This window comes from Cyanistes caeruleus, unplaced genomic scaffold (genome assembly GCF_971803275.1).
Source record: "Cyanistes caeruleus unplaced genomic scaffold, bCyaCae1.hap1.1 HAP1_SCAFFOLD_107, whole genome shotgun sequence".
Taxonomy (NCBI): domain Eukaryota; kingdom Metazoa; phylum Chordata; class Aves; order Passeriformes; family Paridae; genus Cyanistes; species Cyanistes caeruleus.
Genome location: NW_028255908.1, coordinates 191,265 through 260,843, shown reverse-complemented (window position 1 = coordinate 260,843; position 69,579 = coordinate 191,265). Strand labels below are relative to the sequence as shown.

General features: G+C 48.7%; 4 protein-coding genes across 4 annotated transcripts in view; 2 read left to right on the top strand and 2 right to left on the bottom strand.

Moving 5' to 3' along the window:
- Window positions 1–11,660: 11,660 nt before the first annotated feature.
- Window positions 11,661–25,148, bottom strand: LOC147646221 (uncharacterized). Its single transcript, XM_086873753.1, has 15 exons — window positions 24,821–25,148; window positions 23,126–23,163; window positions 22,551–22,682; window positions 20,934–21,068; window positions 20,317–20,661; window positions 19,781–19,870; window positions 19,198–19,381; window positions 17,655–17,718; window positions 16,910–16,958; window positions 16,419–16,531; window positions 15,709–15,826; window positions 15,187–15,286; window positions 14,524–14,720; window positions 13,036–13,173; window positions 11,661–11,927 (listed from the first exon to the last, which is right to left on the bottom strand). Exons 1-15 carry the CDS (start codon window positions 25,095–25,097, stop codon window positions 11,799–11,801), a joined length of 2,109 nt encoding a protein of 702 aa, XP_086729879.1. The 5' UTR covers window positions 25,098–25,148; the 3' UTR covers window positions 11,661–11,798.
- Window positions 25,149–28,696: 3,548 nt separating this feature from the next.
- Window positions 28,697–39,512, bottom strand: LOC147646220 (uncharacterized). The gene is made up of 2 exons (XM_086873752.1): window positions 39,391–39,512; window positions 28,697–30,960 (listed from the first exon to the last, which is right to left on the bottom strand). The coding sequence occupies exon 2, from the start codon at window positions 30,840–30,842 to the stop codon at window positions 29,949–29,951; it is 894 nt and encodes a 297-aa protein (XP_086729878.1). The 5' UTR covers window positions 30,843–30,960; window positions 39,391–39,512; the 3' UTR covers window positions 28,697–29,948.
- Window positions 39,513–39,659: 147 nt separating this feature from the next.
- LOC111946198 (uncharacterized) lies at window positions 39,660–56,146 on the top strand. Its single transcript, XM_086873750.1, has 3 exons — window positions 39,660–39,811; window positions 53,673–53,799; window positions 54,025–56,146. Exon 3 carries the CDS (start codon window positions 54,139–54,141, stop codon window positions 54,862–54,864), a length of 726 nt encoding a protein of 241 aa, XP_086729876.1. The 5' UTR covers window positions 39,660–39,811; window positions 53,673–53,799; window positions 54,025–54,138; the 3' UTR covers window positions 54,865–56,146.
- Window positions 56,147–62,656: 6,510 nt separating this feature from the next.
- Window positions 62,657–69,579, top strand: part of LOC147646219 (uncharacterized) — a 13,533-nt gene continuing 6,610 nt past the window's right edge. The window contains exons 1-7 of the mRNA XM_086873749.1: window positions 62,657–63,045; window positions 64,707–64,744; window positions 65,188–65,319; window positions 66,803–66,937; window positions 67,210–67,551; window positions 67,998–68,087; window positions 68,487–68,658. Coding sequence (XP_086729875.1) covers window positions 62,769–63,045; window positions 64,707–64,744; window positions 65,188–65,319; window positions 66,803–66,937; window positions 67,210–67,551; window positions 67,998–68,087; window positions 68,487–68,658 — 1,186 coding nt within the window. The 5' untranslated portion in view covers window positions 62,657–62,768. The remainder of the gene's footprint in view (window positions 63,046–64,706; window positions 64,745–65,187; window positions 65,320–66,802; window positions 66,938–67,209; window positions 67,552–67,997; window positions 68,088–68,486; window positions 68,659–69,579) is intronic.

The window sequence follows — 69,579 nt, the reverse complement described above, 5'->3', positions numbered from 1 at the left end:
ACAGAATCTCCTCCTATTTACACAGAATTCCAGAAAAAAAATCACAAAATTCTTGAAAAGCCCCACAAAATTCAAGAAAAATCCCACCAAATTCCAGAAAAATCCCACAAAATTCCCTAAATCTTCACAAAACCCTACCAAATTCCAGAAACATCCACAAAATCTCCACAGTGTTCCACAAAATTCCAGAAAAATACCAAAAAACTCTTCAAGTCTTCTCAGAATCCCACAAAATTCTAGAAAAATCCTCAAAATTCCAGAAAATTTCCCACAAAATTCCCTAAATCTCCTCAATATCCCACAAAATTTTACAATATATCCCACAAAATTCCACAAATTTCTCACAAAATTCCCGTAAAATCTGATGAAATTGTTAGCGTTCAGGAACACACATAATCATGAATGATTATATGCAGGTGCTTTATTAAGAGATCTGGGTGTCAGGGGTACACATACCCAAATCTGACCCAACTTGGATTTGAGTTGAAAATGTTTTTCTACTCTATCGTTATAAAACTTACATATTAATTATTAAACTAACTTCGTTCTATTGTATACATTGATGTTACCCAAGCATGGATTTCTCATGATCCCCCTCAGACCCCTAACATTGCTCCTCATGTTCTTTAAACAATAATAATATCTAATCACATCTAACAATTGTATCATTTATTATATACTGCTAACACAGGTGCAGTTTCACCTGATCTTTAGCAAGGACAAGGCCTAACATTTCCCAGAGCCTACTTTTCCCAGGCTTGCCAAACCTAACTTTATTTCTAAGTCCCTGAATTTTCTAAGATTTTAAGACCTTTTACTATTATTCCCCCCTTTGAAAGCATTTTTACTTCACTAGAAGTGCAAATGTTTTCACTTGATACAGTCCTTTGTTTCTGAGTTTATACTTGATGTTCTTCGAATCCTTGATTGATGTAAGCGTTGTCCTGGATGTTGTCACGAACTGGAGAACCAGAAGATGGTGGGGGTGGATCTCACATCAGTGCCTTTATTATTTTTTGGTTCCAGGACATTTTTTTCCGTATTTCTCCCTTGAAGATGCTGTAAATTAACCAAATTGCTAAGAATACAGTTAGTAAGATGATCACACTCTCAATGATAGATTTAATCCATGAACTCACATTCCACCCTAACCCTTTGAAGATTTTGCCTAACCAACTTGTAGACAAATCCTTTTGCTCTTCCTGTGCTTCGTGCTCTATTTGTTGCAATTGATTGATGTCATATTCTACATGTGCAGTCACATTTGGGGTGTGGATGCAGCAATGATCAATCCATCCCTTTAAAAAACTCACACACTCCATGCTCTTTCAGGAGTAGTAAATTGTAATTGTACATTTAGTTCTTTAAATCTTTCTCAGGTCACTCTTGCTAATTTATCTACCCGACCTGTAAGTTTGTACATTTCTCTCTTCTGATAGTTTGCTATAGGACCAAGCAAAGACTCTAGGGCCCACCCAAATTTCACTCTACTAGAGGCTTCTTGCCAAGTGTCACCCTGATTCTGTTCCTATCCTAATCTTCCCTAGCTATGCCCGTGTCTAGTCACTGAGTTGTTTTTTAAGCAGATTTCACATTTTGACATTACTGATTTTGCCATTGTTAGCATCCGTACCGAGATTAATTTTTGTTTCATCAATTTCACCAATGCCTCTGCACCCCAATGACATTTGTTATGTTTAATTTGTAGAACTTCATTGGAGGAACGCCAGCAACCCACCGCTCTTCACAGAAGTAAACGTGAACCCCGTTTATTTCTATCTTTAGCACACCTTTTATAGGGTTCTACAGGGCCTGCGGGCAGAGCAAGTTACTATTGGCTAACACACACAGGTTTACATTTTTTCTCCTACACACAAGGATTTTGTTTTGCTTTACTCTCTCTTCTGCAGGAGGGTTTCAAGGACTTTAGCCCTTAATATCACGACTTATTTCAAAGACTGGTTTGTGCAGACAGGCCTTTACTAATACATAAGGTATAGCAACAATTCCCCCTTTCTCTTTTTGCACAAACCAGGCTTTGACTCATTCTATACTCTTATGAAGACAAGATAACACACAACTTAGACTTTCATCCCCATTAACATTATAAGTAAAGTCTGTCCCCCTTCTAGCACAAGAGACCTCAACCATCCAGTGATGCCCCAGCTGGAGAACCAACTTCCAAGAATGGGGTCACTATCTTCTTTCAGGGCATGTAACCCATCCTGAAGCTGTTGCAGTTGCCCATGGATGGAAACTGAATGATCAGTAAGATTCAGACAGCACATGCCTTCAAACTCCTCACAACCACGTCCTTGTGCTAGGAGCAAAAAGTCAATTGCAGCTCGATTTTATAATACCGCATGACATACACTACTCACATCGGCTGAAAGTTCACTTAACATTGTGGATATTAAATTCAATCTTTTATTAGTCTAACAAGCGAGCCTTTTTAGAGTTGCTAAGCTTTAATTCATTCAGGCTTCACTTTGACTGATGTTTTTTATTTTATCAGCTACATTCTACAATTGATGTAAGCTTGGATGGAAACAAAGTAAGTTTCCCAAGATAACAGGGTTTTCTATGTGGATTAGCAGGAATCTAATTCCATGCTCTATCTCCACAGATTAGGAATATGGAACTAGGTAATCACTTTGGTAATTGTCCTGTGAGATTGCACCACTAATAAAGGCTTTACTGTCAGTGTGAGTAACGAGATCAGCTATAGGGTTGTCTGCAGCCCAGTGCTGCATTACTTTGTTGGAATGACTTTTTGTTGGGGGTTCAAACATTATCCATCCACCTGAGGTATTGGTGGAACCTAACAAATCTAATTCTTCTGAGGGCTGCATGGTAACATTGAGAACTTTGGTAATTTTTGCTTGCCTGCAGGCTTCAAGTTGTCTTAATGTGAAGCCAACAGTGCAATTGCACTCTTGCAACATTGCAAATTGATTCAGTTGAGTCTCATTACTAATTAAACCTTTAAATGCTGCTTGAGGATCCCATTCAGGGACTCCTATGGGACAGGTGTGAAAAGGATCTCCAGGTGTGGCTAGGCTCAGACACATTGACCTTTGGCCAGTTCAGTGTGCCAGAGTGACCCATATGTTCTGTCACTTTTGGATGTTAGTTAGCAGACAGTTGGTCAGGACTATACACAACACAATTACCATAAGCAGTTTGTTCCATGTAAATGACACCATACTTGCAAACTCACAGCTAAAACTTTAACGTTAAATGAACTTTCAAAGCTCATTTCATTTCACTAGCTCTTGAAGGGGGAAATGCTTATACTTTATACTAACATAACAATTACTACACAGGCTAAACTCTTAAACTATTATCTAACTACTTTTAACACACATGCTCTGGTATATATGTAGTCTAAGTGTGGAAGCAATTTTCTGAAAGGGTAAACACACAACTACAATTTGCTTTATATACAGTTAGATGGAGTCTCTACACTTTTCTTAGATCTTCTACAGAATTTCCTTCACAAACAGACTATGATTTAACACGATTCAGTCTTGGAACATTCACTGCTCCCGTGATGTCAGCTGGCAGCTGATCGGTGACTGACGGCTTCGATGTTCAGGTTGTTCTTCACATCCTTCTAAATCTTAAAACAAAAGATAATTGAAAAAATTGGTAGAGACACAACATCATAATAACAACATAAAATTTCTGTTGGCAACTGTCTGTGTAGTGCTCAGACACAACTGTGTCCTGACAGCTCCACTTCTGATCCATGTCTGGAGTACCAAGGCTGTGTGGTGACATCTCTGTTCACTGATCTCGTGTGTTCAGAGGCACAGTCTGGTCAGATGAACAGGTGACCTTCTTGAACCTGTCAACAAAACACAGACACTTCTTCCTTTGAAGTTAATGAATTACACTAATCAAAATGCTTTTAGGATATCAATTTTCCCCGTTTTCTTAAAAAAAAATAAAAATGAGATGTACTTCTGTTATAAACATCAACACAAACCCGTATACACAAGGATTAAGAACCTATAGCAGTTAAAAATCAATTAAATCATAAACATTATTAATAAGATATGTAATATAAAACTACTATTAATTACTAAAACACTGCACCAGCATCCCATAGTTAGCAAACCAACAGAAACAAAAAATCATCAGTGAAGGATTGGATAACCACCTCCGGAAATGATTCTCCAAGCCCACTTCAAAATTGATCCAGCTGTCATATTAATAGGGTCAAATTGCTGAGTCAAAAAGTGACTCAAATACTGATTTGGGACAGAAAACATCTGGATCTGTTGGCAAACATTCTGTCCAGGTAAAGTCAAGGCTTGGCCAGGGCCTGGCTTTAAACTGGAAAGATGCCTCTTAACTCATTTCTAAAACAAGGTTCTCAATAGTAGCAGCTAGGAGATGCTTACAGCACAGCAAACTGTTAAAATGCATTTGTACAAAGCAAATGATCAGAAGCCTCAGGTACCAGACCAATTAAACCATGCAGCAAAATGCATTTTTACAAAGCAAATGATCAGAAGCCTCAGGTACCAGACCAATTAAACCATGCAGCAGTTGGTTTAATCTGAAGCCTCTCCCATGGCAGCTGATCCTCAGCAATGGTACATCTTCTTAAAATTCTGGAAACACTGAAAAATAAGAAAACTATGGCAAACAAAAACTGCAGAGATTGCAACAACCAATAGAACTCCTGATGAAGTCAAGGGTGTCACAGACTGCATTCCCTTCTATCCACAAGCAGGTTTCATCAGTGTTCTGTCACAGCTGTTTCAGTAGTGGCTATCTTCATCTCTCTAGGAAAATAACTATACTTTGCAGTTTAGACAAGTGTCTCCAATAAAACATAAACAATTTAAATTAAACAATATTTAAACCTAACAATAATGATTTATGACAAAAGGAAGTAACAAACTTAACCTTAAAAGAATATCTAAATTATAAAACTTAACTTAAAAACATTCAAGCCTAAATATAATAAAACTTGACTTTTCTTAATTCTATTAACACTTAATCTATATTAAATAGAAACATAACTTAATCTTATTCTGTTACTACAAAGAGGCAACTAAAGGTTTGATATATACCTTCTAAACACAATATAACAGTAACATAGATTCACTATAAAGATTATAAAAACATAACAAATCCATCACAATTCTATGTCATCTAGCTTTGAGAATAACTCACAATAACTGCAAATGGTACTAAAAATACTCATTCAAAACAGGAATTTGCCTTGCTTAAATTGGATAGGATTTTAAAGTGCAGTATTTCTAGAGAAAAACCACAACAACACAGGATTTGGCCAAGTTGCCATTCAGCTTTTGTAGCACTTTTCAGAAACATTAAGTCTAATTCTTAAACTAAAATCCAAAATCCAAATTGGTATATATGCAGTTATATGTGTTTTATATAACAAAAGGAGTCACATTGAAATTACCTTATTAGAATTGTGGAAAAAACAAGCAAATGGGTAATATATACTTTAACTTAACTTTGTTTTGTACAGTAAAGTTCTCTTAACTAATTAATTTTTTTAAACCATAAATATCTTTTGTAGATAACATCAATTGGAAGGTTTTCTTAGTAGCTGTAAATCATACCATATTTTAACCTTAGGTTTTAAGGCTAATTATTGCAAGGTAACTTCTGTTAATATTCACCTTAAACACCTTTTTTCTTGAAAATGGGCCTTTTTAAACTTTCAAAGAATCACAATAATTTCTCCAGTAAAACTCTAAAAACTACAACTGCATAAACTCATAATTACTTAAAACACAAAATTAACTCTAAAAGGGTTAATAAAAACATTTTAAAAAACCCATGAATCATGACTTTTCAACAAACTGGGTACTATCCCGGTGCTTTTTCTTAGAGAGGGAGCCGGGGGGTGGACTGCCCGCCCTGCTGCTGCTCTCTGCTGCTGTTATCTTTCTTCACATTCTCCACATACTCTCGCAGGAAAAAAAAACCCAAAAAAACACCTCACAAAGTTAACACATACAGTTGTTTCTCTCAATCTCTCTTGTTCGCTGATAGAGGAAAAAAGGGGCACAATTTTTACAAAAGCAGGCGATGTTACACGAAAATCTCTCATGGCCAGGTGGTAACAACGGTGACCATTGCAGCTTATCAACTTCTAATTACAGTGATGAATTTCGAACTAGGTACCATATAGTTTGTGATTTTTTGGCTATTTTGTCTCTTTCTGAAGCTGTCTGAGCCACCTGTTTCTGCTCAGCTGTTTCTGTAATTGTTCAGTGTGGCCTTGGAACTTTTTCTGCACTGCTTCTGCCCCGGGGGTGCCCCCGCTCTCTGCGCACACCTCAGTGCTCCCCCATGTCCCCCTGGTTTGGGTGGAAACCAATCTAAATTTGGATTCTTTTCCTCCAGGGTAGCAAAGTTGGAACTTAAATAAGATTGTAGTGTTAAGAGTGACTCCAAAAGTGAAGCAAATAGTTCAGGATATATCACATCCTGCCGTAACTGAACAGATTCTGTTGTTTCAGTGTTTGCTCTGGAATTTCTTTCTCATTATTTCCTTCTCTCTGACTCTCCCTCCCTCTTTCCATGGGCAGCATAGATAGGAGTGTTTGCCCAGCAGTGGGAGGTAAAGGAATGAGCATACCCATAAGCAAGAAGTCCAGGAAGCTCCTTGCGCAAATCAAAACCCTTAAGCTGTGGCTTTTCTAAAAAGCAGGTAAATAAATCATGTGCTGCTTGCCTTTCCATCTTACCGTCAGCGCTGTTGCAGCCCTACAAGGTTTGGCAGCACGTTACGGCCAGGACTCTCCTCTGAGGTCGCCTGGGGCGCGGCACCGTTGCTTTTCGCCGTCCTTGCTGCGGAGGACCCGTCCCCTGTCGCCGACTCCCGTGGCCTTCGCTTTTTAATGTCCCAAAGGTCCCAAAGGTCCCAAGGGTCCCATTTGTTCGGGTGCCATTTGATGAGTTCGGCGGGAGACAAGCAGCACTCAATATGAAAGATCAGCAAGTCTCCTTTATTGGTAACTCCAAACTCCCTATATAACATCAATAATTAGGCTCCTACATAGTGCAAAAGCAAGCTCATTATTGGGTATTTCGTTTAAGGACAACTCCACCTAGTTCCACCTTCTTGTGGTCGTTCATCTGTGCTGAATTCACATTCTTCTGATCACAGTGTCCTGTTCTCAGTTCACAGTTATCACTAAGGTCTTTCTGACTTTGCAACATCTCATACCAACTACACTCTACTGTTGTTTAATTCTTTCTCAGCTAATTGCTGCATGGGAACATGACATTTGTTAGCTAGCCACTCTTCCACACTGTTGAGCTTCGGGAGCCTCCCGGGAAGCACCAGCCCTCCCCAGACCACCCTTGGTAGCACTTTTTCTTTTCTCTCTCCTGACAATTTTATCCCCAAAACTGCCGTGGGAACGTTGTATCCAAGCACATCCTCCAGCGCTGCACTTTCCTCCTGTGAATTCCCTGTGCAGGGAATGTGTCTGTGCTTTTCCCTGCTCTGTTCACTGACAAACAAACCTGAGCCCGTGGGACTGTCAGAGCTCCTCCATGCCATGAAATCAGGTTGTGTTTCTCATGGCATGTTCTGGAGGAGCTTTTCTTGGTGTGTCTTGTGCTGCTGGAAATGACACAAGAGCCAGGAGGGAACAGAAGCTGCTGCTGCCCGTTGGCTCAGGGCCAGGGAACCAAGTTGTGCTCCCGGGCAGTTGGGCCCTGCTGGAAGCAGAGCCGCGTTTCCCTTGAGCAGCTCAAGCTTGTGACAGCTCCAAACAGGAAACCTCAGCAGAAAACTCTTCCTCCAAACTCAGCTGCTTTCCCTCCTGCAGCTGTTTGGGAAAGAGCCTCAAAGCACAGACTCTGCTGGGAGCCATTGGTGCATTTCCTCCCTCCCGGCAGCAGCAGCTCCTGAGCCCTTCACGGGCTCCTGGCCCTTCCCAAACCCTTCAGCTCCCTTGGAACTCTCAGCACTCACTAACATGTGCATTTCTTTCATATTTAAACTGCATTTAAACTTCTCTTTTTCTCTCCTCTTTATCTTTTTAATCTCCTCTTTATCTCCTTTAATCCCGTCAGCACCAGTAGGATGGGGATGGAGTCTTGGGGTGGGTGTGGGATGAACTGAGGATCCAGCAGAGAAGGGCAAGGCAGAGGGGAGAGGACTCAGCCAACCCTTCTCCTGCTCTCTCCTCCCCCAGGCTCCAGCTAAAGCAAGTCAGACTGGAAAGGATCCCACAAATGCTGTGTTCTCCTCCCTCTGAGCTTGGCTGGGGATCCTCAGCTTCAGCCTGGTGCAGTGGCTGAGATTCGCTAATTTGAGTTTTTTGGCTAATGCACTAAATAATGTGGTGGGTTTAGCGCTGGCTGAAATCTCCAGGGCACTTACTCATTTCTCACTGTGAGATATGGATTAGGAGAAGGGCAAAATAGGCTTAAAACTTAGAAGGAATAAAGGAACTTTATTAACAGGACTACAAGAATGAGAAACTCTAATAAAACTTTCAGAACGCCTTTCCTCTCCTTTTTTTTTTTCCTGACACTGTAGAGATAGAACTTGGGATGTTAACACAGTATTAATTACACAATAGTTTTGTATTAGTTTTTGTAGGGAGAGAAGTTTTTTCCTGTTATGTCATGGAGGCTTTTTTACAAGGAATGGATTTTTTTGTGCTTTTTCATTTTTACAAATAGCAGCCGCCTGGGAAGAAATTTTTCTATCGTGACATTTTCCTGATTTTTACAGCCCTCCTAGAGGTGTGTCAATGGATTATGAATTCATGGGGTTTTATTTTAAGGATGAGTTGTTTGAAGGCAAAGATTCTCTTCATTTGTTTTTGTGATCATCGTTGGAAACAGAAGTTTTCTTCTCTCCCTGGGGGCAAAGGGCATTTTATTGTTTTTATTTGTTTTTCTGTTCAAACTTTTATGGGATAACAGTTACTTTAACATGTGTTTGGTTTCTTTAATGGATGCTTTTGTTTAGATTTACAGTTTTAATATATTTTTATACTTTTTTCATTAATTAAAGGAGTTCTTTTGTATATCATTGTTTATTTCTATGGCTTTACTATAAGAATATTTTTGTTTCAATTACCATTTTTTCATTACTTTTCTATCTAATGTTTGACTTCTTTTTTTTACTGACTTTGATGTTTTTTTGTTGTTTTTTTTGTGTGTTATTACTCTGTCCTTTTCTGTCCCTGGAGAGATGAACAAGGTTTGTAGGTCTCATCCGTGTATTGAAAGGATTAATATCTTGCCCAGCCTCATAATCTTCCTAGTGTTCCAAATAAATAGGTACTGTGAGGGATACATATCACAGGTGAGCACCCACTGCACAATCTGCTTTGGATTAAATCCCATCTCCGTCTTCATCAGCTCACAGTCACTGGGACACTATTCCTGCATGGAAGAAACAGGCTGGGATGGCCCTTTCTGCTTTTGGTCCTTTTATTGACAAATGAAATATTCTATTTGAAAACCTTCAAACCCTGGAGTTTCTTTGTATTTTCACCTGAAAATGCTGCCAGCCGAGGTTCCCAAGTGTGTGGTACGTGTTTGTGTGCACAGAGCAAAGGTGTCAGCCTGTGTGCGTGGCCCGGGTGTCTGTCAATGCCCATTGAAGCAGACGGCTGGAAGGGGGCTCTGCCCGCCCTGCGCTGCTCCGGGGCTGGGGCTGGGCTGGCAGAGGCTGCAGAGCGCTCTGAGAGGCACAGCCTCAGCCCCGGCCGGCATCTTGTGCACGGTGGCACAGCCTCAGCCCCGGCCGGCATCTTGTGCACGGTGGCACAGCCTCAGCCCCGGCCGGCATCTTGTGCACGGTGGCACAGCCTCAGCCCCGGCCGCCATCTTGTGCATTGTGGCAGCTCTGAGGGCTGTGCGAGGGACGCTCTTCCCCAGCGCTGTTTCACGTCCTTTCCTTTCCCAGGATGGCATTTGGAAATGTTTCTTCGGCCCTATCAATACACAACTCACTGTCTTACTCACTTTATGCCTGGAAGGTTCTAAGAAGACAGTGAAAAGCATAGCGTGATTATGATGCACAAATAGTAGTCAAGAAAACAGTACTCCATAGCGTAGGGCCTGCAGAGCAGGGATTCGTTTATTCAACACCAGGAGTGAGGGGGAAGCTCCACCACAAACTCACTTGTCCATTCTTTGCACAGGACAAGCTTTTAAACTTTTTAAACTTAATGGGCACATTCTACTTTCCTAAGCTTCATATTTTCTAATTCCATGATTGCGGAAGCCCATGCAGCAGGGCCCTGCATGTAGTTGTCAGCCTCCTGGTGGTTGTTTTTGATGAAGGCTCAGGAGCTAACTGAATTCAAAAGGCCTTTTTGTTACACTTCAACACTTCCCTTTTCTGGGAATTCAACACAAACTTATGGTCAGTAAGTTCTGCAAGTTCTCTTGCTGTGTGAGGCCACATTGTGTCTTTTATTCAGCAATTCATGAAGAAAACACCAATTGCCTACTGAGACACTTCTGCTCCCTCCCAAATCACTACTCAAGAACAAGCCTCAGGCACATGCCCATAGTCCCTCTCTGCCAGCAGCTCCGAGCTGCATTGCACAGTGCTTGCTGTGCCCCAGAGAGCACCAAGCAGGCTGGCCTGGTGCCCCTGAATATTTCTGCAAAGCCCTCTGCATTTCACACCTTTGCTGTGGCTCAGTGCAGAGCTCCAGGAATGCAGGCGCTTGGTCCCAGAGGTGTGTGAGGCACTGGCTCATGCAGATGTGCCCTGACTTGCTGTCACTGCCTCACGCTGGCCTCGGTTCCCCTGGCAGAAATGCCGTGCCTGAAGGACACTGCCCTGTGCTGGAGCCTGCGGAGCAGCCCGGCTCCCTCCCCCTGTGCCCAGAGTGCTGCACACACTGCTGACCATTGCCAGGAGTTCCAGGGCAGGCGGCACAAGAGCAGCAATGGTCAGGCAGGGCAGCAGCCCTGGGCTGCTCTTTGCCTTTCTCTCCTCCTGTGCAGACTCCAGACAGCCCATGGCACCAGTGTGTGCTTGGCTCTGAGAGCGGAGGATTTGCCTGGGGCCAGCAAGAGGCAGCCAGGGCCAGGCTGCTGCCTCTTGCAGCTCCAAGGGCCTCCTTCCAGCCTGCCTCTGCCGAGGCTCAGGCTTCTCTGGGCTCTGTCAGGGCTCTGCTGGGGCTCCAGCCTGGCCAAGGCCGGGCCCGCTCTCACCTCACAGGCGCTGACAGCTCTGCACCACAGGAGACCTTGCACAGCACCCTCACTGCTCTTTCTGCTTTCTCTCTTCAGCCAGACTCTCCTCCAGCCAAGGAGATTTCTCTTAGGGATACAAATCCAAGTGGCAGGAACCCAAATACTCTCGAGTCACATCTGCACAGCCTGCATCTGCACAGGATGTTTGCGTTGCACCGCTCCTCCTTTGGTTTTTCCTGCAAATGCCATTGCTGTTTCTGCCTCAAATAGAAATGGCACAGCTGGGCAAAACTTGGCCAGTTGGCCATATTCCAAAGGCAGTGTGGTCTGGAGAGGATGAATGAAGAGGAGCCTTCCCCCCTTACAAACTGTACCAAAGAAGCCATCAATGTCACTTTCCACCTCTAAGAAAAAACTGACAATTCAGGAGGAAATGTTGAGCTTTCTCACAGGGTCAGAAGGAGAGAAATGTTCCAAAGGAGTTGAGATTTTAGAAATTTTATTTAAAATCCTACTCTACAATCCTACACTACAAACCTACCCTACCATCCTGCACTACAATCCTACTCTATAATCCTATTCTACAATCCTACTCTGTAGTCCTACTCTATAATCCTACTCTAAGTTGGCCATGGAGAAGACAGTTTATAAATTGATTGTTGCATTCCTGCCTCCTCCTTCCACTTCTTCACGGCAACGATGAGAGGTGCCAGGCTGGACCCAGGCATGGCCGATGTTATAAATTGATGCTGCAGAAAGGAAAAGAAAACAACAAGAAAGCATGATTTTTCAATCTAAGAGCTTGAAAGGCAGGGGAATAGTTTTTAAATGGAAAGGGGATTGAGTCAGAGTAGGTCAGGAGCATGGGGCAAGAGTGGCACAGGTTGCCCCAAGAGCTGGTAGGTGGCCCACCCCTGGAAATATCTGAGGTGTGAGTATCCTGATCTCTTGAAAGATGTCCCTGCTCATTGCAGGACACAGACTAGATGACCTTTCCATATCCCTGTGTGTTAGTTTGAGATGAATTGACATTTAGGGAAAGAAGTAAGAAACCCCGCACGGAAGTGATTTCTTTGAGAGAAGCTGCTGGGAGCTTCCCCTGTGCCTGAGACAGGCCAATGGCTGGCTAGTTCTGAGAACTGACAACATTTTGCACCATTTAGAAATGAGATGTGCCTGTGTGATGATGCACATTTTGAAAACCACCAGCCCGGGCACTGGCCCTCTTTGCTTCCGGAGCCCGAAGGTAACGGAGCTCTGGTGAGGCCGGCCCTGCTCGCCCACGGCCTGTGCTCCTGGGGGAGGCCGGGCCAGAGCCCAGCGGCTCCCGGGCGGGGGATGGAGGCTGCGGGACCCCGGCCCCAGGCTGGGCCAGGCCACGGCTGCTGACATCTTGCCCACACTAAACCCTCTCCCCGGCGTGCAGCGACGGCTCCAGGCCTCACCTCCCCTCCCAGCGGCTCCCGGGCAGAGAGAGGGGCCCAGCACAGCCTGAAATCCAACACCGTGACTGCCATGACCTGGGTGAGATTGAACCCTTTCACTGCACAGGTGAGACCTTTCTTATTCTTGTGGGCCTGCTAATAAAATTTGTTATTCCTTTGAAGTTTGAAGCCTGTTTTGCCCTTCTCCGAATCCAGAGCTCCCAGCAAGAAATGAGTAAGTGCCCTGGTGATTTTAGCCAGCGCTAAAACCCAGCACTCCCTGCCAGCCCAGCCCAGTCTAGGATTGCTCCCCACTGTCAGCTGAACAGCACCAAGGTTGGAAGGGAGGAGGATGGGGGCTCATCTGATGCCTTGGATTTCAGTGGAGGAGGAGCCCATCCCTGTTTCACCTGCAGCCCTTTTGGCATTTTACCTGCAGCAGCTCCTTGGCAGACCAGCGCTGCGCCTCGCCTTTCTGCAGGCAGCAGCTCAGGAAGTCACGCAGCAAAGGCGAGAATTGCTCGGGCTGCCGCAGCTGTGGGCTCCCTTCTGTGGCTATGTGGAATTTAGCCTGGAGAAAAAGGAAACACAAGGCTCCACCTGCTTCTTTCCCATCTGGAACTGCTCTCCCAGAGCCCATTCTTTCAGCTCCACTCTGCAGTGGCAGTTTTTGCCCTGGCAGAGAGGCAGACATGACTTTCCTGTAGCATTTGGATGACGACTTTCCTGTATCATGAAAAAACCCAAGCCCCAAAGCCACAGCTTTGCCAACATCCAGCAGATCTTGCCTTGGCAGCTGATTTCATTGCCTGATCTAGTTAGTGGCAAATACATCAGCAAATACATGTTTCCTTCTCGGAGGATTCCCAGCAGCTTGGCAGCCTTTTTGGAAGAGGAATTTTGCTATTCTAACTAACTGTACTATTTCCAAGGATTCTTACATGAAAAGAATCTCTGCAGTGCTTGTTGGTCCCTTAAGCACAGCTGCCATAAAACAAAACTCATCCAGCTTATTGTCTTGTTCTTGAAAATGATGGTAATTGGAAGAAAAGAAAGGAAATGCAGCAGGTGTTCCTCAGGGAAGGAAACAAACCTTTGGAATCTCATTTTCAACACAGACACATTAAGATGCCTCCACAAATGTATTGGGTTGAAAATGCCTGTTTGGGCACACAGGAGCCACCTGCAGCTCTGTCTCTCAGCACTCTGAAAATTTCAGGTTCCCTTATGTGGCAAAAGGAAAATATTCATGGTGAAATCAGAAGTGTCACCCCTGTGGTAAGCCTGTGCTCGTTGGATTCTCAAGTCAATGCATTAACGCTGTGCCCATCCCAGAAAGTGCCAGGAAACAAACAGGAGGTTTTGGCAGGCTCTCCTCGTCACCAGGCTCCAGCTTGGTGATATGGAGAAAGTGGCTTGGGTTAGGAAAGAAGGTGGTCACTGAGTGTCTCAGCAGCACTGCACAAGAAGCAGAAGAGACTCTGGCTTTACAGCCTCATCTCTGGGTTTCAGACAAGTTTCCCTGTGAGAAGAATGGGGCTGCACTTCTTCTCTCAAAAGCACTGTTTTAGAAACTTGGTTTGGTTTGAGTTTCTTTGCTTCATTTCTGGAAAGATAACACCAGCTCTGAGATGCTTGTTTCCTATTCTTGGGGCCATCTACACAGCCAAAAGAGCTGGAACGACTTGTAAGGCAAAGCAAAATGCTGCCTGAGAATGGAGATGGTTTGGGCGAGGTAAGGCTTGAGTTCCCCCAGTGCTGCAACCAAAGCTCCAGCAGATGCTGATGTGCTGCAGGGCCATTTGTAGAAGGGGCCTTGGTGGAAGTACTTCCAGCAGATGGCCATGGGATTTTGTGCAGTGAGCAGAGAACACGGGACAGGTGAGAAAGACAGCGGGATCAGAGAGTATTTGCTCCTTACCGATCGAGCAGTGAAACTGTCATAAGGAGTTTTTTGTTCGGCCATTTCAATTGCCACAATTCCAAAAGACCACACGTCCACTTTGGGGCCATATGGTTGACGCTTCACCACTTCAGGTGCCATCCACCAAGGAGTCCCGGTCACCGAGCACCGCTGATTTTGCTCAGGGGTGAGCTGAGCAGAAAGGCCAAAATCAGCTGAGGAGAAAGCAAAATACTCTTTTAATTTTAATACTCTCAATTAGGAAACCAAGCCAGAGAATTCCCCAGTGGAAGTTTGAGAATGTGCAGTTGAATTTCCTGGACAACACTCCCTGCTCTCTTTCCCTGAGGCTTTAGCCAAGGAAATATGAATTGGCTACTTCAAACATCCCCCCATTTTTTACACTTCCTCCAGCAGTGCCTTTTGTTCCCCTGAAGGTTTAGATTGCAGCTCCCTCCCTCTGGAAGGAACACACACAGACACACACACAGAGCAATAGCACTCTTGGCTGCTTGTGGTTCCTTGTCATAGCTGTGTGCACCCTGCAACTGTGCCTTCAGCCCACAGCAGGGGGGACCCCTGCACTGCCAGCAGCAGCATTTTTGGGGAGCTGGCAGTCACTGAAAGCAGCCCCACACCCCCCATTCCTGGAAGGCTGAAGCTGAGCAAGAATACACTGACCCAGCTTGACAGAGCCGTCGGTTCTGAGAAGGATGTTGTTGCTCTTGACATCTCGATGGATCACGTGGTTGGAGTGAAGAAAATCCAGTCCTTGCAGGCACTGAGAGAGAAAAGAGAACCGGGGGGCAAAAAGTAGTGCTGTGAGTTCATCGCACAAGCAAGGAAACAGCTGTGGAAGGTTCCCTTTGCAGGGGAATGGGGAGGAATGGCAGAACACAGCGCCATTGAGAGCAAGAGCCTGCTGCTCCCACAGTAGCAGAGCAGCGCCTTTCTCAGTGGAGAACTGCAAATGCCAATGCAAGAGACAGAGCTAGAATACAAGAGCAGGGGATAAGAGTACAGGAAGTGAGTCCAGTGAGTGTAGGGGCACTGACAGACAGTTCTCTTGAGATGCTCTTGCTTGCCCATAGCCAAGCAGCAACACAGAAACCAAGCTTGGCCCATGAAATCACTCCCATTCTGAGCCCCTGTTTCCCAGACAATGCAGCTCAAGGCCTTGGAAGCACAGATGGGATCCCTGACCTCCCGACTGACAGCTGCAATCTCTCCTTCAGACATTTGAATCTCGTCGATGAGATCTCTCAGAGTGCCTCCGTCCATGTACTCCATCACCAGCCAGAGTTCCTCATGCACAAGGTAGCTGAAAAAAGGAAACAAGGCCATGCAGGTGAACATGCACGGCTAGGTTGGTTTTTTGCTTGAGTCTTGTTTCTGGGTCCCTTGGAGACAAGGGCAGAAGTAAAGGCATAGACATTGCCTCTAGGCTGTGCAGTGTTTGCAGTCTGTGCTGTCTCAAGGAGAAAGGCAGTTTAGGAAGAGCCCAGATAAAAAACCTGTCACGCATGGCATTTCTGGAAATAAGCACCTAGTCTTCCTGGCATGCACAGCAATGGAAAAGAGGGGCAACAATGCAAGGGCAATCCTCTCTTGGATGGTTCATCAGCATTTAAGAAACTTGAAAAACTGAGTCCCAAAGAACTGTGGAGGCAATGAACTTACAAGGTATTGAATTCTTAAGATAGGGCTGATGCAGGTTTTTGAACAATTTTCAGTCTGCATTTGCCAGGGTGGATTCATGCAGACAAAATGCAGTCTCTTCCCATCCATTGGAGATAAGTAGAGAAATAATCATTAACAACTCTATTTCCTGCCACTGACCAAAGTGGGGTTTTAAGCTCTCATGCTTGTAGTATGTAAACAAACATTCAAGGGATAGGACCGTGACCACTCACCTGGCTAAGTAATTCACGATCCTGGGACTCCTATTACTCTCCATGATCCTGATTTCATTCATGGTTAGTATCTTCCTATTCACTCCTTGCACATTTATTTTCTTTATGGCCACCTCAAATGACATTGAAAAGGAGTAACTTGAGACAATTGGTAGCATGAGACCACAACACACATGGAGCAAGTGATTTTGGAATGGCACAGCCAAGCTGAACCAAAGTGCCTTGTGATTAGACCTCATCACCGGAGTAATTAGGGAGTGACATTCCAACAGCCCATTTCTCTGCTCCCTTGGGGGTCAGTTACAGGACATGTGGCCACTGGCGATTTGCCTTGTCCACAAAGCCTGTTCCAAGTGCAATTTGCAGGCTGGCTCCAGTCTGTGCTTCTTGTGCCTTTTCAGCACAGCTCTACTCAAAGCTCCAGCCACAGCTGTCAGCAGTGGGGAAAGGCCTGGAGAGCAGCAGAGGCTGCAGGGGCTGTTGACATTTACCTCTCCTCCTGTTGCAATGTCAAGTGCTCTGGAAACCTCTCCAAAACCCCTAGAAAAAAAACAGCAGCAAAGAAAGGAGAAGCCATTTAGATCTTGCAGTGGAAGCCAGTCCAGACAGGAGAGCTCTGCTGTAAATGCCTAAAAGCTGCAGGTTGCAGGAGGGGTCTGCCAGAAGGCAGATGATGCATTTTCCCCTCAAGTGCCTGGGCACTGGGCCTGTTCCTGAAGCCTTGGGCTTTACTGCCTCAGCTCCAAAAGGCAGCTTATTCCTTCATCTCGGCTATCAGCTTCTAAACTGTGCAATTCTAATCCTGAGCATGGAGTATTTCCTGTAACAAACTCTTGGAGAGAAATGTTCCTGAGAACTGTTATCTGACAGCTCTCATTGGGGGTAGGTTGTGCTTTCAGGCAAGCAAGATTCTTCTCCTTTCATTAGTGTGGCCAGATGATTTGGAGACATCCAAAAAAGCGAAGGAAATGAATCCTGAGCTGTCCCACACTTGAGAGACAAGCAGATTTACCAGGTTCTGTTCCTTGCTGCAGGCAAGACCTTGGCAGCATGGAGATGTCTTTGACAATGCCTTCTGAGCACACTTGACAAATTCTGGCCAGTACTGAGAGATGGGGCAGACTAAGCCCGCTGTCTAAACATGTGGACAACTTGTCTGACTTCCCACTTGATGGATATTCCCCCAGTGAAACACCTGGCCCGTGGCTGTGTAGAAGTGACTGTGGTTGGACTCACCCGCTGCCAAGACTTTCCAGTTCAATGTATTTTGTGATGGGATTTTCCTTGTTCACCATCCTCCCTGAGGGAAACAAAATGCAAGATGCTGACTTTCAGGCAGAGATCCGAACTTGCAGGAGATGCCAAAGGCAGCCCCGCTGTCTGGGGCTCTGAACCCTCTGTGGTCAGCTGGGCAGCAAGCACAGCAGCAACAAGACAGGCAGTTGTGCAGTACAAATGGGCAGCAGAGAGACTGATTTTGTCCAGTCCTTGGAAGGAAATGAAGCGCAGAGAGCACAGCAGGGCACAGCACAAGGCTGGCAAAGGCCAAGCATGAGCACTGACAAGCAATGGCAAGAAGACACAGCCAGCCTGAGCCCCTGACAAGCTGTGGCCCCCGTTCAGGACACAACAGCATTGCCTTGGAGATCAGACACAGCCAGGTGCAGATCAAGGCCCTTTTGTGTCCCAGCAGGTGAAGGTAGACACCAAATCAGCTGGGATCTTTTCTCAGCCCCACCAGGTCTTTTCTGAGAGCACAGCACTGGCAGCTGTTATGGGCAAGAAGCAGATTAAATGGGTTGTGCTGCAGAATCACAAAGGGCTTGATGTGTTTTCCCAGAGACTGATCTGAGCAGGGCTTGGGCCAATAGGTAGGATTCTGAGAGTCATGGGAATGGCTGGGAATCAGGTATGAAAAAGTGCCATGGATCTGAGGAATACACAGCACAGGGGCTGCAGGCTCGCTCCTGAGAAATGCCTGCAGTGCTGTTTTATCTGATCACACCACGTGGATGTGTCTCTTGGACACATCTTTATAAAAATAAAACTAGGATATTAATTACAGATTGTTATACAAATATCTGTTTCTTCACTGTGGGCCCAATGAAAACATCTCTTGCTCTCTGTTTCTGCTGTCACCTGATGTTCTTTCAAACGAGTCCTCACTGACAAAAATACAGCATTCTCAGAAAAACCTTGTAGATATAGTAGAGGCAATAAAAACAGTCCTAAAAATGACAGCAGTAAGACACCTGGGGCAGAACAGCTCTTTCAGGATGGAGAAAAAACAAACTCTACCAAAAAACCCCAAATCTGAAACCAAAAAGTATAGAAACTGAAAACTAAAAACAGAACCACAACAAAAAGACAAAACCCCAAATCCAATCAATATCTCTGAAGTCTTTTGGTTCTGACGAGTGGTGGGAAGTCTGGAGTCTAAGGAGAATTTAGGAATCAATTATTCTGTTCAGTTTGGCCACTAGCACACAGGACTTGCATAGATCATTTGCTGGGCCACAGCCTCCTGCTGATCCAAGAACAATTCCTGCTTCTGCCTTTAGTGGCAAGGGAATGCCAGGCAAAGCCGAGCCAGTCCAAGCTGCCCTCAGAGGCAGCAGGAACAGCCAGAGCGCTCTCTCGCTGCCTCAGAGCACAGCAGTTCCTGTGGGGAGTCCTAAATGTCTCTGGGACACCAAAGTGAGGAGGATCATTTGCTACAGCTCTGCTGGCACGTGCACACAATACACTGTCCCTCAGACAAGAAATACACCAGACGTACTCAGTTGCTCCACGAAGTCTCCCTGGCTCTCCTGGAGCTGAGCAGCAGATGTGTCACTGCTGGAAATGGACAAACTGCCCCGGCTCCACTGCTCAGCTTGGGCAACAAAGGCTCCTTTAGATGCTGCTGCTGCTGCTGCTGCTGCTGCTGCTGCAGCAGATTGAATGGAAGAGCCTGCGTAGATCTGCGAGAAGAAAGGAGTTTGTGTCAGAAAGCTGGCTGGCAGAGATTACCCCGAGTTCCCTTTTCAAATGCAAGCCCTTAGGAAGTTGCTGTTAGCCACATGCAAAGCTCATCAACTGGATTTTTTGGATGCCCACTTCTGGAACCAAATGGTCAAAACCCAAGGTTGGTTTTAATCAAGTTGATGGCCAGTTTCATATTCCATTTTCCTGGATTTTCTGAAGGATGACTGCAACAACGACCATTCCACTTCCTGCCACGGATCCCTTTCCCCCTCCAAGGGCTGCAGACACATTTGCAGCTCCTTGTTCTAATGTTGGAGCTCCTCCCCCTCAGTCCTCTTTTCCTGCACCATCTTCAGAAGGTGTTTAGCCTGCAGCACTTGTGCTTGGGACAGTACCTGTGCCTCCAGCCGACCTTGGGGCTCTTCATCAGCCGGCATTTGCTGGAAGCCTTCGCAGGCTGCCAGGTGAGATATCAACACGTCCACCTCAAGTCAAAGAGAACAAAGCAGTCAGAGACCACAGCTTGTCCCTGTGTGCCAAGGCTCATTGACTGTGAGCAAAGGGCAAGAGCAGGACAGCAGCAGATTCACCAAGGGATACAGACAGCTTGCAGCTTGTATTCCAAATCTGTCTGGGGGACTGTGTTCACTTGCAAAAAGCCCTGAAGAAACAAGGAGAGCAGGAGCAGGCCAGCAGGAATCCCTTGAGATGAGTGCTGGCAAAAGGGGCAAATGACTGGTGCCACTGTCCAGGGCAGCAGCTGAGATTGAGCACAGCAGGAAATGTCCTTCCAAGCAGCTGGGATAGACACTACAGCAGGATGGCACTGAGAGGCATCAGCCCAGCCCCCTGCTGCTCTGCAGAGGAAAGGCAAGAAGGGCAGAAAGCACCAGACTGCAGTGACTGCTGTGCCTATCGCTCTTTCACTCACTCGATTTTCTAGAGCCTCTTGCTGCTGAGCGAGGAGATGGAATTTCTCTTCGATTATTCTTCTTTCTTCCTCCAGCCTGTTCTCCCTTGCCCTGATCCTAGCCTCAGCTTCCTGCAGCTCTGCCAGAAGCTCCTCATCAGAGGCCTGTGAGGAACCAGAGAGAGGAATTTCCATGAGTGGAGTGTCAGCCACTCTGTCACTTACCTGATTTTGTTGATTTCCTCTCTGCCAGGGGAGATTCATCTCCTCCTGGATGTTCCTCCTGTCTTCCTCAGGCCGCCTCTTCACTGCCATGATGGCCCTCGGAGCTTCGGGCAGCTCTGCTTGGGGCTCTGCCTCGATGTTCTGTACACACAAATGGAGAGCGAGTGCCTGGGAGCTGCCATCAGGCTCAGCTTCTTCCTCAGTTTCAGCCTCAAAATCACACTCATTCAGTCACTTCTTTCTGCTTCCCTACCCACCTCTGCTTCCACTGTAACCTCCTGTCCCGCTGCTGATCTCTGCAGAGGCTCTTTGCTTTCAGGGCCTCTGGCACTCATGGCCTGCTCAGTCCCAAGAGCTGCGTTTTATGCCCCTCTTCCTGCCCTTCACTCTGTCCCCTGCTGAGTCAGCCTTACCTGGCCATTCTCCAGTGGCTCTTCCACCTGCTGCCCCAGCTGCTCTTCCTGCTCTTGGGCTGGGAACAGCTCTCCCTCAGGCTGGCACGGCCGTCCTGATAAAACAATCTGCTCCTGCTCTTTCTCTGGATGGACCTGCAGAGAAAGCAAGAGAAGATGGGCTTCAGCTTCTCATCCAACATTTGTGGGCCAAGACTCAAAGACTGATGGGCTCCCACGTTCCCAAAGCTCTGTGCTGCTGCTCTCCTGCCTTGTTCTCTGCCCGTGGGGAAGCACAGATTCCAAAGTGACCCTGGCAGTGCAATCAGGGCCCATCTGGCACTGAATCTCCAACAGACTCTTGGGCAGCTGACAGGAAATGTGGGGCATTTCTCAAGGGCCTCCCTCCCCTTCTGCTGTGTCCTGCTTGTCTCTCCCTAGTGACTGACAGCCAGCCCTGTCCCACAGCTCCATCCTGGCTCTGCAGGGGCTTCCTGGCTGAGCTCACTCCTTGGGAGAGACACTGCTGGAGTTCATGTTCTTTTCAGGCCTGCCCTGCCACTCCTGCCCCTCTGACATCCACACTCTTGTTAGAAATCCTGCTCATTCAGGAGACAAGGATGTGTGCAATTTGATCCTCTGCTGCAGGTCAGAGAGCCTCTATGGCCATCTCAGGATATGGAAGAGGACCAAGGTGTTTCTCCTCCCTCTTTTGTCAGCTGAGAATTCTGAGTGGCACTGACAGAGATCCTCAAAAGGCCCCACCAACAAATTAATTGACACACCCCTAGGGATGCCAATGAAGGAAGCCATGGGTCATGTAATACATGTATGACCAAAGTCACCAAAAACCACCTAAACTATGGAATTGTCCCACCTCACTAGGACAGGCAGAAATTTATAGGTTAAACAGGGAGTGTCAGGACAGAAGAGGCAGGAGGAGGAAAACAGCTCTGAGGAGAAAAAACAACCATCTCTAAAGGGGTTCTTAGCAACAAAAGACAGCACTCTAGGACTTGCAGCTTTGCCCCCACACTAGGCTCCAATGCAGTTTCCAAAGCTGCAGACTTCACCACAAAACGTATCAAGAGAAACTTGCCACTTGTGGATTTTGCCTCAGAAGAAGGGTTCAGAACTACACAGTTTGTTTTTTTGGCCACACAGGACAAGAATGGCTGGCCACAGCTGCATGGACAACACAATCATCTCCTTGCAGCTTATCAAAAGCCAAAAGACAGGTGGCCTAAAAGACTCTGCAGAAGTGAAGAATTACTCCAGAAAACTGCAGAACACTTCTCCAGGTCATCCAGAGGTTTCCAAAAAGGGACAGCAAACAAACCAATCCCTGTGAGCCCCAGAAATGCCGTGTGAGCCCTTGGCCATGGCTTGGCAGAAGCCAAGAGACAGAGCTTCCCTGAGCCAAGCAGCCAGCTGCTCACCCGCAGGCAGCAGCGCTTTGGGGCCTCAGCACGATGGCTCAAAGCCCAATTTCCAGCTGCCACGGGATGGGGGAATGGCTGGGTGCTGGCAGGACTCCAGCACTCAGCATCCTCAGCCAGCAACAGCAAGTGCTGGCTGCTCAGAAACTTGCAGCTCTGCCTTGCACTAAAGACAGCAGCACCCAGCACTGGCACTTACTGTCTGGGCATGGTCAGGCTGGGCTGTGACCACAGCTGGAGGCTCGTGCTCCTTTTGCTCATTTTGCTCCTCTTTGGCCTCTTCTCCAGGAGCAGAGGGAGCCACAGCAGAGTCTGCTCTTGCTTCTGGGCTCTGTGGACAGATGGTGGAGTTAGGGACAGGCAGCTCCCTATCATTTAGAACCTTATTTCTCTTCAGCTCGATTTCTACAACCAGCTCTACCAAGCACAAATCATCAGCTTTGATAGCAATGGGATTCTAAGTCTCTCCAAGTAAATTAAAATGGGTTAATTCAGCCATACTGCAAATAGTTCTGAATTAGAGAGTTCACCCTGGCTACTATCAGCAAGCAACGTTCTCTCTGCAAAGCTGAGCTTTGAGTTCTTTTAAAGCTCTGCAATGGAAAATTAGGAAATAGCCAACAATGCCTTTGCTATTGCTGCTGTAAACATGGAAATGGATCTTCTTTCAGCCCACCCAGCTGGCCCTCTGCACTCTACTGCCACAGGCCAAGCTCACAGTTCCCTGCACAATTCTGAAACTCCAGAAACATCAAATGTTCCTTTCTGACTCACCTCAGGATCGGCACCTCTGAACACACGGCTCAGATGACCTGCAGTGGGCAAGGAAAATAAACCAAATTCTTTGAGAAAAGAGGAGGGAACCGTGGCCTATTTAGAACAGCATCTGAGAAGATCTCCCAGTGTACGTTTTCAAAGGTGTCCTGCTTGACTGGTGTGGTTTAAAGCAGCAACTGAAAAATCACTAGAAAACTTATTTATTTCTTGCTGTGAGATATGGATTAGAACAAGAGAAAAACAGGCTTAAAACTTAAATGGAATAAAGAAAGTTCATTAACAAAAACTACAAGAATAAGAAACCAGAATGAAACTTCCAGAACAACCCTTTTCTCCCCCACTACCCAACCATTCCCTTGTTTACATGACAACATAGAGACAAAAAAACTTTGGAACTTTGGTGTTTACAACAGTCCCAATTCCTGCTAGAGTCTTTTCATCAGTCTTTGTAGAGAAACAGAAGTCTTCTTCTGCTATCTATGGAGTTTCTCACAAGAAAATTATTTTTCTTCATAGCTTTCTATTTCTCTGATGCCAGCTGCCCGGAAATCTGCCATCAGTTGTCTCCTCCCATTTCCCATCACTCTGAGGTGTGTTATGGGTCATGAGTCTAGGGATGTCATTTTTATGAATGAGTTATTCAAAGGCAAAAGTTCTCTTTATGTGTTTTTGTGAGCTTCTCTGGAAACAGAAGTTTTCTCTTTTTACTTCTTAAAAGCCACAAATCTTCAACTATTACTTCTCCCGCTCTGTTCCAGCATCTCACAGTGTCACAACTACTTCATCATTTGCTCAAAATCCTCACTTGGAAACACTCCATTCCTCCCAATATACTCTGTCATGAATTAAAGGCGGTTTTTTCAGAACACTACTGTCCATCTCCATAGCTTTAACAGAAAAATATTTCAGCTTATTAAAGCATCTCCTTATTTCTCTTCCCTCTCAATTTAATTTTTTTCTTCACTCTCTTTGATGGGTTGATGGTTGATCACTTCCTCTCCCTCTCTCTGGAAAAAAAGGATTAATCTGCAAGTCTCATGCAGGTAGTAAAAGAGTTAAAATCTTGCTAAAGCTGCAGATGTTGATGGTGTCAGGTTTCAGTTCAGTGGCAGAAACTGCAAACCAAGTCAGGCCGGCTCCGTTTCTCCCCCCACCCCGCCCTCTGCAGCCTTGTCCGGCCTGGAGGGGGGGAGGAGGCCGAGACAGAGCCCTGTGACCTCGTCAGAAGCCAGAAACCAAAGAGAGCAAGAAATTCCCGGCCTCACATCTTCAGGTGGTGTTCACAGGTTGATCTCACTTCTCAACAGTTAAAACTGCTGCCAATTCTCACCCATGGCCAGGAATTAGTCAGGAGAAAAAACTCCCATCAGCCTCCAGCAGTTTCAACTTCCCGAGCTCTCAGAGCTATCTTAAAAGTAAAGTCACCCCAAGACACTGAGCCAGCAAAGTGAGGAAATGACAGACTCTGCTGCCACAGGCTCTCCCGTGGAGGGAACAGAAGCCCTGCAAATGTTGCCCGCAGCCCCCTGGCTACAGACACCCCGTGTTTTGCTGAAGGTGTTGACAGGAGCTTTACCAAACCAGGGGCATCCTCATGGTCTTTGTGTTTCAATAGCAACCGGGTCACTAAGAAAGAGCAGGGAGACCTACAAAAGCCAGCTCAGGTTCCAGCCAGGGAAAACCTCTACTTACGTGCCAGGTTGGTCAGATAATAGCCGGAATATCCGATGACATAAATGCTGCAAACTGCAACAGCGAGCTGCTCCATCATTGTAGCACTGCTGTGCCAGTTTGCACACTCTGCTCCACCACAAGAACAAACAAGGCTCCTGTCAGTGTGCAGCTGCCCACTGACAAACGCCTCAAGCAGGAGGATGCTCCTGCACTGAGCAAGCCCAAGAGCTGCTCTGACCCTGAGGCCTTCCGTGCACCAAGGCAACCTTGGGATGTCACCACGACAAGGTGGCATCCATGCCCTGACATCACAAAGCCAATGCTCTGCACTGCTCTGGGAATTGATGCAGAGCAACCCAACCTTCCCTAGAGCAAACACAAAATTGCCTGGCAGGTTCTCCTCTGTCACAAAGGGTCACAAATCCTTTGGTGGGCTGTGGGAAATGGAAAGACAGAAACTTCCACAGATACTGAAGGATTTGATTGACAGCCTTGGAAGGAGCTTGGGTTCATGCAATGCTAAAGGTTCACAGATGCTGAGTCGAGAATTCATAAGCTTATGTTCCTATAGCTGCAAGTAAGAATATGCCATAAGTAAATAAAAAACTGCATTGAGTGAGATGGTGGAGAGATTTCAACTGTAATTGTGTGATTTTATAGAGTAAGCTATGAATCTAAATAATATCCTAAGAAGCACATGTGTGTAGGTGAGCTAGCAGTGTATTGGGTGAAAAGCAGACACAGTGCAGCAGAACTTGGCAAAGGTGAAAGGTGATTAAGTAATAATAAACCTCTTCAATTTAGTGCATTAGCCAAAAATCTCAATTTAGCGAATCTCAGCCACTGCACCAGGCTGAAGCTGAGGATCCCCAGCCAAGCTCAGAGGGAGGAGAACACAGCATCTGTGGGATCCTTTCCAGTCTGACTTGCTTTAGCTGGAGCCTGGGGGAGGAGAGAGCAGGAGAAGGGTTGGCTGAGTCCTCTCCCCTCTGCCTTGCCCTTCTCTGCTGGATCCTCAGTTCATCCCACACCCACCCCAAGACTCCAGCCCCATCCTACTGGTGCTGACGGGATTAAAGGAGATAAAGAGGAGATTAAAAAGATAGAGAGGAGAGAAAAGGAGAAGTTTAAATGCAGCTTAAATATGAAAGAAATGCACATGTTAGTGACTGCTGAGAGTTCCAAGGGAGCTGAAGGGTTTGCGAAGGGCCAGGAGCCCGTGAAGGGCTCAGGAGCTGCTGCTGCCGGGAGGGAGGAAATGCACCAATGGCTCCCAGCAGAGTCTGTGCTTTGAGGCTCCTTCCCAAACAGCTGCAGGAGGGAAAGCAGCTGAGTTTGGAGGAAGAGTTTTCTGCTGAGGTTTCCTGTTTGGAGCTGTCACAAGCTTGAGCTGCTCAAGGGAAACGCGGCTCTGCTTCCAGCAGGGCCCAACTGCCCGGGAGCACAACTTGGTTCCCTGGCCCTGAGCCAAGGGGCAGCAGCAGCTTCTGTTCCCTCCTGGCTCTTGTGTCATTTCCAGCAGCACAAGACACACCAAGAAAAGCTCCTCCAGAACATGCCATGAGAAACACAACCTGATTTCATGGCATGAAGGAGCTCTGACAGTCCCACGGGCTCAGGTTTGTTTGTCAGTGAACAGAGCAGGGAAAAGCACAGACACATTCCCTGCACAGGGAATTCACAGGAGGAAAGTGCAGCGCTGGAGGATGTGCTTGGATACAACGTTCCCACGGCAGTTTTGGGGATAAAATCGTCAGCAGAGAGAAAAGAAAAAGTGCTACCAAGGGTGGTCTGGGGAGGGCTGGTGCTTCCCGGGAGGCTCCCGAAGCTCAAGAGGACAAAGCCCAGACCTTGTCCAAGCTGCGAGCTGGGTCTGAGCCAGAAACCAGGGGGTGGCAGAGACATTGCTGCTGAAGGGCTTCAGGTTGCCAAAGCTAAAGTGTCCAGCATCAAGGAACAACTTGAGGTTATGGAAGTCCCAGTGCCCACGTTCCATCCCCTCATGTCAAGCTGAAAGCAGAGCTCCACTTGTGACTCTGCTTTTTAATAAAGAATAATAAAAGAATAATTCTTTTTAATAAAGAATGTCAAACTTCAACAAAATTCCCTTAAAGACCCCATGAAGGTTCACACTGTGAGAGCTCACTCGAGGCAGCACCAACTCTTGCCCTGGTTCAGTCCCTCTCAAGCCCACTGTGCTTTCCAGCTGCTTTGCTCCAGCTCCCCCCAGATCATGAATTCCACTGAACTGAAACAAATCCAAATCCTCGTGGGTCGGGACAAGGGCAGGGAGAGGTCACTCAGGGATCACCATCAGGGGCACAACAGCCCGACACGGGGAAATGAACTGACCTTAGGACTGAGCAAATCAGACCAGGAGAATGAGGATTAAAATCAATCTTGAGAAACACCTCCTCCCGCTCCTGAACTTTTCTGTCCGGGCCGCTGCTCGCGGGGCACAGAGAGGGGCCCGGCCTTGTCCCTCCAGACCTCCCTGGGAATCACCCCAGAGCCCTCAGGCTTCCGTGTGCCCATCCCCGGGGTCCCTTGTCCCTCCCAGTGGCTCCCGTGGCTCTCCCAGTCCATCCCAGCCTCTCCCAGTCCATCCCAGTCACTCCCAGTGTTCCCGCCTGTCCATCTCGCCCCTCCATGGATCTGCCGCCCCTCAGCCAATCAGAGCGCGTCTCTCTGATGACTCATCAGTTGCCGGGCAGATCCACAGAGCCGAGAGCCCCGCGCTGGACTCGGCCGCCCAGTGCCGCGCGCTTCATTCCCAGTCCCTCCCAGTGCCACCACAGTCCCGCCCAGTGCCACCACAGTCCCTCCCAGTGCCACCACAGTCCCGCCCAGTGCCACCACAGTCCCGCCCACTCCTTTTTAGCCATACCCAGTCTATTCCTAGCTCATTCTCACTTCACTCCCAGACCTCTATGCCCTCATCCAGTGTCCCAGTATCCACTGTCATCTCTTCAGTGCCACCCCACTCCCTCCCTGTCCATTCCCAGTCCCTCCCATTTCCACACCACTCCTCTCCACTCTCTCCCAGTGTCCCCAGCGTGTCCATCTCGCTGGTGCCCTCCAGCTCCCAGCCCGGCCCCGGCCGCCTGCTCTGCTCCCTGATGGATTTCTCCCCTGCCCACATCCAGCTGAGCTGCTCCCAGGGACAGCAGCAGCTCTCGGGCCGCGTGCTGGCCACTGCCGTGCTCCCCAGCGGGGGCTGGAGCCAGCAGCTCCTGGTGCTGCTGGAAACCGCCCCCGGCAATGCGGGCTCAGCTCCAGCTGCCAGGTGGAGCACGGCAGCCTGGAGCACCCCCTGAGCCGGCACTGGGGCACGGCCCGGCCCCCACAGCGCCGGGGGCAGCGGGGGAGGCACTGGGGGGGGCAGAGGGGGATTGGGCTGTGCTGGGAGGAACTGGGAGGGAGTTTGAGATAGACTGGTTTAAACTGGGGAAGGGATTGAGGTGCTTAGGATGGCTGGGAAGGGGTTTGAAGGATGTTGGGGAGGGTGGGATGGGGTTCTGGGGGTGCGGGTGGACACTGGGAGGGAGTTTGGGGGTGCTGGGTGTCACTGGGAGGGATTTGAGTGAGCCTGGAGGAGCTGGAAGGAGATTGGGCATTGGAAAGCAGGGATTGGGATGAGGTTGGTTGTGCCGGAAGAGACTGGGAGGAGTCTTGATGAGTCCTGGTGGGGCTGGGAAGGGACTGGGAGAGGGTTTGGGGGTCCTGGGGCAGTGGGGGGAAATTGGGAGGGGGCTGTGGGATCCTGAGAGGAACAGGAGGGGCTCTGCTGGGTCCTGGGGAGGCTGGGAAGAGACTGGCAGTGATTTACCAAAATAGCGATATTGATCCAGTATCAACATCAATCTGTTAGTGGACAAAAAACCTCTCCAACAGTTTAAAGTTACAAAGTGGATGTTTAATCACAGCACTGGGCGAGTGTGGGAGTCACCCCTTAATACGCACTGCAAGTTGACAAAAGATTCCAGTGTCTATTTATTTACAAAAGTCTTAAATATCCAAAATACTAATACATATTAATACTAATGCATATGCATAATGCTAGCACCTCCCATGTTCCACTTCGGATTAGAATTCATGGTAATGATTTTATTGCCATTACGCCTGCATGGTTGGCTCCCTAATTTGAGGAGGGGGTCGTTTTGGTGTGGAGGGTTCATCAAGGGATGAAGGAAAACCGCTCTTCCTCACTCTCACCTTTCTACCTTTACAATGGTTGACATTACAAATGACATTTGGTACAACTCCAGTTTCCTCCCTTGTGACTTTGAAATGGGTTTCCAGATGTAAGGTCTGTGATCTTCCTGAACCCATTTATCAGTTTCTCTTTTCTCATTATAAGCACAGCTGAACAAACATACAATGAAAAGTAATTTTTTATCTAAGTCCGAGATTCATTATCTCAAATCCTGCTTCTCACTTAATCATTAACTCCAACTAGTTCCAGCAAGGCCTATCTCTAGCCAAGACCCCTAATTTTTCTAAAATTCTTAATTGTTTAAAATTAGTGACTCCAAAGGAGGTTTCAGAGGGTCCTGGGTGGGCTGGGGGAGACTGGGAGGGTCCTTGGAGGGGCTTGGGGTGTCTGTGAGAGGTTTTGGGGGTCCTGACCTCTGCAGATGCCCCAGGGATGCCATCAAACGCTGCCCAACGCAAGATGCTGATGGGGATTGGAGTCTCAGTGTTGGGCTTCGTCTTCTTGGCACTGGGGCTCGGCTTCTGCCTGCGCAGGAAGGTGAGGGAGGGTTCTGGGGGTCGTGTCTCCCTCACCCAGAGCGTTTGTGCTCCCCTCTGGGCCCCCAAGCCCGGTGTCACCCCCTTTTCTCTGCCCACACAGCTCCTGAGGCAAAAGGTTCCAAGGATTGAAAGTCAACAATTCCCATTGTCATTCTGTATCCTGTTGAATTTTCATTCTCCTGCTTTCATCCAGGTGCCCACAGGGAGCCAGGAAGATGTGGAGCCTCCCAGCCAGGTGTCTTCCCAACACGCATCACCAGGACCACGGATCACCAGGGCTCTGCCCAACGGGGGTCACTGGGGATCATCCAACGCCCATCCTCCCATGGGGGATGGAGCTGGAGCAGCGCACGAAGCTCTTCCCGCACTCGGGGCACTCGCAGGGCTTCCCTTACTGGTGCCTCCGTTGGTGTCGGGACAAATTAGAGCTCCGTGAGAAGCTCTTCCCACACTGGGGACACTCGTAGGGCCTCTCCCCACTGTGGATGCGCCGGTGGGTGGTGAGGGTGGAGTTGCGTTTGAAGCCCTTCCCGCAGTCGGGGCAGCGGAAGGGCCTCTCCTCTGTGTGAATCCGCTCATGTACGAGGACATGGGAGCTGGTCTGAAACCTCTTCCCACACTGGGGACACTCGTAGGGCCTCTCCCCACTGTGGATGCGCCGGTGGGTGGTGAGGGTGGAGTTTTGCTGGAAGCTCTTCCCGCAGTCGGGGCAGCGGAAGGGCCTCTCGTCTGTGTGAATCCGCTCATGTTTGAGGACACTGGAGCTGGTCCGAAACCTCTTCCCACACTCAGGACACTTGTAGGGCCTCTCCCCAGTGTGGATGTGCCGGTGCTCCCTCAGACTGGAGCTCCACCCAAAGCTCTTCCCACATTCCAAGCAGGTGTAGGGCCGTTCCCCTGTGTGGATCACCTGGTGTCTCATCAGGTCAAAGATAGCTCTGAAGCTCTTCCCACATTTCCCACACTCATAGGGTTGTTCTCTCATGTGGATCTTCTGGTGATTCCTCAGGCTGGAGCTCTGGCTGAAGCTCTTCCCACATTCCCCACACCCATAGGGCTTTTCCCCAGTGTGGATCCTCTGGTGCTCGATCAGGTGGGATCTCTTTCTGAAGCCCTTCCCACATTCCAAGCACTTGTGGGGCTTCTCCCCCAGCTCTGAGCTCCGGCTGGATCTCTGGCCGTGTTCCTGGCACTGGGGGGATCTTTCCTCCTCGCAGCTCCCTGGACTGGGTTTCCAGCCCCTCCTCATGCAGGATCTCTGGGGCTTTTTCTCCTCCTCTTCCATCTGGACACAGTTTGGGAAGGAAAATTCCAGGTTAGGAGGAAAAGGAGAGGAGAGCACCTTGGGCTGGGGATTCCTCCATGCCCAAGTTCATCTCAGAAAGTCATTGGGCATCTTGTGTCTGTAACAAAGCAAAGCACCAAGATTCAGCCCAAACATCAAAACAATGATGAAAAACTACCCAAACACCAAATTCAGGAAAAACCCCCTCCAGAATACAAATATTCAGCCCCGGCAAAAAAACATAGCACCAATATTTAGCCCAAAAAAGTTCAGAAACACCAAGATTCAGCCCCATCAAAATCATGGATCCCCTCACCAGTCACCTCCAGGGCAACACTCCTGGGACTGCACATACAGGGAGAATGGAACGTTGTCCTGCTTCCTCTTCCTTCTCTCCCACCTCCTCCTGTGGCCCTACTCTTCCTCCCACTCCTCTTCCTCCTACAATTTCTCCTCCTCCTGCACCTGCTCCTCCCACGTGAATCCTTCGACCGTTTTGTTCTTCAGCCCTGCTTCTCCTTCCCTTCTCCTCCTTCCCCCAGGCCCAGCACCCACTGCCGCCTCCCTCTTCCCCCCCAGTCCCACAGCATCCCACCGCAGGGGCACGGATGGAGCTGGGCCAGCTCGGCCTGGGGCAGCGCTGGGCTCTCGGCCGCTTCCGCCCGCACTCGCTCCCCACTGCAGCCGCTCCCGCCACCACAGTGTGGGGGGGCCCGGCCTTGGCGCTCCCCCCTCCCACCTCCCCAAATTCCCCTCCAGGGGGGCGCCAAGGCCCGGGGGGGAGGGGCGCAGCTGGGCTCCAGCTGGGGAACGCTGGCAGCTGCGGCTCTGCCTGGACACTGATGAGTCATCAGCGCCGCGCGCTCTGATTGGCTCAGCCCTGCCTGAGCCCTGCGCCTGCACCAAGGGGGGACACCCTGCTCCAGGGGGGATGGCCCCAAAACGGGGGAACCCCAGCAAAGGAACAACAACAAAGCCTCTTTACAAACTGATCCCCTCAACCTCATTGCACATAGGGCCAGGGACGTGGACATAAGGAAGTGACAGGAGGAGCCAGCAGCTGCACAAAATGTTATTAATTGATGACACAGACTGCTGCTCAGCCAAGGTCCTGCTAAATTCATCAACTTCCAGAAGAACAACAAAGACTTAACACAGACATCAATATCGTTAGCTATACAAAAGTGGGGTGCATATTAAGGGGGTATGTAGGAGGTGCATTGGGAAGTCTGTACCTCTCCAGGACTTCAGCCAGTAGGGAAAGGGACAGGGAGATGTGGCCAAGAAAATTAGGGTGAAAAGGAGGCTGTGTCTGCCAACAACTGGAGAGACCCTGTTGGGGAGGATGAAGCAGGGAAACCTGAATGTGTTTATTTAACAAAAGATTCTGAAGGTATGAGGCCTAGAATTGAGATAGAAATGAAAGCCTGCTTTGAATCATAAGATACTGAGTTACTATATGACCAAAGGAAAATAGCCTAGCCAGTTGAAGGAGAATCCCTGCTGACAAACCAATGTCCTGTTGATAGGAAAGTCCAGAGGTAAAGAAACGAGGATAGAACTTGTAAAGCTCTGTGAAGTGTAAAATGCAACACTGTATGTTAAAATAGGGAAGCTCATAGGCTGTATGTAAATTCTTTAGTGGGTGTGTCTCATGGTGATTGGTTACTAAGAATTAGAATATTCACTATAGGAAAGCATATAATCGATTGTAACAGGAGCCTCGCTCTCTTACTCCCTCCCTCTCCCTTCCAACCTCACCTTCCCTGCTCTACCTGTTCTCTCTCCCCTCCCCCAGACCACGTGGACGCCAAGGCTGGTGGCGGACACGGGTCTCCCCTCCTTTTACTCTTATAATAAATCGCTTATACTTGAACAGCTTGACCCTGGAGAAGTCTCTCACCTCGAGCGAGTGTTTTAGCTACTACAATAAGACCCCATGGGAAATGTCCCATGGGCACACCCTTTTTTATGAATACAATTACTGTTACAAGACTCCTCTGTCTTCCTTGTGGACAGAAACCTCTGGGGATGTCAATTTTTCCACACACCTTGGGGCTCCTCCGCAATTCCTTCCACCGTCCGGGCCGGCGGGCAGTGAGTGCAGCTGAAGGGGCCTCACCCAGTTTGGGGGATCGGCTCCCTCGGCTGGCGGCGGCACCGGGGATTGATTGGGTACCCGAGAGTGAGCAGGAGACAGACGAGTGACGGATCAGGGCGGCTCTCAAGAGTCGGCAGGGAGAGAGCACTGAAAATCTCAGCAGTGACTACAGTGGCATCTTCGGGGAGTGAACATGGCAGGGCACCCAGGGAGGGGACAAAAGGGAAAGCCACAATGGGGTCCCAGCAAAAGGGATGAGGATCCCAAAATATCTCTCAAGGGTCCCTTGGGAGCATGTGGAGGTCGTTTGCACATTCTCCCAGAGGGAATTAAGGACATGGACACCCAGGGGGGCAAGAAGGGAAGTCCAGAAGGCATTTAGACAACAGGGACTTTTTTTTTTAGACAAAAAGCAGCAGGAGGAATCCATGGGGTAAGAAAAATGATGATGGAAAAGAAGAGGAAGAGAAAAATACTGAGGATTGGGATGTGTTTCAGAAGGGTCTTATCCTCAGAATTTGCCAGCTGACTCAGATCCTTTGTATCCCAGTTTTCAGGACAGGAAAACAAGGAGGTGAGGATTTCAGGGGGTTTCTCTGAGCTGGGAGCGGCAGGAGCGGGCGCAGAGCTGCGGCACCGGGAGCACGGGCTGGGGGCCTGTGGGGAGCTGTGGGGCCGGGCCGGGGCTGTGGGGCAGCCGGGGCTCAGCGCCGGGCGCCGCCTGAGCCCAGCACCCCCCGGGCAGGGCCGGCAGTGGCCCCCGGCCCCCAGGAGGCTGCGGGACGCCCCGGCCGCTGCCCGGCCCCGTGGAGCTGCCGGCCCTGCCCGCCGGGGGGGCCGCCTTTGGACACTGCGGCAGGACAGGGACCGGCTCTGGGATACGGGCTGGGGAGGGGAGCCTCAGCACAGCCAGCACGAGGAAGGAACAGCTCACAAATGGCGATTAGACCTGCAAGGATCCACATGATCTTTTAAGCATTTCCTGGTGGGTCCCTGGAGACAGGAAGGATTTTGCAGAAAGCTCAGCAGCTGCCACACGATGAGCACCCACAGGCACCGAGGGGGCTGCAGCAGCGACAGAAGAAGCCCCTGCAGCACTTGCTCACAAAGGCTCAGCAGCTGAATGCAGCAAGGGATGAGCAAAAGGCCAAGCTGAAGGCAAAGGCCATGGCACACTTCCTACAGCCCCTGAGGGATCAAGCCCAGGGCCCAAGGGGGCCCCAGCACCCAGGGGACACCCTCGGCCACAAGCACCTGGCACAGGCATTGCCCTCCTGGCCAGGGCACAGCCCACCCAAACAGCCCCTGGCAAGGAATCAGCCTTCCAGCTGCAGGGCACAAGGACACTGCAAGCACAGACAGCAGCACCCTCAGCACCAGCAAGTCCAGCCCTTGATGGACACGCATTCTTAGCGGTGGCACAGCTCCCATTCCACCAGGGACCCACCACACTGCAGCCCTTGGGAACATCCAGGGTGGCTCTGGATCCAGAGGAGACCTTTCCTGATGGACACAGGGGCCTCTCCATCCACTTGGAATCTTACACCTAAAGGTGCTAAGGAATATATAAATTATTAAGACACTAAGTGGGAAAGATAAGTGGGTGTGTTTTATTGAGACACTATTAGCAGATGTGGAGGATGGGTTTGAAATGCTGGAGCTTTTATTTGCTCACAATTGTGATTCTAATTTACTAGAAACGGATTTGATGGCTAAATTGGGAATGCAAATTAATGTTGCAAAAGGTGATACAGAGGCTGGTTCTGTTGTATCTCTGTGTCAAATGTCTGGCAGAGCCACGGCTGAAGTGAACCCACAAGTGTGGGCAGCCCCAGAGAAATTGGCAAAATTAGATATGGAGCCTCTCCAAATTTCCCTGAAGCAACCAGGACAAGAGGTGTCCAAAAGCAATCCCCTGTTCCAAGGGAGGGAAGGAAGGGCTCACAGCCTGTCTGGGAGTCCTGCTCAAGGCACGGCTTGGGGAGCCAGGGATGGCTCCCTAGAATGCTCCTATCCTGCCAAACAAGAAATCCAAAGGAATCCACAGAATGCTGCAGGACCCAAGAAGAAGAAATGAGATGATGAAACCGAGGCACCCCACACTCTCAGATCCTTACACCAGCCTCAACCAGGTGCCCTCCTCACACTGCTGCCATTCACAACTTGATGCAAAAGATGCTTTCTGGGGATCTGCCCACTTCCAGAGGATGCAAACACAATTCTGCCTTGGGCTGGCAACAAGAGGTAGAAGGGAAAATGCTCAAGACATGGACGGTCCTTCTGCAGGGATGCACGGAAGCACCGGCCTGATTGGGGCAAGCCTTGCAGGAAATATCAAAGGAATTGACCTCACCCCCAGGGACTGGCTCAATGCAGGATGTGGATGACTTGATCCAGTCAGAAAAACAAGGAGAAGAGGTAGAGGAAGCCTCTGTGAAATGGCTTCATTTTCAGGCTAAAAGCAGCTTTCAGTATCTGAAAAAAAAGAAAGGGCAAATGGTAGAGAAAATGGTTAAATATTTAAAACAATTTTTGACTCAGGGTTTGTGGTGTATTGATTCAGAGAGAGTTCAGGGAATCTCAGAAATAATGTTTCCCAGGACAAAAATGGAGCTGGAACAATTCTTAGGATAATTAGGGAACTGCAGGAACTGGACTGAGGATTCTTTATTCTGGCCTGAGCATTCTATTACTTCTTTAGCCCCAGATAGTCTCAATTTTATAGACATAAGAAAGAGAACAAAATTTAACAAAATGAAAAAAATAAAATGATTGATGCCCCAGCCATGGCTCTTCCCGACTCAGAAATCTGAATTGCAAGGGAATATTAAACAGGCCACCCCTGAGCCTGCACTGAAGGCAACGCAGCAGTAGCCAGGGCTCCCCAGCGGGGGAAGCCCCTGCGCCTGCCCACAGATCCTCTGCTCAAATCCTCGGCCTGGCCACCCTCCTTTGCCATCTCCAGCCACTGCGGGACAATCCTTGCTCTCACTCTTGCACCTTCAGGCCTTTCTGTGCCTGCCCTCGCCACAGCTGCTGGGGAAGGCACCGGGACAATTCCACTCTGCCTCTCAATGACACTCACACTCTGCCCTGCCTGGGATTAGAATATGGGAAAATAGACCAACTTGAAAATGGCTTCAAATCCTATTTCTCTGAAGGGAGTTGGTTTGCCTTTGCCTTGGGGAAAGGAATTTTAATCTTTCTTTTAAAGGAATTTTAATATTTCTTTTCCACCACTCAGCAGAGATGAAATTTACATCTCAACAGACTGGGAATAGCCCAAAAGATTCCATCAGCTAACATCAACCAACACCTACCCCAGACACTGCCCAAGGCACAGCTGGAGACACCTGGTCTGGAAAAGGCTGAGCAGGAAATCCAGGAGTGCCCACCTAATTCCCATCACAGGCACAGAAATCCAGGTGCAACAGGAAACCAAATCCTAACAACTCCACACCTTCAAACCAATGAACATTAAACCAATGGATTTCTATGGGGTCAGAATGTATAAATTTAGGAAAATCTAGTCAAACTCATGTGTCATGGAAAGATTTTCTCTGCACACCCAGCCTAAGTGTGCATGAAATTATTCCTGTTGCACATTCTGGCCAGAATCAAGTAACACCTTATTTCTCTAAAGACACTGTTGAAGAGTTTTTGCTTTTACAGTTTCAGAAAAAAGATTACACCGTTAGAATAATTTTTTGTAATTATTTTACTTCTATATTGTTGGTTCTGTTTGGGACAATGTTGTGAGAATCAGTTTTTAGTCCTAGGAGAATAAAAAGAAAACACCTGATTGCTTTCTCATTTTTGTTTTATATTTGTACTTGACTCTTAGTGATAACAAAATGATGGTATGAGTTTTTCGATGTTCACCCTTAAGCTGCACTTTGAAAACTAGAAGAGCTTTAAAGTTGGCGCTTTAACAGATAAAGAGTTAATAAAATATTGTTTAAAAAAATAAATAGCAGATTCTGTGTGGGGCCACATGTGAGTCAGGGGATGTCTGCCCTGGAAGAGAAGCTTTGTTCCAGGCAGCCAGGAGAGGAGCTTTAGAAATGCAAATGAACACTGATGGGACAAAGCCTGCACAATGGCCCAGGGCTTTCCTGCCTGCAGGAGGAATTGGGCTGATTCCCTTTGCCCCTCAGCCCAAGCTCTGCCTGCTTGCACAGATGGAATTTGCACAGATAAAGGCACAGCCCATTGTGAGGATATCTGACTCTGCAGCAGAAATTGGTTCAGCTGCAAAGGAAAATGGAGAATGTTGTGAAAACTTCACTAAAACAAGTGGGGGAGAATCATCCCTGTCCCCACTCCAACATGTGCTGTCTCTGTCTATGTTATATAGGGTGTATCAGACCACTGGGGTTTATTTGCTACCAAAAGTTCAGGGAAATCAGTTTGGAATCCAAGTACGTGATGATTTAATGAGAGAAAAGCTGACAATTGATGCTGCCCTGGCTGGAGGGAGCACCCAGAAATGGGGAAAAGACGAACGACCACCAGAACAAATCCTGCAACACCATGGACCAGACCCTGGGAACCCTGATGAATTCATAGCAGGTACCAGAGAAACCATTTCTCATTTCAATAGCATTATTAGATTACAGGATGTCATTGAAATAATAACCAACCACACATCTCCAGCTCCTGACCTTCCCCCCAACCAATCCACTCAGATGAGGAACACAACATTTCACCATGGGATGGGATCAGATTACCTTTTAGCAGAAAAAGGAGAGGTTTGGGAAAAGTTAAATGATTCAAACTGCTGATGGCAAACAGATCAGCAAGGAAAAGGTGCAGAAACAGATAAAAAAGGAAATAGCAAAGCAGCTCATGTACTTGTTCAAATGTGGAAAGGATAGGAATGGGACAGAGTTTTGTGCTTCCCTCACAATCCATGGGTTAAACAAATGCTGTTTCTCCTCTCATGTGCTACAGCAACTCTCATCTTTTTACCATGCACCACACCTTGCTGAGTGCAGCTCATTCAGCAGCTGAGCAAGGGGATGCAGGTGGCAGCCAGGCCTCCTGAGCCACAAACGGCTACAAAAGGACAGAGAATGAGGGCACTGAGAGCAATCCCAAAAACAAAGAAGAACCAGGAAGGAAAAACAGAGGCAATGAGTGAATCTGCTTGGAGATAGGGCCAGGGACTTGCACATAAGGAAGGAATGGGAGAAATCACCAGTTTCAGAAAATGTTACTAATTGACAAGGACTGCTGCTCAGACCAAGTCCCAATACATTCCTGAACTTCCAGAAGAACAAACACTTCACAGAGCCAGGAATATCGGGTTGTTATAAACGCATATCATATTATTGGCTTTTCGCAAGTACTATAATGAATATTATATGTATAAGATTAGAAAATTTAGCTGTAATAATATAGTCTTCTTTATTTCTGTTATTAATGAAACTTAGAAATAGTGGTATAATACATGTATGTTAAGCTAGGACATAGCATTAAAACAAAAACTACTTTTGTTTGTGTAACCCAAAGACTGAAAAAGATAGCTGGAGATCTTCTTTTCTTTTATAAACTATCTTATCCAGATGAAGACAGCAGTGACCAGAACTCGGGGTGGGGGGGAGGAATTTATTGCATTTCTGGTATCAGGGAATGTAAATCTCGATGGCGCCAAGAGGATTGATCCATTGAGAAGGGGGCAAGAGAAAACTAAACAGAAGAACACCAAAGATCCTAAGAAGAATGTATGAATATGTATAAGAATGTAAGGACATGTAGTAGGATTCTGTTTTTAAGAGACAATCCTTTGTTAGTAAGGTCTGCTCTCTTGCCTGAATGCAGAGACACCCGGCCGGATCTGTACACATTATTTTTTTCTCCTAATTGTTTTTTTATTAAACTTTTAATTTTATAAAAATTATGTGAACTTTGTTTTTCACAGGATGTTATCCAAAAAGGACATGCAGCAGGCGGATCGGGAAGGCTGAACCTTCCAAGCACCTCGGCCAGTGTTGGGCAAAGGGACAGGGACATGCGGCCGGGAAAATCAGGACAAAAACGAGGCCGCGTCCTCCAACAACTGGAGAGAGCGCACGGCAAATGCCACATGGCCTCTCCCTTTGGGCAGCAATAAAGTCACTTGCACACCACTCCTCTGGCTCCTTGGGCCACACAAACCTCTGGCGCCGGGAATTTTCCCGCCCGGCCCCGGGCCCAGCGCAGCCACCTCCGGCCTCCCGACACGAAGCGGGACGAGCCAGCGCTGCTCCGCCACCGCCTCCTGCCGAGGCCCCAGCGGCAAGGAGACCGCGGGCAGCCGCTCCCGCAGCGCCCTCAGCCCAGGGCCAACACGGGCCGGCCACGGCACAAGCCACCCGGCACAAGCCACCCGCCACAGCCCCCTGCCGCCCCCTCCCGGGCCCGCAGCGAGCCCCGAGCCCCCGCAGAACCGAGCGCGGCTCCCACCTGCGATGGCCGGGGCCGCCTCCGAGCTCCGCCGCCGCCTCACCGGGCTCCGGCCGCTGCTGCCGCCGCTGCCGGGCCCGCACAGACGCTCCGGTCAATGGCGGCGCTCCTGCCCCACGGCCGCCCTGAGGGCGCCAGCGGGGCCGGGCTTGTCTCCGCTCTGCCCAATCAGCGCGCGCCAGAGCCACGAGTGACGGCAGAAGCAGCCAATCGCAGCCAGCGGCGGGCTCTGCACACGGCACGGCCTCGCGTGCCTTGGGCTGCGCTCCGCCATTTCTCGGACCCCTCGGCTGAGGAGCGGCCCCGGCGCTGGGCCCGGCCCGGGCAGGAGGCCAAGGAAGCGCCGCTGCGCTGAAGCGCCGGGAGCTCGGGGTGCCCGGGAGCTGAGGGCGCTGGGAGCTGAGGGCGCTGGGAGCTGGGGGTGAGTCCGGGATGGAGCAGGGCATACCGGAGCGAGGCCAAAACTCTGTGACTCTCCTTCCTGTCCCGGGCGGGGAGCAGAACACTCAAGGAAAGGCTCGGGGGTCGGGATGAGGTTGGGGACAGTTCAATCCTTGGTCACGGGCACAGCACACCTGACTTGGGAAAATTAATTGAGTTTATTCTCAAACGTGTCAGAACAAGAAAACGAGAAGTAAAGTAATTCCTACGGAAATCCATCTTCCCCCCAGCTGTCCCTCCTTCCCGGGCTTAACTTTGTGCCCCCCTCCGTCCCCCTCCCCGCCCAGAGGCACAGGGATGGGGGTCACAGTCAGCTCATGTCACTGCCTCCCCCTGAGGGCCAGGAATCCTTGTCCTGCTGCAGCCTGGGGTCCCTCGCAGGGGCCAGAGTCCCTCAGGACCAGGCTGCTCCAGCGGGGATGGCCAGGGGGATCCCCGAGTCCGGCCAGGAGCCACTTGCATGGCTGTGCAGGGGCTTCTGCCGGGCTCGGGGCCTCTCCCAGGCACCCCCTGCTCCGGCCCGGCCTCACTGCCCCCCTCACCCCCCATGCAGCGAGTGCCCGGGCAGGGAGATGCACGATTTTCACGGGGCTGAATCTCGGTGTTTCTGAGCTTTATTGGGCTGAATGTTGGTGGTTTTTTTTTTTTGTGGGGGCAGAATCTTTGTATTTTGGGGGGATATCAGATTTTTGGTGTTTTGGAAGTTTTTGATCTGTCTTTGTTAGCATTCAGGAACATACATAATTGTAGATTGATTGTATGCAGGTGCTTTATTGTAGCGTGCAGGAACTGGGGGTATCAGCAACCCAAATCTACCTCCATCGTCTTTGTCCAAAGTGCAGATGTTTCTACAATTTCAGCTGTAGCAGTAATCACTATAACAACCTTATCAATATTGCTTCATTAATATTGCTTCATTAACTTTATCTATATTGCGTCATGAGAGTTAGCTCATCCTTGCATGAACATGTCGGAATCTTATCTCTGGGTGGGTATCTTGGAGACCCCAAGTACCAGTTCCCGTTACCATAAACATTTCAGCTTGCTAGACCATTCCTAATACCGAGCATTGTTATGGCCTACCTCTAAATGATTTTAAGAAACATCTTCAGAAACATTTAACCCCATAGTAACACATTTCCCCCCTTTAAAAATATTTTACTTTACTGTAATAAGTGTAATGCTTTCACTCTATACAGTCCTTTTTCTGTGTTTATACTTGATGTTCATCTTTGAATCCACAGTTGTCGTAAGCGTTGTTACACTCTGGAGGACTTGGAGATGACAAATGTGGATGTGGATCTCTGTCCCATGTCAGCGCCTTTATTATCTTCTGGTTCCAGGATACTCTTTTCTTTATCTCTCCTTTCAGAACTGCACAGATTAACTAGATTACAAAGAACACAATCAGTAGGATTATCAGACTCTCAAGAATAGGTTTGATCCATGAGCTCACATTCCAACCTAACCCTTCAAAAATTTTATCTACCCAACTTGTGGTCAGATCTTCCCTCTCTTTCTGTGCTTCCTGTTCTATTTGTTTTAGTGGATTAATGTTGTGTTCTACATCTGCAGTTCCATTTGGGCTGTGGATGCAGCAGTGATCAATTTGTCCTTTTAGGTACCCGCACATTCCGTGTTCTTTCAACAATAACAGATCTAAAGGCAATCTGTTTTGCAGGGTCATTTTAGTTGTTGCTTGTAATTGTACATTTAGCACTCTAAATCCCTCTTTGGTAACTCTTGCCAATCTTTCTACCTGGCCTGTAAGTTTGTACAACATCTTTCTATTTGTTATAATTTGCTATTGGACCAATCAAGGATTCCAGAACCCACTCAAATTTTATACTACTGCCTGGGGTTCCTGCCATCTTTCTTCATCTTCAGATTTGTTTTCCTGAACTTCTTGTCTAGTCCTTATTTGCAGAAGTTCATGTTCTCCCTTGAATGGGGACCTTTTCCAAATTTGGCATAAGGTGGGGAGGCCTCAAGTAATCTCTTTTACTTTTTCACCTACAGGCAAATGTGTTGTCCAGGTGCCATCGCTTGCTGCCCATCCAAATTGGCCTGGACTCTGAACTGTACTTGTGCTACATATTACCTTTTGGATCACTTGTCCTATCTTGTCATTTATTTCACCTTGTTTATGTTTGATTCCTCTGCAGGCACATCCAATTTGCAGGGCTACCACTAGTAGTGGCATTTGTTTTATTTCTTCATCATCAGAAGTACAGTCCTAAGTTTTGTTCCATACCCACCAATTCACTTTGTCTGCCTCCATTCTACTACTGGTTGCAGTGTTCCATACCCCTGGATCTGTTTCATTTTCAGAGCCTTCCCACTTAATGCACCAAGGGCTATCTGCCATAGATTGGAATTTCTGAAGCCCACTCATTGACCATGCACTGTCCCAAGCTTCAGCCCAATCTTTTCCTTCCTGTCCTTCACACTTCCACTTTGATAATGGAATCTTTTCTTTAATGACCTTTGCTGTCTTTTCATAACACCATCCATAATTCCCTAATCCCCCATACCAGCCTAGTTTTGGTTCATACTTTCCTCCATTTTCTTAAAATCCCATATAGATGAATACTTTGGCTTCACAGCATTTTCAAACACTGTCTTATTTGGGTACTCGTAATCTATTTGCAGTACACAGCTCACATTTTCATTTTTATTCTTTTGTATTTCAGGTAATTTTGATGTTATAATTCTCCAATTTATTTGGTCTCCTGCTGCCTTTGGTATTGGCAGACAGGCAGTTATTTTGCTGATGTTTTGCATGTTGGCCAAATCTTTAATTAATCCAATCATCCCATTTTCTGCCTGAATAGTATTAGAGACTTTTATCACTTGTGGTTCTGGCTGCACCCCCACATCCCTCTTCATTCTAAAATGAAGGGTTGTCAGCTGATCCTTTTGCATTTCACATCCCAAGGTAGCATTGATTCCTGCTGATGGCCCTAAAGGCCATGAAATAATCACCATTACAGTCACTAGCAACCTAGACATTTGAAACAATCAAACCCGCTTTATCTGCAGCTTTGTTGGCCCTACAGTTTGTGCAGTCCACAGTGCAGGGGAAACCTTCTTCACCCTGGTGTAATGTATGCAGGGATCCAGTCCAGCTCCTTTGACTGCTGTCAAGGTAGTTAACAGTACCTGATAGGGTCCATTCCGCCTTTCTTTTAATGGTTCTTCGTTCCAGCTTTTACCGTACACTTCATCTCCCGGGGGGATGTCATGAACTGGATTCTCAAGAGTCAGCGGCCTGTTCCACACAAGGGTGCTCCGAAGCCGAGCTCGAGCTTTTCCAAGAGACAGAACATAATTCTACACCTCTTGCTTCCCTGTAACATGTACATTTGGATTAGGTTCAGGGCATTCATATGGTTTCCCATCCAATATCTCATAAGGACTGACTGACATCCCGCTTCTAGGCTTTATCCAAATCCTCAGCAGTGCTATTGGTAAAGCTTGTGGCTGCTGCAATTTAGCCTCTTGGCATCTTTTGCTGATTTGCCTCTTCAATGTCTGATTCATCCTCTCTACCTGCCCACTGGATTGGGGTCTCCATGGTGTATGGAGATGCCAAGCTATTCCCAGTAACCTACTCACCTCCCTCACTACGGTGGCTGTGAAATGTGGGCCCCTATCTGATGATATTCCTAGAGGCACCCCAAATCTTGGAATGATTTCTTGCAGGAACCACTTGACTGTCTCCTTTGCTTGATTTGTGTGACAGGGAAGAGCTTCTGGCCATCCTGAAAATGTGTCAAGCCCTACCAATAGATATTTGTATCCTCGAGTTCTTGGTAATTCTACAAAATCTACTTGCCAATAATCTCCTGGTTCTGCTCCTACCCAAATTTTCCCTAATTGTGCCTGTCATCTAGCCACTGGATTGTTCTTTAAGCAAATTTCACATTTTGACATTACTGATTTTGCCGTTGTTAACATCCATCCTGAAATTAAATTTTGTTTTAACAATTTCACCACTGCCTCTGCACTCCAATGGCATTTGTTATGTTTAATTTGTAGAAGTTCTCTCATTATCAAGGGGGGTACCACTACTTGTCCCTGTGTAGTCACATACCACCCTTCTGAATTCTTCTGTGCATTCAGTGAGCGTCCCAATTTCTCATCCTCTATTGAATATCTTGGTTCTGGGGGTAAATTGAATTGAGATACATTAGTTTTTAAAGGTATAAATGCCATTGCAGTTTGCACTTCTCGATCAGCTTGTCAGGCTGTCCAGTCTGATTTCCGATTTCCCTCATGAATTTTGGAGCTTCCTGATTGGTGAGCTTTGCAGTGCATGATTGCTACTTGGTCAGGCTTTTGTAATGCTTTTGTTAATTGCAGGACTGCATCTTGATGTTTAATGTGTGTGCCTTGAGAAGACAATGGTTCTCTTTCTTTCCCCAGTGCCCCGTGTACATGCACCACTCCAAAAGCATGTTTTGAATCATTCCAGATATTTACTTTGCTCCCTTCACTCATCTCTAATGCCCTGGTTAAAGCAACCAGTTCTGTTCGTTGGGCAGATGTGTTTGCTGGTAAGGAGCAAAGCTGGATTCAAAAGGTTTAGCTGTCTTTATTGTGACATCATCGTGCTCGGTTAGGATTGCCTGGAATTTCATCATCCTGCTTGGAGATAGCCATTGGCCCCCCTTTTGTTCTAAGACAGTGGTCACCATGTGTGGCACATAGACATCTATGTGTCTGCCCATCGTGAGTTTCCTGGCTTCTTGGATCAGCATCACAGTGGCTGCAGCTGCCCGCAGGCACAAAGGCCATCCAGCACTCACGTTGTCAAGTTGTTTGGAAAAGCAGCCTACCGGCCTTTTCCAGCTTCCCAAACATTGGGTCAGCACTGCCAGTGCTGGGTGTGATCTTCCATGCACAAACAGCTGAAAATCTTTGGATAGATCAGGCAATCCTAACGCCGGAGCCATTGTCAATGCCTCCTTCAGTTTGAGGAAGGCCTCCTTCTGTGGTTTGCCCCAGGTAAGTGGTTGTGTCTTCTGGGCTTCATACAGGGGTTTTGCAATTAGTCCATAGTCCATGATCCACAGGCAACACAGTCATCCTGAGGAAAACTCGTAGCTCATGTAGGTTCTGGGGTTCTGGAATAGTACAAATAGCTTGAATAAGGTTAGTACCCAGCTTACATTGCCCTTGTGAGATTTCACATCCCAGGTAAATCACAGTCTGTTGGGCAATTTGTGCCTTTTCTTAAGACACTTTATATCCTCCCATTCCTAGTTGATTTAAAATCTCAATTGTTACCTTTATGCAGGTTGTTTTCTGTAGCTATCAGTGTATCATCGACATACTATAACAGCAGGTATTGCTCCCTCAGAACATGCCATTCTCCATGTTCTTCCTCAGAACATGTCCAAATCTCCAGCTCCTTCACCAGCTGGCTTCCAAATAGGGTTGGACTCTTCTTGTATCCTTGTGGGAGTCATGTCCAGGTGAGCTGGGTTTTCCTTCCATTGTCTGGATTTTCCCATTCAAAGGTAAACAGTTTCCTACTTTCTTTGTCAAGGGGTATGCAGAAAAAGGCATCTTTTAAATCAATTACAGTAAACCATTTCTATTTCTCTTTCACAGATGTCAACAATGTGTAGGGATTAGCTACCACTGGGTAAATATCTTTAGTTATTCCATTTATTGCTCTTAAATCCCTTACTAGTCTGTACTCACCGTTTGGTTTCTTCACTGGAAATATTGGTGTATTCAATTCTGATTCACATTCTTCTAAAATTTGGTACTTCAAAAATTTTCCAGTAATCTTTACTATTCCTTGCCGTGCTTCTGGCTTTATGGGATACTGTTTAACCTGGACAGCTTTTGCTCCTTCTTTTCATTCTACATGTCCTGGTTGTGCCAACTTAGATTTTCCTGGTATGTCTGTTTCCCATACAGAGGGAATTACTGCATCCTCTACTTCCTGAGGGATAGTAGGGACTAGTTTTTCTTTTATCATTAAGATCTGTCCTGTCTTTGATTCAGGTATTTTCATTAAAAGCTCCCTGTTTTCAAAAGTTATCACTGCATCAAGTTTTGCTAATAAATCTCATCCTCAAAGTGGAATTGGACACTCAGGCATAAATAAAAATTCATATGTTAACACTTTGTTTCCAAAACACAAATCCAGGGGTTGCAGGAATGGTCGATTCTCCTCCTTCCCTGTGGCTCCAACTATTGTTGCTGTTTTGTCTCCAGTTTGGAGACATTTAGATCATTTAGCACAGAATATGTAGCCCCCGTATCCACCAGAAATTTTACTTCTTTATCTCCCAATTGTATAGTTACTAAAGGTTCTTGTGTTGGTTTTTGTTCCGATTCTAGTCAGCTGCTGTACTCCCCCAGCACCATTAATTTGGAAGCATCTTGATTCTGATTGAACTGCTTGCCCTGGTTAAACCGATTTGGGCATTCATTTTTCCAGTGCCCCTCTTGTCTACAAGAAGCACATTGATTTAACCCCAATCTTGGCAAAACCCATCCCCCTCGTCCTCTGCCAAGTCCGCCCCTCCCCAGTCCACGACCACCTCTGCCGCGTCCTCTGAAACCTGGATTCTCTCTTCCTTGGATCACTGCCAAAAGATTTTGCTGCTGCTTTTTACTAGCTTCCTTTTCCCTGTTATTGTATATTTTCCAAGCCATTTCAAGTAATTGATTCAAATTCCTTGAATCTTCTCCTTCTAACTTCTGCAATTTTCTCCTAATATCATCCTGCGACTGCCCAAGAAAAATGAATGCCAGCTGAACATTCGCTTGTTCTGTTTCTAGTTGAAGATCTGTATACTTTCTTGCTGCCTCCTTAAGCCTTTCCAAAAATGCAGCAGGGGATTCTTTCTTTTCCTGTCTTATCTCATACAATTTAGACCAATTCATAGCCGTAGGTACAGCATTCCCAACCCCTGTCTGGAGCCACTCTTGATATCTCTTCAGGCTCCGCATGTCCCCAGAGGCATTGGGATCCCACCCAGGATCCTCGGTTGGAAAGTTCTCATCTAAAGTCGCCGTCACCACCCCAGTTCTGAGATCTTCTCTCACCTTCTCCTTGGCTGCTCTAAGCACCATCTCTTTCTCAGTAGAGTCCATTAAATTCTCCACTATTACTTGTATATCATCCCGATCTGGATTCTGAGTTTTCATAATCATTTTTACCACTCCTGCTACTTTATCAGGATTTTCTCTCTAAGTTCCAACTGATTGTTTCCAGATTATCAGGTCTGTGGGTGAAAAAGGAACTTCTACAAACACCGGCCCTTCTACTCGTACTCCTTGTCTCAAGGGGGCAATCACAGTCCACCTTTGTCTGCCCAAATCTTTTCCCGTTCTACCCAGAACCGGAGCAAGCTGTGACCGAGTCCGATGGGATACCGGTGTCGCTGATTTATTATCATCACCCCTGCTACTGCTATCTTCCTCCCCAGCATTTTTCACATTTCCTTGTATCACGGTTAGATTTGGATCATCTCCTGGAGAAGCAGGATCAGGTGAAGGCAGTAGAGGAGGATAAAGAGGGAAAGGTGAAGTGGGATTAGGCGAGATAGGGTTAGGTGAAATAGGATTGGGTGAAGTGGGGGCAGACAAAACAAAATTGTGTTCTTCTGGTTCTGCTGAAACCACTTGTAAATCAACATCCATCTCTTTCCCCCGACACAAACTTTCTTTTAATGCCAGGTGCTCTAAAGAACTTTTTCCATTTACACAAAGCTCACATTTATCACTCACTCGTGCCTTAACTGCCATCAATGCACACTCAGCCTGCCATTCTGGCTTGTCTCACAAATAGAAAAACAAATCAACGTACGGAACTTCATCCCACCTTGCCTCTGGCTTACAGAACAACATCAACTGTAAAATGGTGTTCTACTGCAAAGATCCATTTCTCAGCCACATTTCCCCACTGTCCAGGTCATATCCTGGCCACCATGTATTACAATAATCAATCAACTTTACGTAAATCTTGCCCAAAGTTTCCCTGTTTGCAACGTGCTAATAAGCACCCCAAAGGAGAAGTAGGTGGTACAGGGGCATTGCCACCTCAAATCCCTTTAAGCTTCTCCATGTTACAGTTACAATACACCACACACCACTGCTGCCCAACCTGCAGCGCTTTCGCACTTGTCTGACAGGCGGCGCCTGGGCAATACCAGGAATTCCTCCAGCCCAACCGTGCGAAGCTTTGGCTGCGTCTTATCGGCAGGCACCAGAGCAGACCGAAAAGCACCTCACCTCTCTCAGAGGGACGTTGTGAGCGGCGCAGATGGTCGCAGCTGGATGGGCTTCCGGAGAATTCATGGCTCTGTGAAGTGTTTGTTCTTCTGGAAGTTCAGGAATGTAGTGGGACTTGGTCTGAGCAGCAGTCCTTGTCAATTAGTAACATTTTCTGAAACTGGTGATTTCTCCCATTGCTTCCTTATGTACAAGTCCCTGGCCCCATCTCCAAGCAGATTCACTCACTGTCTCTGTTTTTTCTTCCTGGGTGTTCTTTGTTTTTGGGATTGCTGTCAGTGCCCTCATTCTCTGTCCTTTTGTAGCTGTTTGTGGCTCAGGAGGCCTGGCTGCCACCTGCATCCCCTTGCTCAGCTGCTGAATGAGCTGCACTCAGCAAGGTGTGGTGCATGGTAAAAAGATGAGAGTTGCTGTAGCGCATGAGAGGAGAAACAGCATTTGTTTAACCCGTGGTCTGTGAGGGAAGCACAAAACTCTGTCCCATTCCCATCCTTTCCACGTTTGAACAAGTACATGAGCTGCTTTGCTATTTCCTTTGTTATGTGTTTTACTATTTTTCCAGTGCTATCTATTTGCCAAGAGTAGTTTGAGTTACTTAACTTTTCCACAAACTCTGCCTCGATTTTCTGCTAAAAGATAATCTGATCCCATCCCATGGTGAAATGTTGTGTTCCTCATATGAGTGGATTGGTTTGGGGGAAGGTCAGGAGCTGGAGCTGTCTGGTTGGGTATTATTTTAATGACATCCTGTAATCTAATTATCCCATTGAAATGACAAATGGTTTCTCTGGTACCTGCTATGAATTCATCAGGGGTCCCAGGGTCTGCTCCGTGGTGTTGCAGGATTTCTTCTGGCGGCCGTTCATCTTTTCCCCATTTCTGGGCGCCCCCTTTAGCCAGGGCTGCATCAATTGTCAGCTTTTCTCTCATTAAATCATCACATACTTGGATTCCCAACTGATTTCCCTGAACTTTTGGTAGCAAATAAACCCCAGTGGTCTGATACACCCTATATAACATAGACAGTGACAGCACATGTTGGAGTGGGGACAGGGATGATTCCCCCCCACTTGTTTTAGTGAAGTTTTCACAACATTCTCCATTTTCTGTTTTCCTTTGCAGCTGAACCAATTTCTGCTGCAGAGTCAGATATCCTCACAATGGGCTCTGCCTTTAGCTGTGCAAATTCCATCTGTGCAAGCAGGCAGAGCTTGGGCTGAGGGGCAAAGGGAATCAGTCCAATTCCTCCTGCAGGCAGGAAGCCACTGGGCCATTGTGCAGGCTTTGGGTCATCAGTGTTAATTTGCATTTCTAAAGCTCCTCTCCTGGCTGCCTGGAATGAAACTTCTCTTCCCAGGTGGCCATGGGATGACTCACATATGGCCACTCCAAAAGTGACATTTTTGAAGAAAAAAATACTATACTATCTCTTTACAACTTATGGGGGTCACCTTTAAACCTCTTAGTTTTTAAAACGGAGGCACATAAGGGTGAACATTCAAAAACGCACACCAAACTTTTGCCATCATAACAGCCACGCACACACATTCCCAAAAGAATCCAAAGCAATAAAGTTTTTTTCTACTTCTTGCCCTAAGTCTAAAAACTGATTCTCGCAAGCCTGGCCCAGCACTACCAGTCTAACTAACAAAATAGAAGTAGGATTATTAAGGAAAAGCATAATAATGGTGTAGTCTTGTCACCAAAACTGTGGGATGAATAAAAACTCTCCAACAATATAAAATCAAGGCATGACTTGAGTCTGGCCAGAATGTGCAACAGAAATCATTAATTCCTCACTTTGGCTGGGTGTGCAGAGAAAGTCATTCCAAGACATGTAAATTTAATAGATGTTTCCTAAGCTATATACAGTCTGACCCCATAGAATTCCGTTGGTTTAATGTTCATTGGTTTGAAGGTGTGGAGTTGTTAGGATTTGGTTTCCTGTTGCAGCCGGATTTCTGTGCCTGTGATGGGAATTAGGTGGGCACTCCTGGATTTCCCGCTCAGCCTTTTCCAGACCAGGTGTCTCCAGCTGTGCCTGGGGCAGTGTCTGGGTCAGATGTTGGTTGATGTTTGCTGCTGGCTGTTGATGTTTTGTTGATGGTCGTTGTCTTGGGGGGAATCTTTTGGGCTATTCCCAATCTGTTGAGATGTTAATTTCATCTGTGCTGAGTGGTGGAAAAGAAACATTAAAATTCCTTTCCCCAAGGCAAAGGCAAACCAAGTCCCTTTAGAGAAATTAGATTTGAAGCCGTTTTCAAGTTGGTCTATTTTGCCAGCAGCTAATCCCAGGCAGGGCAGAGTGTGAGTGGAATTGAGAGGCAGAGTGGAATTGTCCCGGTGCCTTCCCCAGCAGCTGTGGCGAGGGCAGGCACAGAAAGGCCTGAAGCTGCAAGAGTGAGAGCAAGGATTGTCCTGCAGTGGCTGGAGATGGCAAAGGAGGGTGCCCAGGCCGAGGATTTGAGCAGAGGATCTGTGGGCAGGCGCAGGGGCTTCCCCCGCTGGGGAGCCCTGGCTGCTGCTGCGTTGCCTTCAGTGCAGGCTCAGAGGTGGCCTGTTTAATATTCCCTTGCAATTCAGATTTCTGAGTCTGGAAGAGCCATGGCTGGGGCATCAATCATTTTATTTTTTTCATTTTGTTTTGTTCTCTTTCTTATGTCCAGCCCATAACATTGAGACTATCTGGGGGTAAAAAAGTCACAGACTGTTCTGGCTAGAAGAGAGAATCCTCAGTCCAGCTCCTGCAATTCTCTGTTAATCCTAAGAATTGCTGCAGCTCCTTTTTAGTCCAGGGAAACGTTTTTTCTGAGATTCCCTGAGCCCTCTCAGGGTCAATACAAGACAAAGCTTCAGTTAAAATAGGTCCCAAATATTTAACCATTTTCTCTACTGTTTGCCATTTTTTTCCAGATACTCAAAGTTGCTTTTTAGCCTGAAAATGAAGCCATTTCACAGAGGCTTCCTCTACCTCTTCTCCTTGTTTCTCTGACTGGATCAAGTCATCCACATCCTGCATTAAGCCAGTCCCTGGGGGTGAGGTCAATTCCTTTGATATTTCCTGCAAGGCTTGCCCCAATCAGGCCGGTGCTTCCGTGCATCCCTGCAGAAGGACCGTCCATGTCTTGAGCATTTTCCCTTCTAGCTCTTGTTGCCAGCCCAAGGCAGGATTGTGTTTGCATCCTCTGGAAATGGGCAGATCCCCAGAAAGCATCTTTTGCATCAAGTTGTGAATGGCAGCAGTGTGAGGAGGGCACCTGGTTGAGGCTGGTGTAAGGATCTGAGAGTGTGGGGTGCCTCGGTTTCATCATCTCATTTCTTCTTCTTGGGTCCTGCAGCATTCTGTGGATTCCATTGGATTTCTTGTTTGGCAGGATAGGAGCATTCTAGGGAGCCATCCCTGGCTGCCCAAGCCGTGCCTTGAGCAGGTCTCCCAGACAGGCTGTGAGCCCTTCCTTCCCTCCCTTGGAACAGGGGATTGCTTTTCGACACCTCTTGTCCTGGTTGCTTCAGGGAAATTTGGAGAGGCTCCATATCTAATTTTGCCAGTTTCCCTGGGGCTGCCCACACTTGTGGGTTCACTTCAGCCGTGGCTCTGCCAGACATTTGACGCAGAGGTACAACAGAACCAGCCTCTGTATCACCTTTTGCAACATTCATTTGCATTCCCAATTTAGCCATCAAATCCCTTCCCAGTAAATTACAATCACAATTGTGAGCAACTAAAAGCTCCTGCATTTCAAACCCATCCCCCACATCAGCTAATAGTGGCTGAATAAAACACACCCACTCATCTTTCCTACTTAGTGCTTTAATAATTTAAATATTCCCTAACACCTTTAGGTGTAAGATTCTGAGTGGATGGAGAGGCCCCTGTGTCCATCAGGAAAGGTCTCCTCTGGATCCAGCCCCACCCTGAATGTTCCCAAGGGCTGCAGTGTGGTGGGTCCCTGGTGGAATGGGAGCTGTGCCACCGCTAAGAATGCGTGTCCATCAAGGGCTGGACTTGCTGGTGCTGAGGGTGCTGCTGTCTGTGCTTGCAGTGTCCTTGTGCCCTGCAGCTGGAAGGCTGATTCCTTGCCAGGGGCTGTTTGGGTGGGCTGTGCCCTGGCCAGGAGGGCAATGCCTGTGCCAGGTGCTTGTGGCCGAGGGTGTCCCCTGGGTGCTGGGGCCCCCTTGGGCCCTGGGCTTGATCCCTCAGGGGCTGTAGGAGCTGCGCCATGGCCTTTGCCTTCAGCTTGGCCTTTTGCTCATCCCTTGCTGCATTCAGCTGCTGAGCCTTTGTGAGCAAGTGCTGCAGGGGCTTCTTCCGTCGCTGCTGCAGCCCCCCCTCAGTGCCTGTGGGTGCTCATCGTGTGGCAGCTGCTGAGCTTTCTGCAAAACCCTTCCTTTCTCCAGGGACCCAGCAGGAAATGCTTAAAAGATCATGTGGATCCTTGCAGGTCTAATCGCCATTTGTGAGCTGTTCCTTCCTCGTGCTGGCTGTGCTGAGGCTCCCCTCCCCAGCCCGTATCCCAGAGCCGGTCCCTGTCCTGCCGCAGTGTCCAAAGGCGGCCCCCCCGGCGGGCAGGGCCGGCAGCTCCACGGGGCCGGGCAGCGGCCGGGGCGTCCCGCAGCCTCCTGGGGGCCGGGGGCCACTGCCGGCCCTGCCCGGGGGGTGCTGGGCTCAGGCAGCGCCCGGCGCTGAGCCCCGGCTGCCCCACAGCCCCGGCCCGGCCCCACAGCTCCCCACAGGCCCCCAGCCCGTGCTCCCGGTGCCGCAGCTCTGCGCCCGCTCCTGCCGCTCCCAGCTCAGAGAAACCCCCTGAAATCCTCACCTCCTTGTTTTCCTGTCCTGGAAACTGGGATACAAAGGATTGGAGTCAGCTGGCAATTTCTGAGGATAAGACCCTTCTGGAAAACATCCCAATCCTCAGTATTTCTTTCTTCCTGTTCTTTTCTATCATCCTTTTTCTTACCCCATAGATTGCTCTTGTTGCTTCTTGCCTTAAGCACATTCCTGCACACTCCCCTTCAGCCAGTCCCTTCCCAGCACACCAACACCATCCATCCCCTGTTGTCTAAATGCCTTCTGGACTTCCCTTATTGCCCCCCTGGGTGTCCATGTCCTTAATTCCCTCTGGGAGAATGTGCAAACGACCTCCACATGCTCCCAAGGGACCCTTGAGAGATATTTTGGGGTCATCATCCCGTTGTCCAGGATGCCCTTCTAGCATTCCATATTGTCCCCTCAATGGTCCTACCTGGATCCCAGCTGCACCCCTCCCCCCCAGGCCTTGGCGCCCCCCTGGAGGGGAATTTGGGGAGGTGGGAGGGGGGAGCGCCAAGGCCGGGCCCCCCTGCGCTGTGGTGGCGGGAGCGGCTGCAGTGGGGAGCGAGTGCGGGTGGAAGCGGCCGAGAGCCCAGCGCTGCCCCAGGCCGAGCTGGCCCAGCTGCATCGGTGCCCCTGCGGTGGGATGCTGTGGGACTGGGGGGGAAGAGGGAGGCGGCAGTGGGTGCTGGGCCTGGGGGCAGGAGGAGAAGTGAGGGAGAAGCAGGGTTGAGGAACAAAATGGTCAAAATATCTATCTCGGGTTTTACAGAAGGAGGAAGAGGTGTGAGCAAGAGTTGGGCCACAGGAGGAGGAGGAGCAGGAAGAGGAAGCAGCACAAGGTTCCTCCCTCCCTGTTTGCGCAGTCCCAGGAGTGTTTCCCTGCCCACAGTCAGCAGGTGACTGGAGAGGGGGATCCACGATTTTCACTGGGCTGAATCCTGTTGTTTCTGAGCTTTATTGGGCTAAATGTTGGTGCTTTGTCTTTTTGCAGGGGCTGAATCTTTCTATTCTGGAGGGGGTTTTGCCTGAATTTGGTGTTTGATTAGTTTTTGATCTTTTTGATCTAGTTTTGATGTTTGGAGGATGTCTGGGCTGAATCTTGGTGTTTTGGTTTGTTACAGACACAAGATGCCAAATGACTTTCTGAGATGAACTTGGGCATGGAGGAACCCCCAGTCCAAGGCTCTCTCCTGTCTTTTTTTCCTCCTCATCAGGAATTTTCATACTGTGTCTAAATGGAAGAGGAGGAGGAAAAGTCCTGGAGGTGCCACACAAGGAAGGGCTGCAAACCCAGCTCAGGGAGCTGCGAGGAGGAAAGATCCCCCCAGTGCCAGGAACACGGCCAGAGATCCAGCCGGAGCTCAGAGCTGGGGGCGAAGCCCCACAAGTGCTTGGAATGCGGGAAGGGCTTCAGAAAGAGATCCCACCTGATCGAGCACCAGAGGATCCACACTGGGGAAAAGCCCTACGAGTGTGGGGAATGTGGGAAGAGCTTCAGCCACAGCTGCCACCTGATCCGGCACCAGATGATCCACACTGGGGAAAAGCCCTATGAGTGTGGAAAATGTGGGAAGAGCTTCAGAGATATCTCTGACCTGATGCAACACCAGGTGATCCACACAGGGGAACGGCCCTACACCTGCTTGGAATGTGGGAAGAGCTTTGGGAGGAACTCTGACCTGAGAAAACACCAGCTCATCCACACTGGGGAGAGGCCCTATGAGTGTCCCCAGTGTGGGAAGAGGTTTCAGCGCAGCTCCCATGTCCTCCTACATGAGCGGATTCACACAGACGAGAGGCCCTTCCGCTGCCCCGACTGCGGGAAGGGCTTCAAGCACAACTCCAACCTCACCGTCCACCGGCGCATCCACACTGGGGAGAGGCCCTACGAGTGTCCCCAGTGTGGGAAGAGCTTCTCCACCAGCTCTAACTTGACCCAACACCAACGGAGGCACCACTAAGGGAAGCCCTGCGAGTGCCCCGAGTGCGGGAAGAGCTTCGTGCGCTGCTCCAGCTCCATCCCCCATGGGAGGATGGGCGTTGGATGATCCCCAGTGACCCCCGTTGGGCAGAGCCCTGGTGATCCGTGGTCCTGGTGATGCGTGTTGGGAAGACACCTGGCTGGGAGGCTCCACATCTTCCTGGCTCCCTGTGGGCACCTGGATGAACACAGGTGCAGGAACATCCACTGGGACACAGACCAGCAGTGGGAATTCCTTGGGGAGAGTGGATTCGTTGACTTTTAATCCTAGAGAACCTTTTCCTGCTGCCTCAGGAGCTGTGTGGGCAGAGAAAAGAAGGTGATACCAGGCTTGAGGGGCCCAAGGGGAGCACACACGCTCTGTGGGGAGGGAGGACACGACCCCCGGGATCCCCCCTCACCTTCCTGCGCAGGCAGAAGCCGAGCCCCAGTGCCAGGAAGACGAAACCCAACACGGAGACTCCAATCCCTGTCAGCATCTTGCTGCAGGCAGCATTTCACAGCATCCCTGGGTGTCTGCAGGGTTCAGGACCCCCAAAACCTCTTACAGACACCCCAAGCCCCTCCAAGGTCCTTCCCAGTCTCCCACAGCCCACCCAGGACCCTCTGAAACCTCCTTTGGAGTCACTAATTTTAAACAATTAGTAATTTTAGAAAAATTAGGGGTCTTGGCTAGAGATAGGCCTTGTTGGAACTAGTTAGAGTTAATGATGAAGTGAGAAGCAGGATTTGAGATAATGAATCTCAGACTGAGGTAAAAAATTCCTTTTCATTGTGTGTTTGTTTTTCTGTGCTTATAATGAGAAAAGAGAAAGTGATAAACGGGTTCAGGAAGATCACAGACCTTACATCTGGAAACCCATTTCAAAGTCACAAGGGAGGAAACTGGAGTTGTACCAAATGTCATTTGTAATGTTAACCATTGTAAAGGTAGAAAGGTGAGAGTGAGGAAGAACGGTTTTCCTTCATCACTTGATGATTCCTCCTTGCCAAAACGACCTCCTCCTCTAATTAGGGCGCCCATCACGCAGGCAGAATGACTTTTTAAATTCATTACCGTACATTTTAATACGAAGTGGGGAATGGGAAATGTTAGCATTATGCATATGTATTGGTATTAATATGTATTAGTATTTTGGATATTTAAGACTTTTGTACATAAATAGACACTGGAATCTTTTGTCAACTTGCAGTGCATATTAAGGGGTGACTCCTGCACTTACCCAGTGCTGGGATTTAAACATCCACTTTGTAACTTTAAACTGTTGGAGAGGTTTTTTGTCCATTAACAGATTGATGTTGATACTGGATCAATATTGCTATTTTGGTAAATCACTGCCAGTCTCTTCCCAGCCTCCCCAGGACCCAGCAGAGGCCCTCCTGTTCCTCTCAGGATCCCACAGCCCCCTCCCAATTTCCCCCCACTGCCCCAGGACCCCCAGACCCTCTCCCAGTCCCTTCCCAGCCCCACCAGGACTCATCAAGACTCCTCCCAGTCTCTTCCGGCACAACCAACCTCATCCCAATCCCTGCTTTCCAATGCCCAATCTCCTTCCAGCTCCTCCAGGCTCACTCAAATCCCTCCCAGTGACACCCAGCACCCCCAAACTCCCTCCCAGGGTCCAGCAAGACCCCCAGAACCCCATCCCACCTTCCCCAATATCCTTCAAACCCCTTCCCAGCCATCCTAAGCACCTCAATCCCTTCTCCAGTTTAAACCAGTCTGTCTCAAACTCCCTCCCAGTTCCTCCCAGCACACCCCAATCCCCCTCTGGGCCCCCCCAGTGCCTCCCCCGCTGCCCCCGGCGCTGTGGGGGCCGGGCCGTGCCCCAGTGCCGGCTCAGGGGGTGCTCCATGCTGCCGTGCTCAACCTTGCAGCTGGAGCTGAGCCCGCATTGCCGGGGGCGGTTTCCAGCAGCACCAGGAGCTGCTGGCTCCAGTCCCCGCTGGGGAGCACGGCAGTGGCCAGCACGTGGCCCGAGAGCTGCTGCTGGCCCTGGGAGCAGCTCAGCTGGATGTGGGCAGGGGAGAAATCCATCAGGGAGCAGAGCAGGCGGCCGGGGCCGGGCTGGGAGCTGGAGGGCACCAGCGAGATGGACACGCTGGGATGGGCACTGGGAGAGATGGGAGAGGAGTGGTGTGGCATTGGGAGGGACTGGGAATGGACTGACAGGGACTGGGGTGGCACTGAAGAGATGAGAGTGGATACTGGGACACTGGAAGAGAGTATGGAGGTCTGGGAGTAAAGTAGGAATGAACTCGGAGTAGACTGGGAATGGGCTAAAAAGGAGTGGAAGGGACTCTGGGTCCTCAGGGCGGGACTGTGGTGGCACCGAGAGGGACTGTGGTGGCACTGGGAGGGACTGTGGTGGCACTGGGCGGGACTGTGGTGGCACTGGGAGGGACTGTGGTGGCACTGGGAGGGACTGTGGTGGCACTGGGAGGGACTGGGAATGAAGTGCGCGGCACTGAGCGGCCGAGTCCAGCGCGGGGCTCTCGGCTCTGTGGATCTGCCCGGCACCTGATGAGTCATCAGAGAGACGCGCTCTGATTGGCTGAGGGGCGGCAGATCCACGGAGGGGCGAGATGGACAGGAGGGGTCACTGGGAGAGGCTGGGATGGACTGGGAGTGAATGGGATGGACTGGGAGAGACTGGGATGGACTGGGAGAGCCACGGGAGCCATTGGGAGGGACAAGGGGCCCCGGGGATGGGCACAAGGAAGGCTGAGGGCACTGGGGTGATTCCCAGGGAGGTTTGGAGGGACAAGGCCGGGCCCCTCTCTGTGCCCCGAGAGCAGCGGCCCGGACAGAAAAGTTCAGGAGCGGGAGGAGGTGTTTCTCAAGATTGATTTTAATCCTCATTCTCCGGATCTGATTTGCTCAGTGCTAATCTCAGTTCATTTCCCCAGGTCGGGCTGTTGTGCCCCTGATGGTGATCCCTGAGTGACCTCTCCCTGCCCTTGTCCCGACCCACGAGGATTTGGATTTGTTTCAGTTCAGTGGAATTCGTGGTGATTTGGGGGGAGTTGGAGCAAAGCAGCTGGAAAGCACAGTGGGCCTGACAGGGACTGAACCAGGGCAGGAGTTGGGGCTGCCTCAAGTGAGCTCTCACAGTGTGAACCTTTATGGGGTCTTTCTAAGGGAATTTTGTTGTAGTTTGACATTCTTTATTAAAAAGCAGAGTCACAGATGGAGCTCTGCTTTCAGCTTGAAATGAGGGGATGGAACGTGGGCACTGGGACTTCCATAACCTCAAGTTGTTCCTTGATCCTGGACACTTTAGCTTTGGCAATCTGAAGCCCTTCAGCAGCAATGTCTCTGCCACCCCCTGGTTTCTGGCTCAGACCCAGCTCGCAGCTTGGACAAGGTCTGGGCTTTGTCCTCTTGAGCTTCGGGAGCCTCCCGGGAAGCACCAGCCCTCCCCAGCCCACCCTTGGTAGCACTTTTTCTTTTCTCTCTGCTGACGATTTTATCCCCAAAACTGCCGTGGGAACGTTGTATCCAAGCACATCCTCCAGCCCTGCACTTTCCTCCTGTGAATTCCCTGTGCAGGGAATGTGTCTGTGCTTTTCCCTGCTCTGTTCACTGACAAACAAACCTGAGCCCGTGGGACTGTCAGAGCTCCTTCATGCAATGAAATCAGGTTGTGTTGATCATGGCATGTTCTGGAGGAGCTTTTCTTGGTGTGCCTTGTGCTGCTGGAAATGACCCAAGAGCCAGGAGGGAACAGAAGCTGCTGCTGCCCGTTGGCTCAGGGCCAGGGAACCAAGTTGTGCTCCCGGGCAGTTGGGCCCTGCTGGAAGCAGAGCCGCGTTTCCCTTGAGCAGCTCAAGCTTGTGACAGCTCCAAACAGGAAACCTCAGCAGAAAACTCTTCCTCCAAACTCAGCTGCTTTCCCTCCTGCAGCTGTTTGGGAAAGAGCCTCAAAGCACAGACTCTGCTGGGAGCCATTGGTGCATTTCCTCCCTCCCGGCAGCAGCAGCTCCTGAGCCCTTCACGGGCTCCTGGCCCTTCCCAAACCCTTCAGCTCCCTTGGAACTCTCAGCAGGCACTAACATAGGTATTTCTTTCATATTTAAACTGCATTTAAACTTCTCTTTTTCTCTCCTCTCTATCTTTTTAATCTCCTCTTTATCTCCTTTAATCCCGTCAGCACCAGCAGGATGGGGATGGAGTCTTGGGGTGGGTGTGGGATGAACTGAGGATCCAGCAGAGAAGGGCAAGGCAGAGGGGAGAGGACTCAGCCAACCCTTCTCCTGCTCTCTCCCTCCCCCAGGCTCCAGCTAAAGCAAGTCAGACTGGAAAGGATCCCACAAATGCTGTGTTCTCCTCCCTCTGAGCTTGGCTGGGGATCCTCAGCTTCAGCCTGGTGCAGTGGCTGAGATTCGCTAAATTGAGTTTTTTGGCTAATGCACTAAATAATGTGGTGGGTTTAGCGCTGGCTGAAATCTCCAGGGCACTTACTCATTTCTCACTGTGAGATATGGATTAGGAGAAGGGAAAACCAGGCTTAAAAGTTAGAAGGAATAAAGAAACTTTATTAACAGGACTATAAGAAATAAGAAACCAGAATAAAACCTCCAGAAACCTTTTCTCTCCCCAACCAACTTTTTCCTTTCTCAACTGACAGTGTAGGGACAAAACTTGGGATGTTAATGCAGTACCAACTATACGATAGCCTTTTCATCAGTATCTGTAGGGAGAGGAGTTTTCTCTTGTTATTCCATGGAGAGTTGTCCACAAGAAAAGACTTTTCTTGTGCTTTTTCCTTTCCATGAATAGCAGCCACCCAGGGCAAAACTCTGCCATCATGCCTTCCTCCCATTTCCACACCACTCTGAGGTGTGTTCACGGGCCATGAACTCAAGGGGTATTATTTTAAAGATTCAAGAGTTACTCTCTTCATCTGTCTTGGTGATCATCTCTGGGGACAGAAGTTTTCTTCTTCTCTCCCTGGGGACAAAGGATCTTCATCAGCTCTCATCTCTCTCTCTCTGTTCACGCATCTCATGGGATCACAGATACTCCACCACCTGCTTGGCTTCATCAATGGATACCTTTGCTCAGATTTACACTTTGAATCCTTCATTCCCCCCAATACTCTTTCATTAATGAAAGGAGTTATTTTTCAGAACGTTATTGTCCATCTCCATGGCCCTAGCAAAAGACTATTTCAGCTCATTAAAGCATCTCCTCATTCTCCTTCCACCTGAGGCTTGACTCTTCCTCGTACTGACCTTGATGTTTGATGTTGTCTTTTACGTGTCGATCGCTCCCACTTTGCGCTCTCTGGAGAGGGGATGAAGGCTGCAGGTCTCATCTGTGTAGTGAAAGGGTTAAATGTGGCCCAAGGTGTGGCAGGCATTCCTGGTGTGGGATTTCAGCTCAGCAGCCCCTGGAAGGCAGGGGACGGTTTCCAGCTTGGAGCCGTCTGTGCAGGCCATGGCGGGGATGGGCGAGATGTCAGCAGCCGTGGCCCGGCCCAGCTTAGGGCCGGGGTCCCCCTGGGGAGGGCTTCAGCCACCCCACTGGAATGGGACTGGGAGGGCTTCCCGGGAGGGGCCACAGCAGAGCCCGGCCTGGCCTGGGGCCGGGGGAAGTCCCGCAGTCTCCATCCCCCCAGCCCAGAGCCACTGGGCTCCAGCCCAGCCCCCCCAGGCCACACAGGCCGCGGGCAGTGGGGCCAGCCACACCACAGCTCCAATACCTTTCCAGGCTGCAAACAAAAAGAGACAACTTCCCCAGCTGGAGCTTTTAAAAGGTGCTATTCACAAAGGTGATCTCACTTTTCAGTGCTGCAAAATGCTGTCAGTTCTCAGAACTGGCCGGCCATTGGCCTGATCTCAAGCAGAGAGAAACTCCCAGCAGCCGCTCTCAGAGAAATCACTTCTGTGGGTGTTTTCTGCTTTTATCTCTAAAATGCCAAACCACCACAGCTGGCCTGCTGGGAAGGGGTTCGGTGCCCCCTCCCCACCCCTTGGAGGGCAGAAAGAAAGAGAGCTTCCCACGTTTCTTTCCTCTCTTAAATCTGTTATCATCAAAGTGTTTCCAGCTTTTCTAATTGCCTTAGCAATGGGCCTGTTCTCAGAGCCAGCCAGTGATTGGTTTTGCCAGGCATGGAGAAAGCTTTTAGCAGCTCCTTTTAGCAGAAATAGCATTCCCATGGCTGGCTTCTTCCCTCCTCACCAAAATTTAACCCATGCAAAACCAACAAAACTGGCCACTGGTGGTCCTGGGGCAGGGGAACCTGCAGGCTTGGAGAAAACTTGAAGAACTTGTGTGGAGCCATTCAAAAATGTAACGTGGCTTCATATCTAGACACACATCTAAAACCCAGCTATTTCTCTATTCTTTTTCTTTTCAGCTGAGAAAGGAAGTCACAGGTGATGGGGTCTCTATTCCACATCTCTTGGGTCCCTGCCTCGTAGCTCCCAATTTGGATGAAAGTTACCCATTTGATCCCTCTGGCTTCCTCCTCCCACCATCTCCTACATCTTCCCCCATTCTTCTGTGACTTTCTTCTTCTCTTTCCTTATGACCATTGCAGCCTCATCTCTGTGGCTCACAAATGTGCCCAGGGGGCTCCAGGGGTGAGGCACAGGCCCACATGCTTCTTTGAGATGCCCCAGCAGTGCTGCAGCAGGCTGATGGCTGTGCAGTTCCTTTGGTACAGGAACAGGCATTCCTGGGTTTAGTCAGAAGCATCAGTGGCCAAAATCCCGATTTCCTTTGGTTTAGTCCCATCTCAGAGCTCAGTTGTGGGGCAGGATGTGGGTGCTTGGGGCACTGCAGCCCATGAACGATGCACGGTCCCCAGGGGTGGTATATCTGGAAACATTTATTACAAGTGTACATCACTTTTGTGCTGTTTTTCCTATTGGGTTAGAATAGTGTGAGCCTGGGTAGCCAATAGTATAAATGTTCAGATGGCTGCTAACGAATAATAGCCATGATCAATTCCCTATTAGCAACATCAGTTTTATTTCCCTAGGACAAGCGCTTGTATAACAATTTCTTCTGCAAACTACTCTGCTTCTGCTACTTGTTTCATTTTAGAAACTCTGTTCCATCCATCCTGCCTTGACTGAGGAGCAATCTTTGTTCTCTTAGGACAAGTTCTCTTTGTTTTCTCTCTCCACAGGGCAGTCTTGGAGTTACTCTTGGATCTCTTGAACAACAAGGTCTGGCTCATTGTCAGGCTGTAAATAATGAGCGGTGGGACCACTGGTGCTGTGAAGTCGATTTATTGCTGAAATATATCAGAAAAGGTCTCAATCTGAAGGCATGAGATTTTGGAGGGGTAACAAGTGGGCCATAGCTCAAAGGTAGTCACGAGTTCCTTTGTTACACAGCAATATATCACATTTTGGCCCAATGGACAGATGACATGGAGTTTATTATTACTTAATCACCTTTCACCTTTGCCAAGTTCTGCTGCACTGTGTCTGCTTTTCACCCAATACACTGCTAGCTCATGTACACACATGTGCTTCTTAGGATAATATTTAGATTCATAGCCTACTCTATAAAATCACACAATTACAGTTGAAAACTCTCCATCATCTCACTCAATACAGTTTCTTATTTACTTCTGGCATATTCTTACTTACAGCTATAGGAACATAAGCTTATGAATTCTCGACTCAACGTCTGTGAACCTTCAGCATTGCATGAACCCAAGCTCCTTCCAAGGCTGTAAATCAAACCCTTCAGTATCTGTGGAAGTTTCTGTCATTTCCCACAGCCCAGCAAAGGATTTGTGACACTTTGTGACAGAGGAGAAGCTCCCAGGCAATTTTGTGTTTGCTGTAGGGAAGGTTGGGTTGCTCTGCATCAGTTCCCAGAGCAGCGCAGAGCATTGGCTTTGTGATGTCAGGGCATGGATGCCACCTTGTCGTGGTGACATCCCAAGGTTGCCTTGGTGCACGGAAGGCCTCAGGGTCAGAGCAGCTCTTGGGCTTGCTCAGTGCAGGAGCATCCTCCTGCTTGAGGCGTTTGTCAGTGGGCAGCTGCACACTGACAGGAGCCTTGTTTGTTTTCGTGGTGGAGCAGAGTGTGCAAACTGGCACAGCAGTGCTACAGTGATGGAGCAGCTCGCTGTTGCAGTTTGCACCATTTATGGCATCGGCTACGCCGGCTATTACCTCACCAACCTGGCACGTAAGTAGAGGTTTTCCCTGGCTGGAACCTGAGCTGGCTTTTGTAGGTCTCCCTGCTCTTTCTTAGTGACCGGGTTGCTATTGAAACACAAAGACCATGAGGATGCCCCTGGTTTGGTAAAGCTCCTGTCAACACCTTCAGCAAAACACGGGGTGTCTGTAGCCAGGGGGCTGCGGGCAGCATTTGCAGGGCTTCTGTTCCCTCCACGGGAGAGCCTGTGGCAGCAGAGTCTGTCATTTCCTCACTTTGCTGGCTCAATCTCTTGGGGTGACTTTACTTTTAAGATAGCTCTGAGAGCTCGGGAAGTTGAAACTGCTGGAGGCTGATGGGAGTTTTTTCTCCTGACTAATTCCTGGCCATGGGTGAGAATTGGCAGCAGTTTTAACTATTGGGAAGTGAGATCAACCTATGAACACCACCTTTAGATGTGAGGCCAGGAATTTCTTGCTCTCTTTGGTTTCTGGCTTCTGACGAGGTCACAGGGCTCTGTCTCGGCCTCCTCCCCCACTCCAGGCGGGACAAGGCTGCAGAGGGCGGGGTGGGGGGAGAAACGGAGCCGGCCGGCCTGACTTGGTTTGCAGTTTCTGCCACTGAACTGAAACCTGACACCATCAACATCTGCAGCTTTAGCAAGATTTTAACTCTTTTACTGCCTGCATGAGACATGCAGATTAATCCTTTTTTTCCAGAGAGAGAGAGAGGGAGTGATCAACCATCAACCCATCAAAGAGAGTGAAGAAACAAATTAAATTGAGAGGGGGAAGAGAAATAAGGAGATGCTTTATTAAGCTGAAATATTTTTCTGTTAAGCTATGGAGATGGACAGTATTGTTCTGAAAAAACCGCCTTTAATTCATGACAGAGTATATTGGGAGGAATGGAGTGTTTCCAAGTGTGGATTTTGAGCAAATGATGAAGTAGTTGTGACACTGTGAGATGCTGGAACAGAGGGGGAGAAGTAAGAGTTGAAGATTTGTGGCTTTTAAGAAGCAAAAAGAGAAAACTTCTGTTTCCAGGGGGGCTCAGAAAAACAGATAAAGAGAACTTTTGTCTTTGAATAACTCATTCATAAAAATGACATCCCTAGACTCATGACCCATAACACACCTCAGAGTGATGGGAAATGGTAGGAGACAACTGATGGCAGATTTCTGGGCAGCTGGCATCAGAGAAATAGAAAGCTATGAAGAAAAATCGTTTTCTTGTGAGAAACTCCATAGATAGCAGAAGAAGACTTTTGTTTCTCTACAAAGACTGATGAAAAGACTCTAGCAGGAATTGGGACTGTTGTAAACACCAAAGTTCCAAAGTTTTTTGTCTCTATGTTGTCATGTAAACAAGGGAATGGTTGGGTAGTGGGGGAGAAAAGGGTTGTTCTGGAAGTTTTATTCTGGTTTCTTATTCTTGTAGTTTTTGTAAATAAACTTTCTTTATTCCATTTAAGTTTTAAGCCTGTTTTGCTCTTGTTCTAATCCATATCTCACTGCAAGAAATAAGTAAGTTTTCTAGTGATTTTTTAGTTGCTGCTTTAAACCACACCAGTCAAGCAGGACACCTTTGAAAATGCAGACTGGGAGATCTTCTCAGATGCTGCTCTAAACAGGCCACGGTTCTCTCCAGTTTTCTCAAAGAATTTGGTTCCTTTTCCTTGCCCACTGCAGGTCATCTGAGCCGTGTGTTCAGAGGTGCCGATCCTGAGGTGAGTCAGAAAGGAACATTTGATGCTCCTGGTGTTTCAGAACTGTGCAGGGAACTGTGAGCTTGGCCTGTGGCAGTAGAGTGCAGAGGGCCAGCTGGGTGGGCTGAAAGAAGATCCATTTCCATGTTTACAACAGCAATAGCAAAGGCATTGTTGGCTATTTCCTAATTTTCCATTGCAGAGCTTTAAAAGAACTCAAAGCTCAGATTTGCAGAGAGAACGTTGCTTGCTGATAGTAGCCAGGGTGAACTCTCTAATTCAGAACTATTTGCAGCCTGGCTGAATTAACCCATTTTAATTTAGTTGGAGTGACTTAGAATCCCATTGCTATCAAAGCTGATGATTTGTGCTTGGTAGAGCTGGTTGTAGAAATCGAGCTGAAGAGAAATAAGGTTCTAAATGATAGGGAGCTGCCTGTCCCTAACTCCACCATCTGTCCACAGAGCCCAGAAGCAAGAGCAGACTCTGCTGTGGCTCCCTCTGCTCCTGGAGAAGAGGCCAAAGAGGAGCAAAATGAGCAAAAGGAGCACGAGCCTCCAGCTGTGGTCACAGCCCAGCCTGACCATGCCCAGACAGTAAGTGCCAGTGCTGGGTGCTGCTGTCTTTAGTGCAAGGCAGAGCTGCAAGTTTCTGAGCAGCCAGCACTTGCTGTTGCTGGCTGAGGATGCTGAGTGCTGGAGTCCTGCCAGCACCCAGCCATTCCCCCATCCCATGGCAGCTGGAAATTGGGCTTTGAGCCGTCGTGCTGAGGCCCCAAAGCGCTGCTGCCTGCGGGTGAGCAGCTGGCTGCTTGGCTCAGGGAAGCTCTGTCTCTTGGCTTCTGCCAAGCCATGGCCAAGGGCTCACACGGCATTTCTGGGGCTCACAGGGCTTGCTTTGTTTGCTTTCCCTTTTTGGAAACCTCTGCATGACCTGGAGAAGTGTTCTGCAGTTTTCTGGAGTAATTCTTCACTTCTGCGGAGTCTTTTAGGCCACCTGTCTTTTGGCTTTTGATAAGCTGCAAGGAGATGATTGTGTTATCCATGAAGCTGTGGCCGGCCATTCTTGTCCTGTGTGGCCAAAGAAACAAACTGTGTAGTTCTGAACCCTTCTTCTGAGGCAAAATCCACAAGTGGCAAGTTTCTCTTGATACGTTTTGTGGTGAAGTCTGCAGCTTTGGAAACTGCATTGGAGCCTAGTGTGGGGGCAAAGCTGCAAGTCCTTGAGTGCTGTCTTGTGTTGCTAAGAACCCCTTTAGAGATGGTTGTTTTTTTCTCCTCAGAGCTGTTTTCCTCCTCCTGCCTCTTCTGTCCTGACACTCCCTGTTTAACCTATAAATTTCTGCCTGTCCTAGTGAGGTGGGACAATTCCATGGTTTAGGTGGTTTTTGGTGACTTTGGTCATACATGCATTACATGACCCATGGCTTCCTTCATTGGCATCCCTAGGGGTGTGTCAATAAATTTGTTGGTGGGGCCTTTTGAGGATCTCTGTCAGTGCCACTCAGAATTCTCAGCTGACAAAAGAGGGAGGAGAAACACCTTGGTCCTCTTCCATATCCTGAGGTGGCCATAGAGGCTCTCTGACCTGCAGCAGAGGATCAAATTGCACACATCCTTGTCCCCTGAATGAGCAGGATTTCTAACAAGAGTGTAGATGTCAGAGGGGCAGGAGTGGCAGTGCAGGCCTGAAAAGAACATGAACTCCAGCAGTGTCTCTCCCAAGGGCTGAGCTCACCCAGGAAGCCCCTGCAGAGCCAGGATGGAGCTGTGGGACAGGGCTGGCTGTCAGTCACTAGGGAGAGACAAGCAGGACACAGCAGAAGGGGAGGGAGGCCCTTGAGAAATGCCCCACATTTCCTGTCAGCTGCCCAAGAGTCTGTTGGAGATTCAGGGCCAGATGGGCCCTGATTGCACTGCCAGGGTCACTTTGGAATCTGTGCTTCCCCACGGGCAGAGAACAAGGCAGGAGAGCAGCAGCACTGAGCTTTGGGAACGTGGGAGCCCATCAGTCTTTGAGTCTTGGCCCACAAATGTTGGATGAGAAGTTGAAGCCCATCTTCTCTTGCTTTCTCTGCAGGTCCTTCTAGAGAAAGAGCAGGAGCAGATTGTTTTATCAGGACGGCCGTGCCAGCCTGAGGGAGAGCTGTTCCCAGCCCAAGAGCAGGAAGAGCAGCTGGGGCAGCAGGTGGAAGAGCCACTGGAGAATGGCCAGGTAAGGCTGACCCAGCAGGGGACAGAGTGAAGGGCAGGAAGAGGGGCATAAAACGCAGCTCTTGGGACTGAGCAGGCCACGAGTGCCAGAGGCCCTGAAAGCAAAGAGCCTCTGCAGAGATCAGCAGCGGGACAGGAGGTTACAGTGGAAGCAGAGGTGGGTAGGGAAGCAGAAAGAAGTGACTGAATGAGTGTGATTTTGAGGCTGAAACTGAGGAAGAAGCTGAGCCTGATGGCAGCTCCCAGGCACTTGCTCTCCATTTGTGTGTACAGAACATCGAGGCAGAGCCCCAGGCAGAGCTGCCCGAAGCTCCGAGGGCCATCATGGCAGTGAAGAGGAGGCCTGAGGAAGACAGAAGCATCGAAGAGGAGATGAATCTCCCCTGGCAGAGAGGAAATCAACAGAACCAGGTGAGTGACAGAGTGGCAGACACTCCACTCATGGAAATTCCTCTCTGTTCTTCTTCACAGGCCTCCGATGAGGAGCTTCTGGCAGAGCTGCAGGAAGCTGAGGCTAGGATCAGGGCAAGGGAGAACAGACTGGAGGAAGAAAGGAGAATCATCCAAGAGAAATTCCATCTCCTCGCTCAGCAGCAAGAGGCTCTAGAAAATCGAGTGAGTGAAAGAGCGATAGGCACAGCAGTCACTGCAGTCTGGTGCTTTCTGCCCTTCTTGCCTTTCCTCTGCAGTGCAGCAGGGGGCTGGGCTGATGCCTCTCAGTGCCATCCTGCTGTAGTGTCTATCCCAGCTGCTTGGAAGGACATTTCCTGCTGTGCTCAATCTCAGCTTCTGCCCTGGACAGTGGCACCAGTCATTTGCCCCTTTTGCCAGCACTCATCTCAAGGGATTCCTGCTGGCCTGCTCCTGCTCTCCTTGTTTCTTCAGGGCTTTTTGCAAGTGAACACAGTCCCCCAGACAGATTTGGAATACAAGCTGCAAGCTGTCTGTATCCCTTGGTGAATCTGCTGCTGTCCTGCTCTTTCCCTTTGCTCACAGTCAATGAGCCTTGGCACACAGGGACAAGCTGTGGTCTCTGACTGCTTTGTTCTCTTTGACTTGAGGTGGACGTGTTGATATCTCACCTGGCAGCCTGCGAAGGCTTCCAGCAAATGCCGGCTGATGAAGAGCCCCAAGGTCGGCGGCAGGCACAGGTACTGTCCCAAGCACAAGTGCTGCAGGCTGAGCACCTTCTGAAGATGGTGCAGGAAAAGAGGACTGAGGGGGAGGAGCTCCAACATTAGAACAAGGAGCTGCAAATGTGTCTGCAGCCCTTGGAGGGGGAAAGGGATCCTTGGGAGGAAGTGCAATGGTCGTTGTTGCAGTCATCCTTGAGAAAATCCAGGAAAATGGAATATGAAACTGGCCATCAACTTGATTAAAACCAACCTTGGGTTTTGACCATTTGGTTCCAGAAGTGGGCATCCAAAAAATCCAGCTGATGAGCTTTGCATGTGGCTAACAGCAACTTCCTAAGGGCTTGCATTTGAAAAGGGAACTCGGGGTAATCTCTGCCAGCCAGCTTTCTGACACAAACTCCTTTCTTCTCGCAGATCTACACAGGCTCTTCCATTCAATCTGCTGCAGCAGCAGCAGCAGCAGCATCTAAAGGAGCCTTTGTTGCCCAAGCTGAGCAGTGGATCCTGGGCAGTTTGTCCATTTCCAGCAGTGACACATCTGCTGCTCAGCTCCAGGAGAGCCAGGGAGACTTTGTGGAGCAACTGAGTACGTCTGGTGTATTTCTTGTCTGAGGGACAGTGTATTGTGTGCACGTGCCAGCAGAGCTGTAGCAAAAGATCCTCCTCACTTTGGTGTCCCAGAGACATTTAGGACTCCCCACAGGAACTGCTGTGCTCTGAGGCAGCGAGAGAGCGCTCTGGCTGTTCCTGCTGCCTCTGAGGGCAGCTTGGACTGGCTCGGCTTTGCCTGGCATTCCCTTGCCACTAAAGGCAGAAGCAGGAATTGTTCTTGGATCAGCAGAAGGCTGTGGCCCAGCAAATGATCTATGCAAGTTCTGTGTGCTAGTGGCCAAACTGAACAGAGTATTTGATTCCTAGATTCTCCTTAGACTCCAGACTTCCCACTGCTTGTCAGAACCACAAGACTTCAGAGATATTGATTGGTTTTGGGATTTTGTCTTTTTGTTGCGGTTCCGTTTTCAGTTTTCAGTTTTTATCCTTGTTTGGTTTTGCATTTAGGGGTTTTTGCTTTTTCTCCATCCTGAAAGAGCTGTTCTGCCCCATGTGTCTTACTGGTGTCATTTTTAGGACTGTTTTTATTGCCTCTACTACATCTACAAGGTTTTTGTGAGAATGCTGTATTTTTGTCAGTGAGGACTCCTTTGAAACTACATCAGGTGACAGCAGAAACAGAGAGCAAGAGATGTTTTCATTGGGCCCACAATGAAGAAACAGATACTTGTATAACAATCTGTAATTAATATCCTAGTTTTATTTTTCTAAAGATGTGTCCAAGAGACACATCGACGTGGTGTGATCAGATAAAACAGCACTGCAGGCATTTCTCAGGAGCGAGCCTGCAGCCCCTGTGCTGTGTATTCCTCAGATCCATGGCACTTTTTCATCCCTGATTCCCAGCCATTCCCATGACTCTTAGAATCCTACCTATTGGCCCAAGCCCTGCTCA

Excerpts from the sequence above, each read along its gene's own strand:
- LOC111946198 (XM_086873750.1), top strand. The coding sequence starts at position 54,139 with ATGGAAGAGGAGGAGGAAAAGTCCTGGAGGTGCCACACAAGGAAGGGC.
- LOC147646220 (XM_086873752.1), bottom strand. The coding sequence starts at position 30,842 with ATGGAAGAGGAGGAGAAAAAGCCCCAGAGATCCTGCATGAGGAGGGGC.
- LOC147646221 (XM_086873753.1), bottom strand. The coding sequence starts at position 25,097 with ATGCCACCTTGTCGTGGTGACATCCCAAGGTTGCCTTGGTGCACGGAA. Across the intron at positions 23,164-24,820 it reads TTATCTGACCAACCTGGCAC|GTCATCTGAGCCGTGTGTTC; the intron begins GTAAGTAGAGGT and ends TGCCCACTGCAG. Across the intron at positions 13,174-14,523 it reads ACAGTTTCACTGCTCGATCG|GCTAAATTCCACATAGCCAC; the intron begins GTAAGGAGCAAA and ends CTTTTTCTCCAG.